This window comes from Gossypium raimondii, chromosome 3, assembly GCF_025698545.1.
Source record: "Gossypium raimondii isolate GPD5lz chromosome 3, ASM2569854v1, whole genome shotgun sequence".
NCBI lineage: Eukaryota > Viridiplantae > Streptophyta > Magnoliopsida > Malvales > Malvaceae > Gossypium > Gossypium raimondii.
Window position 1 is genome coordinate 22,952,026 of NC_068567.1, and position 72,089 is coordinate 23,024,114.

The 72,089-nt window shown below is 33.4% G+C and overlaps 4 protein-coding genes and 1 pseudogene across 9 annotated transcripts; 4 read left to right on the forward strand and 1 right to left on the reverse strand.

Moving 5' to 3' along the window:
* Positions 1 to 17,088: 17,088 nt before the first annotated feature.
* Positions 17,089 to 24,679, reverse strand: LOC105793884 (ABC transporter D family member 2, chloroplastic). 3 transcript variants are annotated; one of them, XR_008194340.1, is made up of 6 exons: positions 24,210 to 24,671; positions 23,384 to 23,661; positions 19,072 to 19,373; positions 18,755 to 18,799; positions 18,440 to 18,665; positions 17,089 to 17,344 (listed from the first exon to the last, which is right to left on the reverse strand). XR_008194340.1 is itself a non-coding variant. In XM_052628210.1 (2 exons), the coding sequence occupies exons 1-2, from the start codon at positions 24,235 to 24,237 to the stop codon at positions 23,318 to 23,320; spliced, it is 372 nt and encodes a 123-aa protein (XP_052484170.1). In that variant the 5' UTR covers positions 24,238 to 24,679; the 3' UTR covers positions 23,258 to 23,317. The 3 variants fall into 3 exon arrangements, 1 of the variants encoding a protein (XP_052484170.1); XR_008194339.1 differs by having other exon boundaries at positions 18,755 to 18,843; positions 24,210 to 24,666; XM_052628210.1 differs by lacking the exons at positions 17,089 to 17,344; positions 18,440 to 18,665; positions 18,755 to 18,799; positions 19,072 to 19,373 and having other exon boundaries at positions 23,258 to 23,661; positions 24,210 to 24,679.
* On the forward strand, positions 19,799 to 22,149 carry LOC105793885 (acyl-CoA-binding domain-containing protein 2). 4 transcript variants are annotated; one of them, XR_001133624.2, is made up of 3 exons: positions 19,799 to 20,150; positions 21,104 to 21,516; positions 21,790 to 22,149. XR_001133624.2 is itself a non-coding variant. In XM_012622777.2 (2 exons), the coding sequence occupies exons 1-2, from the start codon at positions 21,460 to 21,462 to the stop codon at positions 21,964 to 21,966; spliced, it is 234 nt and encodes a 77-aa protein (XP_012478231.1). In that variant the 5' UTR covers positions 21,379 to 21,459; the 3' UTR covers positions 21,967 to 22,149. The 4 variants fall into 4 exon arrangements, 1 of the variants encoding a protein (XP_012478231.1); XR_001133626.2 differs by having other exon boundaries at positions 19,803 to 20,150; positions 21,422 to 21,516; XR_001133625.2 differs by having other exon boundaries at positions 19,804 to 20,150; positions 21,379 to 21,516.
* A 2,134-nt stretch (positions 24,680 to 26,813) lies between the features above and the next one.
* On the forward strand, positions 26,814 to 27,398 carry LOC105793883 (uncharacterized). The gene is made up of 3 exons (XM_052627780.1): positions 26,814 to 26,988; positions 27,104 to 27,175; positions 27,294 to 27,398. Exons 1-3 carry the CDS (start codon positions 26,824 to 26,826, stop codon positions 27,303 to 27,305), a joined length of 249 nt encoding a protein of 82 aa, XP_052483740.1. The 5' UTR covers positions 26,814 to 26,823; the 3' UTR covers positions 27,306 to 27,398.
* Positions 27,399 to 37,263: 9,865 nt separating this feature from the next.
* On the forward strand, positions 37,264 to 37,989 carry LOC105795754 (uncharacterized). The gene is made up of 2 exons (XM_012625416.1): positions 37,264 to 37,403; positions 37,491 to 37,989. Exons 1-2 carry the CDS (start codon positions 37,264 to 37,266, stop codon positions 37,987 to 37,989), a joined length of 639 nt encoding a protein of 212 aa, XP_012480870.1.
* A 28,788-nt stretch (positions 37,990 to 66,777) lies between these two features.
* LOC105795755 (uncharacterized) overlaps positions 66,778 to 72,089 on the forward strand; it is a 6,138-nt pseudogene continuing 826 nt past the window's right edge.

A 72,089-nucleotide genomic window follows, 5' to 3' on the forward strand; every position in this document is an offset into this window, starting at 1 on the left:
CAATCTTAAGTTCGTCTTTTTTGCCTCCATTTGCTCTATCTTTCTCTCCAAATCTGCATTTCTCCTCTCAAAATCTTGCCTTATGATTTCCAACTCAGAAGGAATGACTCGCAAATGTTCTTCTATTGACTGGCTTTCTTCCTGATTTAACTTAGGTGTATTGTCATTAATCCTTCTAGCCCACCATTGATGATACTCAGGAGTTTTCATTGGACCCATAGCTAGCCTCTTCATTCGGCGAGTTTGTTTCCACGCATTAGCCATCTCTTGAATCTTCTTTCTATAACCATCATCCTTGTATGAAAATTGCCTTGACCTATATTGCCTTAGTACCAATAATGGGGCGTATCTAGTAGCTCCCCAAACCCCTAGCAAAGGAACCCAATCAAAACTACCACACCAATACAGGATCTCATCTGGAAGTAACCAAGGAGCTCTCCACTCAATGTCCTCCTCTCGAAGATTTTGAAGAATTGCTATCCACTTCTCCTTCGAAATGTCGTCTCTCTTGGGCGTAGCGACTATTTCCTTTAGTGGTGAATAATTTTCAGAGAAAACCCGATATGAAACTTTATCCACCTTCCAAAAGTGACTGTGAAACCACGCGAGTAGAAGCTGTGCACATCCAATAAATCTACCTTCACCAGTCTTTTGACATGCACTCATTGACCAGAAAGTCTCTGCCAAAATTGCTGGAATCGGTGTAACTTTCTTATCGAGCCGGTCGAATAAATCAGTGACTGTTTCATCCACATACCCCAAGGCTTTAGGAAAGACAACCAAGCCGTATATACTTAAAGCAAAAACATCTAAGCTTTTCCTTACATCTAGGTGTGTGAGAATTGCATCTTTCAAGCCTCTCCAAGGAACGCACTTACTGTCCCCCTTTTGCTTAATTCGTGCGACAACCCACTGCTCACTCATTCCTGTTACACTCATCAGCTTCTTGGAAAAGGTTGGCACATTTACCGCTCTTGAATAGACTCTGTCCGCTTGAAACTTTGAACAACGGAGTAAAGTCATATACTCCTCTATCGTAGGCACTAAATCGACCTTCCCAAACGTAAAGCAGCTGTAAGCAGGATTCCAGAAATGGGCGAAGGCTTAAAACAAATGCTTGTCTACCTTCACATCAAGCAAATAAGGTAGATCCCCATAATTATCATAAAAGAGCTGTCTAACCTCATCACTCCACTGACCCCAGATTTCTTTCAATTCTTGCAAATTATTTTGAGTTGCACTGATATGCGTAAAGTCCCATAACTCCGATACATGCCCATCAGCCAAACTATCACCCTTTTCTTACTGCGTTGTTTCAGACCAAGTTCGAACAGCCGCATTGTCCTCCACTTTATCAAGAAACTCGCTTTCCATGATAAGCATTCTATCTAGCAACTAAATTTGGATTGACGCCTTTTATGATGAAATGAAATGTCATGTCATGCAAATAAAACACCAAAAGTCAGTATAACATAGAAACACAAGATATAATCAAGAAATAGTAAAGATCCCTAATTGGATATCTATTAGGGTTTAGTATGATTCTACCTAAGGTGGATTCCTAAGGTTCATTATATGAAGTTTGACTTCTAGAGTAAAGGTACCCGAACCAGCAGATTCCTCAATCTTCACCCATTATAGGCTCATATGGACCGAGTTCAGTTCAGGGGAATACATTTCCCTATGGCTGCACAGAGATGAAAAATCTCACGAAGACATAGGTACGGATGTATCCTGAAAGTAGTCCACTACCCTACACGGAGGTAAAAACCTCACGAAGGCATAGTTTCTCACTCCCACTTAAAAAGGTAACATTGTTCAACTCATGAAATGTATAATGCAAACAATATTTAGACTATAAGATAATGAATGTGAAAGGATATCATGAGTTTTTTTTTAAAAATATTTTTTCGACCATAAGACAATAATTAATCAGCTTTGTGGCTCGACTCTCTTATTTAAAAAAAAATCCCCAGTGGAGTCGCCAAGCTGTCGAAACCATTTTTTTAAAAACAAAAAATTTTTAGGTTGTCGACTTTAAAAAATGAAAATTGGGAGTCGCCACCAATCTTTTATTAAGGTGTGATTGGGTCACCTAAAAATGACTTTGGTCTACAAATTTTAGAAAAACGGGTCCGAGAGTCGATTACGTATGAGGAAGGATTAGCACCCTCATTACGCCCAAAAATTGGTACCTAGTTAATTGATTAATGTCTTAATGTCGAAAATTTAAAAAAACGTAATCCTTAGCAAAACTTAAAAACGTTACGTATTAAGACCCTTATCATTTCAGAGAAAGAAAATACCACACCCAATACGTTAGGGCACGACATTCTAATTTTTCCCAAAAATGAATTAGGGCAAAATACTAGTGCAATAAAAAAATGTAAAATAATATCCATTTATTCAAGATTTAAGAAATCGCGGCCCAATACGTTAGGGCACAATTCCTTTAAAATCCCAAACTCGGAATATTTTCTTTATTATTTTTTAGAAAAAATCTTCATTTCGAGAAATCAATGCATCACATCCAATACGTTAGGACACAACGTGTTGAATTCCCAATAATGAGTTCTTATTTTTTGATTGAAGAGAAATGCTCGATTCTTAGATTTAACGAAGAAAATCAGAACCCAATACGTTAGGGCTCAATTTCCTTGAAAATCCTAAATACGAGCATCATCTCAATTTTGAAAAATTTTAAAATCGAGTAAAAGATAATGTAATGTTGTCAAATGTAAATGACAATAACAAATACAACAATGGCATATCAATAATATAAATAAATCAATAAGCGAAATTAATATATATAATAAAAATAATCACATGCAAAATATCAAACAAATAAAAACATTCTTTTAACATATAAACGAAAACATGAATTAATAATCAAATGAAGAAAATAAACAAAATATAAAGAATAAAAGGCACATAATATATACATTAAAATTTAAAGACATACACATAATTTACATATGAAATTTTGGGCTATGAAACTTATACGTATATAATACATGATGCATTTATAAAAATAAAGGGAAAAAATATGAATTATAAAGTATGTGGAAAAATACATACATTTGCATTTTAAAAATAAATATATTCATATATATATAAAATTGGTTAAAAATATTAATATGTATATATACATATATATACTAAAATAAATATATACATATAAATTATAAAAATTCATTACATATAAATAAAATAAAAATTATATTAAAAAATAAATATGCGTATGTATATAAATTTAAAACATTTAAAATATATACATATATTTATTATATAATATTATGCGTATATATATATATATATATGTAAGTATAATAATAATAGTAAGTAAATTAATAATAATAAGTAACAGTAGCAACGAAAAAGAATAAATTAATTAATTGTAAAATCACCAATCAGGATTAAATTGAAACATAAAAGGAAATTCAGGGGCAAATCTGAAATAATAAAAATGCAAATGGGCCATAGATCACGCCCTTAACAGTGGAGGACGAAAAGGGAAAATAACCCCGCCCTCCAAAACGCAGCGTTTCAATAAGGATTAAAATAAAACAATTTCAATATTTCATAGAAAAATTTAAAAAACAAAAAAACATGGTTTTGAAGTAAATGAAAAATGAAAAAGGATTAAAAATGTAAATAGCCCATTAAGCAAGGCCAACTTCTAACCCTACTCATTCTAATCCAATATCAGTCACAACAGCCGCAAAAAGAAGGGGAAAAGAGGGAAAAAAAACTGCTCTATTCTCTCTTTTATTCCTCACGCTGGCACTCTCTCCCTTTTTAACTCCAACTGAAACGCAGCAAGAGCACCAACAACGTACCACCAGTGGTAAGAACCTCTTCCTTTCTTGCTTTTTGCGCACAAAACAGAGAATCAAAGCAAAAAAAAAATGGAAAATAAAACACAAAGAAAATCACCTTTCAAAAGATTTTTTTTGCTCCAATTTCCTGTTTTTATGTATTTCCTCAATAATTCTGATACAAAAACGTAACCCCTTCTTTCTCTATTGCTATTTTTGTTAAAAAAATAAGCATACAAAAGAAAAAAAAAAGGAATCGTAATCACCTTTGATTTTATTATTTTTGTATTCTAAGAACTCTATATTTTCGTTCTCTTTACACTCAATCCCCCTATTACAGTATATTCAATCTGCTTTTATAGCCATTATGAAATTAATAATATAAAGAATCAAATCTTGCTCATATTTGATTCACAATCTTTGATTTTCTTTCCATTTCTGTGCAGGTGAAGATTTCGGCTCGTGGTGCTTGGTGGCTGTGGCGCGAAAGTTTCCTCAGAACCCTAGGAGTTTCTGACATTGTTTTAGGCCATTGTTTTGGGCCTCTATTTGGTTTGGGCCACATAGGCCCGTTTGTAATTTGGGCTCTTTTGACCTGGGCCAAAATAGGGTATTACAAGTGTTATGAGTTTTAGTGTTTAATGGGTGTATTTTCTAAAGTTGTAAAAGAGTCTATTTATAGGTTAAATTCGTAGGTCAAATAATAATAAAATAACCTAGATTAATCAGAGTTCGACTGAAACAAATAAACAGAGTTTAACTGGGAGATTACCGTTCAAATTTGACTGAAATACGTGGCATACTCAACAAATCTCCACTTTGAATCGTATTTCTATAACGCCATCTTTGCTAAAGCCCTCCATGGGCCTATCTTGAACTATGTAGGGAATTAACTAAGTCAAATCTGTGCTTAAAAACTGGAAGACTTCTAGACTTCGACTTGTGTACTACCAAATCAAAACTAAGCCAGATCTGATTTTCACGAACACAATGCTCTAACTTTTCAAAACCTTCATCCAAAAGAGAACCTTTCTTCAACGAAACAGTCATACCTTTTTCCCTTCTATGACCAAGTCGCCTTCGCTCCAAACGAGTTGACTTCAACTCTATAACAGACAAGGGATGTTCGGTTTCACCGGTCACTATAGAACCTTTTAAAATATAAAGACTACCGGTCCTTTTACCTTTTAACAAAATGAGAGCCCCACAAGACACCTTAATGCCACTCGAATCGATATTGATTTTGTAACCTTTCGAGTCTAAAATACTTAAGGAGATGAGATTCTTTCATAAATTAGGTACATACCTGACATCTGAGGGTGTCCTAACCGTCCTATTGTGCATCCTAAATTTAACAGTACCAATACCGATTACCTTACTGGATGAATCATTTCCCATGCGCACAACTCCACCTTTAACCAAATTATATGTGGACAATCATTCTCTGTTGGGACACATATGGAAAGAACATCCCAAATCTAGGATCCACTCGGACATAAGCTCGGAGCTATCACTCATTGACACTAACAAGAAATCATCACCATTTTCATCGGCCAAATCAGCACTAGCTACATCTTCCTTGTTACTCTCAATAGCCCTTTTATTTCGCAATTTATAACAATATGCTTTGACGTGACCTAACTTATTACAATACCGACACCTTTTGTCTTGTTTCTTTGATGCTACCAAAACGGAAGCTTGCCTGTCTTCCTTGCTATTCGAACTATACTCATGGTTGAGTTTATTTTTACTCAACAAATGATCCTTACCATCCTCGAACTAGAGTTTGTCTTTGGCATAAATCAGGGTCTCCCTAAAAGACTTCTATGAAGAGGGTAAAGAGCACAATAATAGCATAGTCTGATTTTAATCGTCAATCTTAACCTCAACATTCTTTAAATCATTCAAAAGAGTAATAAATTGACTAATATGATCTCTAAGAAACTCACATTCGTTCATGCGAAACGTAAATAAATGTTGTTTCAACACTCAATGGTTAGCTAGAGACTTAGTCGTATAAAGAGTTTCTAACCTTTTTCACAAGGCTGATGAGGTTTTCTCCATCAATACCTCTTACAATACCTTATTTGCGAGACACAACTGGATTGCAGACAAGGCCTTTCCATCAGGCTCTTCCTATTCTATCTGATTTAGATTCTCAGTTTTTTTCTCCGTAACGAGTTTTTTCAAGTCGATCTGAACTATAATTGCCATCATCTAAACTTGCCACAGATTAAAATTTGTGATACCATCGAACTTCTCAATGTCAAACTTTGTTGGTGCCATCTCTGAATGGGCCAATCTACAAAAATTGAACTAGCTTTGATACCACTTGTTGGGGATCGGCTCGATTAAGCAACGGACAAATAAAAATAGTAGAAGAAATTAAGAATTTGAACACACAAATTTAACGTGGAAAAACGCCTCTAAAGAGGATAAAAAACCACGGGTAAAAATAATTTTACTACAATGGCAACAGAATGAAGAGTATAAAAGATGGAGATAAAAACTAAGCCTTGAAACCCAAAAACAAAGAACCTTCAAAACGTAAACACAAAATTTTCCAAAAGTGTTATGAGTTCTAATATTTAATGAGTGTATTTTCTAAGGTTATAAAAGAGCCTATTTATAAGCTAAATTGTAGGTCAAATAGTAATAAAATAATCTAGACTAATCAATTGATTGAAACAAATAAATAAAGTTTAACTAAAAATTATTTTTCAAATTTGGTGAAATACGTGGCATACTCAAAGTGGACAATAGCAATGGTCCAATTTAATGCATTGTGACAAGAGAATAAACTAAAACTTCTAAATAAAAAAGAAGAAGATATTTTTACTTTCCTTTTATCAAAAGAAATTTAAATATAGAGAGAAGTGATTTTATTTTCAAAGCATTAAAAATAAAACGAGAAATGGAAGCTCCATATTAAAACATGGTAAAATTTCCGGATCTTTGTTGAGAATTTTCCCTAAATTTTGCTTCTTCTTCTTTTTTAACTTCCTTTCCTAATTTTTTAATTTTAATTTGCAAAAAATCGGAAAAAATAGAAAAAGATTCGATGTATTATAAATATTTTATTATTATAAAGTGATGTAATTTAAGATAAAAGTTAAATGTAATTTAGGACTCTAGTACCTATTAAGAATATAATTTTATATTACTTATACTTGTTATAGTTATAAATATAAACTTTAGAGTATTATTTTAAATATCATATTAATAAATAAAATATGTACTTTTCTCTCTTTTTTTTTATATATTATTCAGTTTACTTTCTTTATTCTTTATTTTATAACATATTACTAACAAGATTGTGAAAACATTAAATAACAAGAATTGTATGTATCGAATGGTGAAGCATCTCAATATTATGTAGAAATATTACTAATACATGTGTCATACCACTTTTAATTACTAGAAATATGTGTTATTTGAGTTAATTTAATTAAGTTGGTATCACTTTACTTTTGACACAAAATTTAATAAAATATTTAATATTAGTAAAGATATAATTGATGGGTGTAATATTACATGCATAATAAAATTAAAATGTAAATACTATGGTAAACTTAATATTTTAATAAAGTAAATATCACGGGTTCAAACCTCACGGATGTAAATTTTATTGGCTTTTTCTTTAAAAATAAAAAAGACTAAAGTATCATTGAATACTATAACTTATTTTGATTATGAAAGGTTATTTTCATAATTTCCTTAACCGAGTTAATACCGATTGACTCATGATACCAACTCGATCGAGACTTAAATAATAGTATAGATATACAATCAATCAAGGTAATATCATTTGTATAATATAATTAAAATGCAAATATTATATATTAAAATAAATATTTTAGTTTAGTGGTAAAATTAATATTTTATCAAGTAAATAGCATGGGTTTAAATCTCACCACATTTAAGTTTTTATTAATTTAAAAAATGACTAAAATATCCTCGAATAATATACCTTATGTTAATTATGGAAGGGTGTTTTGTAATTCTTTAAACAAGTAGGTGTCCAGATTGACTCGTTACATCAACTCAATTATAGATTTAAATAATAGTATAGATACAATTGATGGAGGTATTAATGTATGCATTATACATTTAAAATGTAAATAATATGTTAAATCAAGGATTTAAATAATATGTTTATTGGAAAATTAATATTTTGTTGAAGTATAGAACATGAATTCAAATATCACTAGATGCAAATTTTAAAATAAGAAGAGACATTTTGTAACATCCAATAATATAATTTATTTTAATTATAGAAAGATATTTTGTAATTTTTCTAATCGGCCCGATTAATTAATTGATGGAGGTATTAACATATGCACAATACAATTAAAATGTAAATAATATATTAAAATAAAGTTTTAGTTTAGTGCTAAAATTAATATTTTATTGAAGCAAATAGTATGGGTTCAAATCCTATGATATGTAATTTTTTTGGCTTTAAAAAGAGGCTAAAACACACTTGAATAATATAACTTATTGTTAGACAAAACACATTAGTGAACAAAATAAATTAATTATAAATAAACACATATGAAATAAAATATAAATAGAATGATTTATAATTAATTTATCAAATACGAAAATCAAATAAAACCATAATAAACAGTTGAAATAAAGAAGATTCGAGATTTTACGAAACGCTGAGGCCTATGAAACATAGTTTTCTTAAGACAGATTCGGCCGCTCCTGTGGTACTTGGAGTAACGTTGATAGAATGTCTCCCAGGATACAACAACAACAGTGATCAAAGTAGCAGCACCTCTACAACGATCAACAAACGAACAATGCCTTTTTCTATCACCGGAATGTTTGAAAATACAAAGGAGGAAAAGGAAGAGTTTTGAGAGTAACAGAGTCTCGGCAAGGGAAATTATCAGAGAATATGGGTGTGTAAAACCCTTCAGAAATCATGGCCTTTTATAAGCATGGAGAGTATTGGAATTTTGGACCTACACCCCCTGCGCGTGAGGTAAGATTACAAGCTTAGTCATTCAATTACCTTTTAAGAGAGTTCTCATATATAAACATATCTCACACTTGGTATCTAACCAAGTTGAGATATAAGCCTTTACTTTTCCTCAACAATATTTCCAAGTAACTTACTTTCAGCATCAATTTCTCATTCACCACTCAACCATTTTGAGCATATGATATATCATTGTAAATGTCTCATTGAATAGAATATGAAACCATAATTTTATGATTCAACTCTCCACCTTTACCTATTGAGAATATGTCTCAAAGTTCCCATAAAACAATTTTTCCAGCACTTATTTTAATTATGGAAAAATATTTTTGTAATTTTCTAAATCGAGTTGGTGCTTAGCTGACTCATGACACCAACTCGGTTAGGGGATTAAATAATTGTATATATAAAACATTTAAGATAAAACTTTGGTTGTGTGGTAAAATTAGAATTTTATCAACACAAATAGTATGAGTTTAAATCCCACAACATGCAAATATTTTATTGATTTTTTAAAAAAATATAAAAAGAATAAAGTGTCCTAGAATAATATAACTTATTTCTAATAAGAAATAACATTTTTGTAATTTTCCTAACTGAGTTGATGCTCAGTTAACTCGTGACACAAACTTAGTTAGAGGTTTAAATAATCTATTCTATTATTTAAGCCCCTAACTAGGTTTCACAAGTCAACCGAACACCTACTCAGTTAGAGAAATTATAAAAATATCATTTCATATTTAAAATAAGTTATATTATTTGAGGGTAATTTAGTCTTTTATTTAGAAAAGAAAATAAAAATATGTATATTTTAGGATTTAAACCCACACCAATTGCATTGGTAAAATTTTAAACTTACCACTCAACCAAAGCTCTATTTTAAACTTTTTATACATTTTAATTTTATTATGCACACTTAATTAACCTTACCAATTGTATATCTATACTATTATTTAAGTCCTTAATTGAGTTGGTGTTACAAATCAACAAGTCATCAATTATGTTAGAAAAATTACAAAAATATTCTTTCGCATTTTAAAAAGTTATATTATTTGAAGTTAATTTAGCTTTTTATTTATAGAAGAACAAAAATTTGTATTGTGAGATTTAAATTCACACCAATTACCTTGATACTATAACACCCCAAATTACATAGGGCTAGAATTAATAAAATTACTAAGAAATGAGCTTTGATTTTGATGGTTAAGAGCTTAGTATATTGCCTAAAGAACCAAGGGCCAAGCTCCAATCTTCCTATTTTCTTCTTTTTTTTTTTCAGCAACAAGGACCAAGGCCAACTAAGTTATATAATAAATGTGGTAGAAATAAGTTAAGATTGGGTAGTGACCCAAATGGTAAGGCCTTGCATTCCCTCTCACTTATTAGGTTTAAGCCATACTAAACTCATTCTCTTTTTTTTTTTCATTTTCAGTAAAAATGAGTATTTTACCATTCAACCCCTCAAATTTCTAAAACCCTATGTATTCAATAACTTTTCCTAATTATACATTGCTTTTAATTCCTTTTCAAACCCTAAATAGAAAATTTTCTCTTCTCTTTAAATTCCATTTTTTCTTTTATTTTCCCCTTTTCTTTCCATAAAATTTTACATTCTTTGCTGGAAATTAATCTCTTGGAAACCTAAATCTAAATCGATTCACAATTTCACCCGTTCTTCCTTCAAGCATTGAATTTAACATCGATCATCCTTGAAATCTCATCAAAAGATTGGTAAGTACTCTAGTTTCAATAGTATGACATCATTCAAATCATGACCATACAAATCTGAAAACTTTGTTGATACATAAGTGTGAATATATATATGTAGGTATGTGCATGGATATGATTATTGTGGGCAAATTTGAGAATTTGGTTAATTCTAAAAACTGCTATTATGAGTTTTGACATATTAATGATGGTTGCATTTGAAAATCTAATACTCTGAACTGAATTGCTATTTATGATTATTTTATGCAATGTTAATTAATGTGTCTTAATAATTGTTGCATTGATTTTATTGTAAATGAACTTACACTGAGCATCAAAGCTCACCCCCTTAAATTTTCATCATTACAGATAACCCATCAGGTTATGACGCGGGCACGACATTTGGAGGGTCTTAGCATAATCTATTTTTTTCCCAATTTGCTAAGGCTTTATCTTTTGATTTATTTTATTATTCACAGACTGTAATATTTTATCTCAAACCATGTCATGAGACTTAGGACTTAGGTTTTTTTTATTTATTCTACATGACATTTTATTTGAATTCTTAAGATATTATGTTTTGATTATTAATTAGCATGCAGGAACATCAGTTTTTATTAAATACACAAGTAAATGCCATCTTTTTCGCTACTAGATGATAATTAAAACGTTGAGGAATAATAAATCGACATTTGAATTGAGTTTTCTACTAAATTAATTAAATATTTTAAAATAATTGTTTTCAAAAACTCTGATAACCCTGTTAGGCCATTTTGGTGGCCGATGTAGTCTCTCAAATTCGAGTCTTGTAACACCCTAAAACCTGGCCTAGGAGTTTAGACCGAATTTCAGAGGTCACATTGATCACTGAAGTGATCTAAAACAATTTTACAAAACAAGTTGTTAAAATCTTATTCGAACATACTTATTAAAATCGAACTAAACCATTTAGCCCTTTTATGATTCAAAATAGAGAATTCAAGTCACGTTGAAGGCGCTCGGAAATAAAGTTCCAAAGTTTCTAGAAATAAAAAAAAACTACTTACGAAAATCCAAAATTCGATTGTACAACAGTTTTTATAGCTGTTTACAGTCTGAAACAGTTCACAAATTTAAAAAAAATCTGAAAAGTCCTTTTATTAGTCTGGCTTAAAACATGTCACTTCGAGACCTCCGACATGCGAAGTCCAGCTACAGAAAACAAGGGTACCTGCAAAGGGATAAACTAAGGGGGGTGAGCTATACGAGCTCAGTGTGAGTTAAAAAATGATAGATAAACGAACACCAAAATGTCACAGTTAAAAAAAATAAAACTTAATGGCAATCCGATGTACGAATAGTCTTCACAAACAAATCAAGCGTATCAGTACTGAAACACCTCGATCTACAAACAATTAGTCTCGCAATTAGACAGACAGAATGCGAAATGAATGCAACAAGTAATAAAACCCACCCAACTAGCCAAACACCTCTCCGTCCCCTAATCACACCTCAAAAGAGCTAATTAAGCTCATCCAACCATGCACACCACATAAGACCCCGAAAGGCCCATCCAACCTTACACACCAAGTATGTGGACTAAGCCACTTATATAATAATACGCAGCAAAGACAGACTTGCAGATACAGAGTATGGAATTAGAAATGCACACATTCAAATGCCCAGAATCAGAATCAGATATAACATAACATCAATTAACACTCAATCGAATCGCTTAATTAGAGCTATAATTGCGAATAATGCACAAGTCCAGGCCGAAACAAAGTCACAACCACCCTTACAAAGACCTAGCGAAGGGTTAGAATACACAGAATCATAATCAGATAAAAAACGGATACAATACAAAAATTGGCGACATAAGGCCACACGGTCATGTGCCTCGGCCGTGTGGAAGTGCCCAGGCTGTGTGGGGGTTTACACGCCCATGTGAAGGCCACATATGCCCGTGTGAAGGCTACACACACACGCCCGTGTGAGCAGTCCCATGTAACTCACTGTCTAAAAGTGCTAAAGAGCAGAGAAGACACGCCCGTGTGGGGACACATGCCTATGTGGCCAAGCCGTGTAGCACCAAAAACCATCGAAAACCCTAAATTCCTAATTACACACGGCTGTGTGGGGCACATGCCCGTGTGGCCACCCATATGGTCACGAAACCACATCGAAACAGCCTAAAAAACACGTAATTCACCACAATTCAAAACCAAAACAACACTTCGATCAGTCAAATTCAGAAATACACAAAAAATTTTGAATTTTCGCAGAACCCAAGCAGCAATTCGATAAAGGAACCGAAGAGTTTCTAAACACACACCTGGTTTCGTGAACCAAAGCCCTCGAATGGATCGGACATCACCACCTACCTGATTGAAATCTCAATTCCACAAAAAACTAATCTAAGAACTCGACTAATTTAATTTAAAAGTCATAGAAAGACATACCAAAAGACGACACTTACCCGATTCAAACTCCTATTAGACGAAAATGTGAGGCAATGACATGTGAAGTCGGAAAGAAAATAAGAAGAACAAACTACAATGATTCCCAAAAACAAAACCACCAAGAAGACGAAAGGGAGAAGGAGGAGAAAATAAAAAGAAAAAACAAACGTACTAGAAAGGGAGAGAAAAACGTGTTTAAAATATTTTTTTAATTCACTAACTAAAATAAGATAAACAAATAAATACATAAATACATAAAATAAAAACAAAAATACATAAATATCTAAAATAAAATTATCCCATAAACACACACGAAGATTCGAACCCAAAACCTAGAAGCAAACTAACACACAACAAACTACCAGACCAGCAAACCCATTTGACATAAAACACAGCAACAAACCCAATTGTCTGATCTAGCCACTGACCCTACCTACAAATCACAAAAATTCTAACCCCAAAATCCAGGGTGTTACAGGTCTAACGTCTAGGCCGGGTTGGGGAGGTTACATGTAAAACCTTGAATAACCAAAGCTCTATTTTGATCCTTTTATACATTTTAATTTTATTATGCACACTTTATTACCTCTATAATTACATATATTTACTTCTATTTAAGCCTCTAATTTAGTTGGTGTCACGAGATAGCAGGGCACCAACTCAGGTAGGGAAATTACTTTAATGTCCTTTCGTCTCTATACTTCTATTTAAGCCCCTAATTGAATTGGTGTTACAAGTCAATCGGGCATAAACTTGATTAGAAAAATTGTCCTTTTGAATTTAGAATAAGTTATATTGTTCGGGGGTATTTTAGTCTTTTTTAAAAGAACCCACAAAAATTACATGTGGCTGGATTTTAACCCATGCTATTTAGCATCAATAAAATATTAACTTCACAACAAAACTAAAAAAATATTTTAATATAATATTTACATTTTAATTGTATTATGCATACTTTATTCCCTACATCAATTATATGCATTGATAAAATGATAATGTTGTTGATTGAGTTGGTGTCATAAGTCAACTCGACACTAACTTAAGATCGATGGCAGCAACATTGCATGTAATATTTTTATATAATCTATTTACGTATTTAAATTTTATTTTCCTTACAATTTAATCTATTTTTATTCATTTTAACATCGTATATATTTCATGTTTTATTATTAGGTTAGTATTTGATACACTAATAATGTACTTTTTTTTATTCCAAAAGCAGCCTTGAAAAATTGACATGTGTATCTTTTTCCTTTTTCTTCTTAAAAATATTCTATTATACCCCTTTAGGACACTTGTCAACCCCCTAACACTGCTTGTGCAATCTAAAATCTCCATTGGTAGTATATCAAATAATTTATCTTATTATTAATTAATTTCAAAACATACATTTCATTATTTATTGCAATGTTATTTTTAAACTAACATTTGTTCTCTAAGTACGTAGTTTCCACATGCATATGTGTACGTGATAGATATCTAGTAGTATAAATTAATGTAAAAAAGGTTAAAATATGCCACAAGTCCCTGTACTTTTCAAGAAATAGGAATTTAGTCTCTGTACTTACATTTCATGGAATCTAGTCACTCTACTTTTCAAGTTTTAAAATTCAGGTTCAGTCATTAACATTGTTTTTTTTTTGTTAAATTCATTGCCGTGACATTTTTCAAACAAAAAAAAAATTCACTTGGTAGCAATGTAATTAAAAAGATGGCTTTATAATTAACTTAAATTAACAAAAAAAAAGTTAACAATGTTAACAGTTGGACTTGAATTTTAGAATCGAGAAGTAGAGGTACTAAATTCCAAAGTATAGAGATTAAATTCTAATTTTGAAATGTATAGGAACTTATGACACATTTTAACCTGTAAATTTGCATACTTAAACCTACTTATAACTCAAATTGTGACCTATTAATAGGATGTTTGAATCTTCTTTGTAAAAAAAAACAATACTTGCATTCTTCAATTTTCTCAAATTTAAAAATCACAACATATTTGAGTTTTGTAGAATTGTTTACAAGTATAACCACTTAAAATTAACAAAATTACATTAAACCGAAGCAGATTAAAGAAAGAAAATGATATACTTATGTTTGGATAATTAAAATTTATGAAGTAAAAGAAAGAAATTGTAATATCTCTTGTTTGTTTAAACTATGAAAAGGAAAGAAAATGTATTAGTTTTTACATAAAATTTCCAAATTTAAACTTTACATAAATAATATATAATAACATATTTAAAATAAATTAAAAATTGTAGAAAATACCAACATTCTACATAAAATCATAATTAAAGCGATAACTAGATCTGATCATGGGTCAGACTAATGAAACAAAATTTTAGTCCCGTTTTTTAGGCTCGGGCCCGACCTGAAAAATAAGCTTAAAATTCTGCCAAAGTTTGGTCCAAATTAAAAATGCTAAATCTGAACCCAACTCGGCTCACCCATATTAATTTTTTTAGATTATTTTTATATAAAAACAAATTTAAAAATATAATACATCAAATATGCTAAAATATTAAAATAAATATTTCCCAACAAATTGAAAAAACATTAAAAAAAGTCTATACTTAAATAATACTAAGATAGTTACAACTTAGCAAGTAAATGCGTCTAATATAGTAACAAAATTAATAATAAAATAAGAGTTATGCAATATTCAAACAATAACAACAAAATAGTAGTAATATAATAACGAAATGGTAACAAAATAACAACATAACAACAACAAAACAACAGGGGAAAAATTTTAGGCTTATTCGAGTCGGGCCAAAAATATCCTACCCGAGGATTGGCCTGTTTAGAAAACGGGTCTTATTTTTCGTCCTAACCCATCTTTCGAGCTTATATTTTTGCCAAAACCCTCCCACTTTTTGGTTGAGTCTTCAGGCCTGGGTGGGTGGCTCGACCTATGATAAATTCTAGCATTAACCTATAATATATTGAGATATTACTATTTAAACCAACTTTATTTGATCAAATTACAAAAAAAAAAACCAAATTACAAATTAATGACTCCTAGTAATCTAACAAAATAAAAAAATAAAATAAGGTTGTTAAATATTTTAAAAAATAAAGAGATAATAATATAAAATATAATTTAATGATACAGAAAAAAATCGAGATCTAATCATTTGAAATAAATATATATAAAATATATTTAAATATTTTATGAATATTTTATTATTAAGTATATTTTCATCAAAATCAAGATAAGTTTGATGTACTTTAAGACTCTAATAGTTATTAGAATTAGAGTTTTATTTCATTTATACTTCTTATATCTATCAATATAGACTTTGGAGAAATATTGTAAACATCCCTATTGATAAAGAAAAAGATTACTTGTCTTTGTTCTTCTATTTTCTTGCTTTGTATATAAAATCAATTTCTTTTAGAGAGTTAAAACCACAAGAGAAAGATTCAAGCCGCCAACCTCCAATAACCCTTATTGCTTTTCACCACTTACATTACACCAAAACAGGGTTTTAGCGGCGTTTTTTTAGGCCTTTAGCGGCGCTAAAAAAAGTATTGAAGCGTCGCAAAAAATGCCGCTATTGACAATGCCGCTAACATTTGTGGCGCTTCTCCCACAAACGCCGCTAAAGGTTGGCACTTCTCGGTCATAACCTTTAGCGGCGCTTCTCCATCAAACGCCGCTATAGATCATGACTTTTAGCGGCACTTTCCCCACAAACGCCGCTAAAGGCCATGTTCATTAGCAACGCTTTTATAACAAACGCCGCCAAAGAACATGACTTTTAGCGATGCTTTTCTAACAATCGCCACTAAAGAACATGGCTTTTAACAACGCTTTTTATCACAAACGCTCTTTAGCGGCATTTTACATAAAAACGCCACTAACTTTTAAAAACATTTAAAAATATTAAATATTAAAATTAAACATTATTAATATCAAAAATTAATTAGTATTAAATATATACTTTTAGTCAAAAAGATAGTATTTAATCATATAATAAATTAATATTTTTTAGTCAAAATATTGAAAAATCATGTTAATATTTAAATAGCAAAATTACAAGTTCAAATAGTGCAACTAATTGATTGCAAAAAAAATGCACAAGTTCAATATGTACAGTATAAACTTGAAAATTTATAGACTAAATTGGAAATTCAAAAACCCTTTGAAATTAGACTAAAATGGGTTTACTACATCTACTGTTTACTACATGGGTTTATTGCTTCTATAAACTCAAATTAGACATTGTTGAGAAAATATAACACATTCTGATAAAGTAACAGGCTAATTGATATTTTACTTCTGAGTAGTGACTTAATTGATTTAATTCACTCACTGTCACTGAAGGTGGTCTCTCCTCTTCAACAGGTCTTTCAAGCAAGAACCTACCTCTGAGTAGTGACTGCAAAATTAAGATAAGAGTGCTGCTAGTTTAGCATGGCAACATGTGATCACACAACAGTCCATATATAGCAAGACATGTGATCACACAACAGTCCAGAAGTGATTTATAAGAGCTAATTTCATCATCGGCATACTTCTAATATCTTACTTTCATAAAAAATTAAAATATTTTCTAAAAACATACGAATGATGTTACTTTTAGTCTTAACCATTATATAGCAAGTATTATCCTTCTACAAAGAAATAAAAGGTTAACCTTCTCTAGTTTCCAACCTAGCATGAATATATGAGAAAGAGGGATGAATGGTGAAAAACTTAGGTAACAAAAACATGGTTATTAAAAACGAAGTTCTCATCTGGGATTGAAAGTTGGTTATTAAAAATTTAACTAGCCTGACAGAAGTTAATTGCTAAACATAGCTGGTGCTTAATTATCTAAACAGAAAATAATGATATATCTATTATATACTAATCCTCAGGTTTCATAAACTTAAAGCCTGACATGTGACATATGGACAAGAAAAACGCACACTTTCACATATGCAATCACTTAAATGCAGCTTGGGCAATTTTGAATTCAAAAGAAATCTCAAAACTGTGTATCATTTCATCCAAATTTTAGCTACTGCATAGCATTTGTATCCAAAAACAAAGAAATTCCACCATTTAAAGTCTAGTAAAGCAAACACGTCGTGCATATCAGTAATTCATCAAATTCAAAAACATAGACATGGCAATATATCCACAATAAATATAAATTACAATAGTTTAGACTGAAGAGTGCTAAACAATACCCATTAGCAGAAAACACTTTTAAACTAATTCAATCTTACATCAGTGAGAACAAGAGCAGAAATAAGCACGTGAAAACAATGCAAAATCAGCGTATCTTAGAAAAAAAGGGTAAAACTAGAATCTATGTGTCTATATCGATCCTGTTCATGGATTAACGGTAGTAAGAAACAAGGGACAGTTAAGAGCCATGAATTTCAGCCAAAAGATTCAGTGAGTGAAGTACATGGTACCAGTAATCAGAAAACCGAACAATCATTTCGAGTTATCTCTTAGCCATGTCAAATGATAGTAAAAATACCTGAAGGAAGACCCGGCTATTCGTTACTATCAGCTGTAGGAGCTAGTGGATGAAGAGCTTTAAGAGGATTCATAATGACACCGTTAATAAGTCCGTATTCCTTTGCTTCTTTCACGCTCATAAAAAAATTACGGTCAGTATCCTGGTTAATCTGATCCAAGCTTTGACCGGTGTGGTAAGCAAGATACCCGTTTAAATTTGCCTTATGATGCAGCATTTCATTTGCCTGAGAATCATGTTTAATATTCATACAGAGGGTAAGGAAGGAAGTACAAAATTTAAACACAAGGCTTGTTGAGAAAAAAAGCATAATACCTGAATATCGATATCAGTTTGACCTCCTTGAGCTCCACCAAGAGGCTGATGTATCATTATCCGTGAATTAGGTAAACTATATCGTTTTCCTAAACATTTACATTCAAGAATTTACATTATCCGTGAATTAGGTAAACTATACCGTTTTCCTAAAATTAAAATAAAGCACATGATGCACTAGTAAGTTTACAACTAGCACTAAGATAATATGTCAAAGCCGACAAAAATTTACATTCAAGAATTTGCTTGCAATAGCTATAAGTAATCACATATAATATATATAATATATATTGAAGTGATTAGTGGTTACATTTTACCTGCTGGAAGTATGATCCATAGGAAACCTTTTTGCCGTGTACTTTTTCTTTTTCTTTTTTCCAATTTGATGAAGAAATCGGCTTAAAGCATTTTGACCAAACTTTAGGGCAGCTACAACTATAACTTCAAGAAATTGTGTGAAGTGTCCTGCTCAATGAATTTGATGTTCCAATTGCGTTGTCTGCTATCTGCATCTGCCAATGATATATAGGACCCTATTATGATAAGCATATAAGGTACGACGATGACCGATACTGATATATGTGATGCCCGCTGCCTTCATTTTCTCGTACAAATGGGCCTGTATATGGAATTTAAGCACAACACAATTAATGTAATTCTTAATCTTGGAAGGGAGAATGGTTTTTAACACTCTAGAAAGGGAGTGCAACCAAAAATTAAGATCCAATTGTTAATAATGTTTTTTTTTTTGGTTTGTTGTTAAATTTGTTGGTGACACATTCTGAAATACAAAAAAAAAAAAAAAACTCACTTGATAGCAATGTAACTAAAAAATAACATTGTAATGAACATGGATTTAACAAAATAGTCTTAAACTGTATTAACACTTAGACCTGAATTTTGAAATCTGAAAAGTGGAGGGATTAAATTCTTAAAAATAAAAGATTAGGGACTAAATTTTAAATTTATGAAAAGTACATAGACTTTATGACATATTTTAACATTGTAGAACTATCGACAAACTATATGTTAAGGATACCTTCCCAAGGTATTATTTTTTGTGCTTTTCTAGAACTACCAGCAAACTATATGTTAAGGATACCTTAATTATAGTTTCTTATTCTACAAGTTAATTTTAGATTCTTACAGCGTGTTTGGTTCGCTGTAATGGGTATGCGATTATCCATCTATTCCACGCGCCTCATCTAATTCGGCGTTTGGTTCGCTGCAATACCTATTACGGGCGTATTACATTACAGGCTTATTCCCCAAAATCTCTGCTTTTGTATTCCCTTCCCAAAACGACGATTAGCTATTACGGTCGTCTTCCCAATTTCTATGCCCTGTTTTACCCTCCCAGTCTTCTTCAACGATTAGCTATTATGCCGTTTTCAAGGTAGTCATTTTCATTTTCTTTCATTCCTAGAAAACCCCTTTTCTCTCCTTTGTTCTTCTTACCAAGAATCGAAGGGGAAACAGTTGGGAAGAAAGGAATTGGAAGGGAAGTTATTAACTTTTTTATTTTTAATTATTGTTCTCTCAGGAATTTAACTATAACATCATTATAGCTATTAATAGATGGGAATTGGAAGGGAAGTTATTAATAGATGGGTAATCGCATACCCATTACAGCTAATTTTCTCCTTTCTGGAATTAGGGTTTTGCTTTGGGGATTTTAGATGCTATCTTCTGGTTACCTTCCATGTTGGATTTCTGCTCTTTTTGCCTCCATGGGGTCATTTTTTTTTCTTCATCTCTTCTTATATTGTTTATTTGAGCTGGATATTTATCACATCAGTCCTCTTACTCTTAGCCTTCTTGGATTATAAGACGGGAGTTTTAATGTTTTGTTTGTGTAGCTTTTTAAGTTTGCTTTTGTTAGTATGGGATTTTGGGTTTTTTATTATTATTATTTTTTGTGCTTACTTGTGTGATCAAAGCTATAAGATGAGATGTATGTGGGAGTTTTCGATTTTGGATCATTCCTTGCTTGAAGTTCTGGGTTGCTGATTGCATGACACAAGCGTTTTTGTTTCGAGATATAGATAATAGGTCTTATTAATTGCCTCTGACTGAGAGATGCTTTGGGAAGAAACCTTGTTGTTCATTTGTTGTATTTTCAGAGCTTATTTACATACTCTTTACCTTCCCCTTGGTGGGAACATTCAAGGCTAAGTACAAAGCACTTTTCGGTGCTGCCTAGTTACAATTTTGAGGCAGTTTCTTTTATCTACTGTGATTGGATATGGATGTGCAAAATATAGTGGTTAGATATGTACAACATGTCATGTAGATTCGGCAATATATATCGGTTTGAGGGCTTATAAGGTTTCTGCAATTAAGCTGTAGGTTAAGGGGTTGGACTGGTACTTGTGGCTTGCGGTTGCGGTTGCTTTTAGTGCCCAAACAAATTCAATCCTTGTCATGCTGGTTATTGTGAAGTGGTTTACTTTTAGTGCCAAAACAAATTTAATTCTTGACATGCTGGTAGTTGTGGCTTGCGGTTGCTTTTAGTGCCAAAACATAGCAACTTTTCTGTAATTGATTATGTGTTCAATGTCACACATTTTGAAGCTTCATTTTCTTTGATTATTTTGAACCTCAGTTTCATATGCTTATTTCAGATGTATGGTTGCCAAGTTAATGGCTTTGTTTTCCTTGTACAAGATCCAGCATTGAGTTGTTATAGTTGATTCCAATCATACATGCGATTAATCCTGGTTTTTAACAGAGCAGTGGTTGTCTTGGATGTGAATGCTAAGGTAATTATTGTATCGTTGTTACGGTTTTACTGGTATTCACCTCCTAACCTATTTGTGTGTGCTGAAACTATCCCTGTTTGATGTACCTGTAATGCACAAAAACAAATGTGAAATAACTGTCTTTAGAGTGTTTTTGAACCGTTTTCAAAAGCATACCGAAGTAAATAAGAAATTTTTTTATGTTAAATGGTGCACAATGCTCTATATTTCTCTTCTCTTTCTGGTGTTGTAAGCATTGTTGTTAAAATCATTGTTTTTTCTTTCTATTGGAAGGACAATGAAGGTCAAACCCCATTGCACTATGCTGTTATGTGTGAGAGGGAAGACATTGCCAAATTTCTTGTAAAACAAAATGTAGACAAAGATACGAAGGATAGCGATGGCAACTCTCCAGTCGACCTATGTGACTCAGATTGGCCTTGGTTGCAACATGCGGGCAAAGCGGAATGACATGTGCTTTATTCCCAAGTTTGGTTTCAGTTAAAAAGTACTTGAAAAAAAATTTCTCGTGGATGTAAATTTGGCATTTTGGGCCAACAATCTAAGGACGTCAACTTTATCTTTTTTATTGTAGTTTTTATCAAAATTAAGCATGGTGGCGTTAATGTTTAATATTTTTTAAAATTTTTCTAATTCTTTTTCATTGCTTTTTCTCCTTAAATTGTTTTATTTATAAATTTATTATTCTAATAAATAAATGTCATGTTAAAAAAATGAGAAAATAGATATTCATTTATTTATAAATATTTTTATAATTTTGCATGTATTTTATCGAAAAATAAATGTTTAAATTTTTAGTTTTTAATTTTTATTTTGAATTTTAAGAATAAAAGTTAAATTGATATAATATGTAAAATTGAAGGTTAAGTTTATAGAATTTTTAAAGTTAGGACCAGATTAATAGAATTTGTAAGTATTGTAGTATTATATATTATGATTTTAGTAAATTCATATAAGAATATTTAATATTAAGAATTTTATTAAATTATATTTAATAGTAATTATGTTAAAATTATATTTTATAGCGTTATATATTATGATTTTAATAAATTCATATAAGAATATTTAATATTAATAATTTTATTAAATTATATTTAATAATAATTATGTTAAAATATGATTAAATTATTTATTATTTATATTAATAATCTTATTAAAATTTAATAAGATTAACAATAATCATCTACTTAAAAAAAATTCTGCTAAGGGTATTTTAGTCATTTTAGTTTTTTTCCTTATGCTATTACACCTCTATTCCATTCAACCAAACACAAGAATACTATTACGCCTCTATTCCATTAGAGCGAACCAAACAAAAAGATTACCTATTACGTCTCTATTCCATTACGCCTCTATTCCATTATAGCGAACCAAACCCACCCTTATTCTACAAGACTAAAACCCTATGTAACCTTACCGGGCAATTCTTAGTAATAAAATAAGACAGACTTTCATTCAAATTATTGAGGTTTAAGACTTTCTCCCTAACGAGTCCAAGGTTAAGAGCTCCCTGATGAGTTACATATATATTACAAATCATACAACAAGGGTAAAACTTTATGAATCGAAGCAGGTTATTTCCCATGAACCGCCATGTGACACAATTCATAACCCGTGAACATAACATTGTGTAGCAGGAATAATTTTCATTTGGCTATTACTATGTTCTCCCATTCTTTGTGGTCCAAAGGTGTCAGTTACATTACAAGCAAAGAATATGAATATTATTTACTTGGACAAGGACATTGAATATGAGACATTCATCTAAAAAAACCTCAATAACACGAAGTTAAGGAGAAGTCTAGAGTTCATAAGACCACATGGCTTCACAAGAATAAAGAGTATAAATTTTAGAATTCAGACATACCTCATTGACCTCATCCAAAGCACTGGTGGATTCATCCAATAGGGCCAACTTTGGTTTAGAAAGCAACAAACGTGCAAAAGCAAGGCGTTGCTGCTCGCCAAGGGAAAGAACACTGGACCACTCATATACCGTGTCAAGACCTTTGAAGTGAGACAATATATAGCCGATGCAGACATCTTCTAAAACCTGTGTTAAATCATCTGTTGTAGGAACAGGGACGCGATGCTTTTCACTCACATTTTTAGAGTTTGGAACTTGCGTCAAGAAAGGCAATGAACCTGCAATTTCAGGTCAATAAAGCTTCAACATTTTCCTCCTGTTCTCTTTAGCAGGATAAAAGTACCATATGGATGAAAATGGATGCAAATAGACAGCAAGTTGTCCTAAACCACACAGTTTATCACCTGTCTTTCCAGGTTATTAATAACTTGTAAGAAATCATTCTTTAAGACCTTAGTCAGGTGTTCGTTCTACCTATTTGACTGCAAATTCCCACTTAGAGAATTTATATTTCCAATATCAATTTCAACAATCTTTAATCCTTGCAAAGGTAATGAGGTGAATAATACATGCATATACATATATCAGGTCTCAATGTATTATGCCTTAACACATAATCAAACATATATGCCTAGAGAATGGAATAAGAAATAAAAGAAGTAGCAGATCCAGAAAAGCAATCTAAGTTTCAAATTTCAACAACATTAAAAGCAACCCATTGAAAAGAAAAACAAAACAAAGAACACATTCCATAGGCATAAACAATGGCAGAGCTATACAAAAGAACCCCAAATAGAAATAAAACCCAGAAAAGAAGCTAACTAACCTCCAAAACAAAAGAAGCTAGAAAACATCCATTGGAAAAAAGCAAGCAGAGAAAATGCAGTGAAGTTATCTTTGGAACAAGCTATAGTCTTGGTTTAGCCAAAATAGAAAGCTCGGATCTGTTTAGGCTTAGGCTGGTGGTGTCGTTTCTTTTGTTCTGAAAGACAAGATAAACATGTTTGGTGGAATAGGTGGGGACTCGTATTTGTCGGTTAGCCATTAGAGAGCAGAAGAAGAAGGGGAAGTAGAGAAAACGATGAAGAAGGAGTTCAAAACATCGTCGTCTGGTAGCGAGATGGAAAGCTGGTTTCCTTTGATAGAGTTAGGTGAAGAGGAAAGAGAGGACGGGAGAGGGGAAAGGGTAATAGGAAAAAGGACTTGGTGAATGGAAAGGGAACGGGTATCAAAAGAAAGTTCAAAACATTGTCGGCCATGGAAGATTAGGGAAGATTAGGGATTTCACGGGGGAGATTTTGGGTAAAATGGTGTGATTTTGTAAAGTAAAATGATTATTGCTTATTTTTTACGGCTTTTTTTATAAAAATGTCACAAAAATCATTTCATTTTGAATAAAATGACGTTGTTTTGTTCTATTAAAATTTTTATTTTGTCTCATTAAAATTATTAGTTAAGTAATTTTATAAAATATTTATTATTATTTATAAATTATTTTTTATAAAAAAACTAAGTACTCTCAAAATAAATATCATATATTTTAATAAGAAAAAATTAAATGGTTGTAATTAATTATTAAGTTAGAATTATCTAATATAAGCAATTAATCTCTCATATATCAAATTTCTATTAAATATTGAGATGTTAATCATGATTTTATATTATTCATTTTCGATGTAATCTCCATTTTATTAGAGATATATCTTCCTAACTAAAATATAACTATTTTGCTAGATGTTCAATGTGAAATAGTTTTAGTTTTTGTATTTCATTTTTATTTGTTATAATTTAGTCCTATCCAAAATAGATACTTATCTATCCATATCAATCTGTTACATTAATTTATTTATTTATCAATTTTTAAATCTAATATTTAAATATATCAAATGATTTAAGCCATTTAATCTAAATTTAGATTAAATATTTTTAAATATAAAAACACTAATTAATTGTATAAAATTTCATCATTTAACAAATCTAAAGTAAACCTTAAATCCTAAACCATTTAATATATATAAAATTGATCTATTATCTCTTAAATAATTTAAACTATAATCATAATTTTAATATATTAAAATAATATTATCTCTTTTACAATTATATAAGAAATTATTTAATATATAAATTAAAAATACCAATTAATCTAAACCTTAAACCCTTAACCCCTATCTCTTAAACCCTAAACCATAAATCATAAACCCTAAACCCCTAACCCCTCTTTTACAATTATATAAGAACTTAATTAATATATAAATTAAAAAAATACTAATTAATCTAAACCTTAACCCGACCCCGAATCTCTAAACCTTAAATCACTAACTCTTAACCTCTAACCTCTAACCTCTAATCACAAACCCCTAAACCTTATTTAATATATAAATTAAAAAACACTAATTAATTTAAACCATAAACCCTAACCCCTAACCCCTAAACCTTATTAATATAAATTAAAACACACTAATTAATCTAAACCCTAAACCCTAACCTAACACCAAATCTATAAACCCTAAATCTTTAACTCTTAACCCCTAAACCACAACCCTTAAACCAGAATCCCTAATCCATAATCCCTAATTTCATAATCTATAAACCTTAAAATTGTAACTCCTAAACCGACCTTAAATCCTAAATTAACCATATACCCTAAATCATATATATTAAACCCTAAACTATAATGATAATTAATTAAATATTTTAAAATTAATACTATCGTATCTTTTACAATTATATGAAATTATTTAATATATAAATTAAAAATCAATCAGTCATGTACCCCAAAAATTTTAAAATTATTTTAAATAATAGTATTTTAATTTTTCCATTTTTAACAAATATTTTTCTATTTTTTATTTCAAATTATTTCTACGTGTCATTATTTCAAATTTATCCATTTTTAACAAATATTAAATTAAAAATAAATTGAATTTTAATTAATATAAATAAACAAATCAAATAGTAAATAGACAGATAAAATGTTTTTGCGGCGCTTTTTCAAAAACGACGCTAAAGCCCCTAGCATTAGCGGCGCTTTTCCAAAAACGCCGCTAAAGCCCCTAGCATTAGCGGCGCTTTTTCAAAAATGCAGCTAAATCCCCGAAAGGTCAGAAAACGATGTCGTTGGGCTTAGGTTTTTTGCGGTGTTTTTCCAAAAACGCCGCTCATGCTCATTTTTAACGGCGCTTTACTTAAATCGCCACTAACGCTCAATCTTTAGCGGCGTTTTTGAAAAAGCGCCGCCAATGCTCGATTTTTAGCGACGTTTTTTATCCAAACGCCACTAAAAATGCTGCTAAAAGCCTATTTTGGTGCAGTGTTAGGGCCCATTCTCCTTTGTGTTTTAGAAGGAATTTTTCAATAAAAAGTCCTTTTCTCTTAAAAGGAACGAAGAACGGCCTCCATCTTAGAAAAAAATTCACCATCAGAGAAGTCTTTTTCTCCAGATGAATAAGTTAAAAATTTCTTCATTTCTTCAGCCAAAAGTGCTTTTGGCTGATAATTTCCATTTTTCTCCCCCAAAAATCGTTCTTCCCTCTGGTTCTTTGCCTGGCATATCAAGTTCTTTGCCTTTGTTTCTTTTCCTCTGGTTCTTTGTTCCTCTTCCGCCGGTGAGTTTCTTTTCTTCTTTTTCTTTTTAATTATTCATTATGCTTTGTTTTTAGTTGTTTTCTGATTGTTTAGGGTTTAGCTAAAATTTTATAGAAATTTTACATTCTTCTATAGGGAATACTGTCAATTGAAATGGGTCAAAAAGCTATATTATCATTTGATTCTTATGAAAGATCTTTGATTGAGGTAAATATTCTGTTCTCTGTTTTGTTTGCTTATTATATTGTTTAAAAATTATAGGTTCCTTAAACTTATGATTGAGGATAAGAAGAATGTATTTTCATTTGATTTTATTTCATTTTAGCAAGGAACCTGATGCTTCCCATTTGGTAAACGGCTCATGGGTGTTGATCGCAGGTGTTTCGCAAGCTCGATTGTTCACTCTCTCTCTATTGGATTTGCTTTTGGGTTCCAAACCCCAATGCATGGATTCTGTTAAAACTGCTTTGTTTAAGAGGCACAGTAATTACAACATTTCAGTTGATGAAATCGGTATGAAATTGGATTTCGTTTGGGCACTTTATGTATTGAATTTAACCCATTTGTTGACGGATTTCAAGACTAAAAAGAAATACCTTAATGTTATGGTAATGGGGGTTGGTCTATGGCATATGCTTCATGTAAGCAACCTATCAGATTGCAAATTTGTTTTGCAGACGCTAAAAAGTTCATTGGTTTCTTTGTTTCCATTTTCAACAGATATTGCCAATGCCTATGGTTAGCAACTTTTCTCACCACAGTTTTCCTTTCGTTTATTCAAAGTATTCTAGTGCTGCTTTTGCTAGCATATGCTTCACTCTAATGCTCGTTTAATTATTTTTTCAGGTATAGCTGAAGTTGTTGTTATGTTGGTCACAACTGCCTTGGTGACACTTGTAATGCTTTTGATATGGCAGACCAATTTGCTTATGGCTTTGTGTTTTCCACTCTTATTCGAGTCGATAGAGCTGATCTACTTCTCTACTGTTCTATCGAAGGTCATGGAGGGAGGTTGGCTTCCACTTGTTTTTGCTACTTTCTTTCTCACTGTCATGTACATTTGGCACTATGGCAGTGTGTTGAAGTACCAGAGTGAGGTCAGAGAGAAAATATCCATGGATTTCATGATTAAACTTGGATCCAAGCTTGGGACAGTGAGAGTTCCGGGGACATTTCAGAAAATATCCATGGATTTCATGATTGAACTTAGCTCCAAGCTTGGGACAGTTGTAAAGGTGGGGTTGGATATGGTTGACGGTGAAAAGAAGGCGGCTTTGGAGGCAAAATGGATGAAATTGCAAGTCGCTAAATTGGAAGCGTATGCGAGGTAATGAATTTGTTCTTCGAGCAAGCAAAGTTGTTCTTGAAATATTACAAGTCCGAAGACAAATAGTGGTTATTATGCATAGAGTAACTTATGGAGTTCTATCTCTGTTAAGCATATTTTGTTATGTTAATTGCTTAATCCTTTTTATTTCTGTCTCATTTGTTTGTTGGTCTGCCGCAAGCCTCAGTTGGCCTTGATTCGGCGCTTACTTTGCTCTATAAACTGCTGCTGCTGCTGCCATATCTCTTAAATTAGTGCCCCGATATTGAAGGGATATTAGCAAGTTTTTCTATTTCTCTTAATTTGTCTTCCTTTAATCAGCTTGCTGGTACTTGCTTCACCTCCCAAGTATTGCTATTTTGCTGCCATTTACCAAAAATTCCTACTAAATTAGGTATTTCCTTACTTGTAAATCAAGTCGCTATTGGTCACCTTTTGATGTTCAAATGGTTGCGCCACAGTATATCAAAGAATCGAACATGTTCAAAAATCTGCTACTATTTGGCTTAAACCTCCCATCATCAGTCTTAATTCCCATCATTTTTGTTCCATTACCATTCAATTTGTTTTAAAATTTAGACGATAAATTTTAATGTTAAATTGATAAATTGTTAAATTCACTAGTTATTTTAAATTTTAAATAAAAATGCAATATAAATTTAAATCAAAATTGATAATTTGTTACATTACATGGTATTGAAATTTAAGGTACTAAGGAGCTTATCTATTCAAATTTAAATAAAATAATACAAATGTGTTAAAAGCATTAATTAAAAATAAAAATAATTTTTATAATAATACAATTGTGTCAATATCTAATTACAAATATTTAATTATTATATTTACATATTTAAATATAGTTTATATATTCTAATTAAATTTAATAAATAATTAATATTAATTACTTAGAAATGTTTAAAATTAATATTATATAATCAAATATTAACAATAAGTTATAATAAATTATTTTATATTTTTACTAAAATATCATAATATTAACTAATTTGAACATTATTTAAATACATATTTGTTACTTTATAATATCATGTGTAAAATGGACATTTTATTCTTCAAAAGCACTTTTTGATAGCAATACCAAACACTCAAAATTTTCAAAAGCACTTCTCAAAAGTACTTTTCAAAAGCAATAAAAAACTAGCCCTTAGTTACTACGAGGTCTTCAACACAATATTTTATGTCTAGATTAATTTTAATTTTAATTTTAATTCATTGTTAACTATAATTGATTTGATTAACTTCTTTTATTTTTATCTTTTAGAAGATGGTGAAAGATTCTCGCTTTTGATTTTAGTTCTTAATATTAGATTTATCGGGTAAATTTTAGATTAGTAACGAGCTTTGACCTTTTGCTTTTAAATTAATGCATGATTATTATTTATTTGTTTTAAATTTGATCTAATTATTAATTTGGATTATTAAATACTAATAGGTTCATAAGGTTTGTTAATGAACCTTTGTAATATATTATTTTCAAATGATTTTGTAATGTCTTAATATTTGAAAAGAATATATTTTAAAAGCATGAGTTTTGGTAGAAATATATTAATATAATGTTGTTTTATAGTTGAGCACATGAATTATCTAAAATATTCTTTGATTGTTTAAATATAAATTGATTTCCTAATACAACTTTTTCGATGTTGATTCTCTTTAAATAAAGAATATATTGGGATGTTTAGAAGTCCACCCTACTAGATCGTGATTGTAAGCATTAAAAAAGGATATAATCATGAATGTGATATGAAAATCATCGGTCACATGTTGTATGCTAAAATATTTCGTTTCTATTAGTATTTTTTAAGAAAAGAAAATATATGTGTCACGACAATGTAACAATGAATACTAGTATTACAGATAGAAAGTTTATCAATATCTAAAATAATAAAATTTGTGATGAATCAATATTAACGCATTAGTTTTAAAAGATATTCACTGTAATGGATATCATATTGAGATTGTAAATGAGGAAAAAAATTATATTTAGTATGAATCACTCTTGTTATAAATATCTACCTCTTTTGACAAAGAAAGATTGAGTTATTGAATTATATTTATCACTGTTGTAACGCCCCAAAGTTTGTATATTTGTTTCCGTGTATTTATGACACAAATGTGTATCTACTTCAGTGGTTAAGTGCTTTGGGTGTGTGTGAAAGGTCTTGAGTTCAAGCCTTGTCTTGGGAAAATTTTTGTATTTTTCTAAACAAAGCATTATCGCTAGTCAGTAGGCTTATAAATAAATGTTGGTAAAGTGTGTTAGAATGGGCTTGCTGGTCTGGTGGTTAGGTGGAGTGTTAAGTGACTGGAGGTTGGAGGTTTGAGGTTTAAATCTTTGCGCAATTAAAGGGATTTATTTTTACTGCTTGAGCCGTATGAGTGTTGTAGTTTGACCAAAATTTTGAGTATTTAAGGACTGTGGGGGATGTTGTGGCTGATTTTTAGGAGGATAATGGGGGGTTTCGATAGTTGTGGGATTGGTGGAGGAAAATAAGGAATTTGAGGTGTAGTGGGAAGTGGGCTGTAACGCCCCAAAATCTCTTAGATATTTTTCTGTATGTTTGTGTCACAAATATCTGTCAGCTTTAGTGGTTATGTGTTCTGAGAGTGTTCTGGGGGTCCCAAGTTCGAGCCTTCGCTTGGGCAAATTTTTGTTTTTAATTGAATAAACCCCTATCTTTAGCCAATAGGCTTAAAAATAGATATTGGAAAAATATGTTACAATGGGCCTGCTGGTCTGGTGGTTAAATGGTGTGTTGGAGTGTTAGGGGTCTTAAGTTTGAATCTCTGTATGTGTAAAAGGGATTTTTTTTGTACATGTGTCGTGAAAGAGTTTGAAATATGGTAAAATCCCGAGTATTCGAGGAATGTGGAGATGTTGTGGCCGATTTTTAGGAGGATGTTGAGGGAATTTCGGTTGTTAAGGATTTGAGGATTGAGGGGAGTGTTTTGTGGAGATTTGGATGGAGGAGTTTGGATAGAACCGAACCTAGTAGTGGCAATTTCAGCTACCCTCTCTCATTCCCTAATTTTTTGATAGTTTTGTTATTTCTGCTTTTGGTTTTTCTCTTTATTTTCATCTTTTATTAATTTTCTTTTTTATTCCCAAGCTGAATGACGACTGTTTCTTTTCCCAAATCTCGGTTGCTCCTAATCTCTTGACGTTTTGAATTTATTCTCTTTGCTACTGAATTGCTGCAAAAATTTCTATCGAAAGTTCTTTCCCCTCTCACCTATTTTCATTTCCCATTTGCTTCTTTGTGTTCATTCGTTCTGTGAGTAAGCGTACATTTTCGTGGTATGCTAAGTTATGTTTCTACTTCTTGATTAACTTTTTTTTGGTTAAGTGGTTTAAGGGGATTTTCTGTTGGTTGATTAGAAGTTGACCAAAGGGCTGAAGGTCTCTGATTGACGTCTTAAGTGGGAGAAACCTCTCTCTTTACTCGATTGAAGGTAATGTTGTTGTGAGTTTAACGCTTGGTCAACTTGTGTGCATTCGATTGAGTAAATGTTTAAGTGAATAATTGGTGATTGTTCGGTCAAGTGTCGGTTTTAAGACTTGGGGCAATTTTCTCAGCAAATAGAAACAAGGTGTGTAAACACAACTCCAGAATTGGAATTTGACAAGAACCATAATAGGTGAAGGTTGACGCCATACGGACGTGCGGTCGCCTATGTGGTGAGTCGTGTGACCGAACACGGGCATGTGATCAACGAGGCTGGCCAAGTGCGATTCATGGGCCGAGTTAAATTGGGCCGTGTGGGCCATATAGGCATGTGGGCCCCACACTGGTAAACCCCACGGGGATGTGAGAATATTGGGCTAGGCTGTGTAATCTACACGGCCAATGCCATTTTGGGCCGTGTGGGCCACACGAATGTGTGGGCCCACATGGGCATACAACATGGGCCTGTGGGCCCATTTTTACTGTTTATTGCTAAGGTTACACGGGTCGTCTGAATCGACTGTGGACCTACTGTAGGGTTAGTAAGCTTACCTAGACCCCTAATTGACTGAAATGAACATATGACTGAAATGAATAAGCATGATGATGATCCACTGATTTGATACTATATGCCTTGATTACATGCATGATATTATGTTATAGTATATCATATTTGTATACTATATTGCATTGGGTTGGGGGTTTATTTTGATTAGAGGAAATGTATTGAAAGGCCTCGAGCCTAATTTTATGGTAGCTCAACTGCAAACTATTGTCTAGTGCCGCATTCGGTACTTTTTGGAGTGTAGGGATGAGTGGGTTCATTATATCCCCACATAGAGTGTAGGGTTGGACGGAGATCTATTGTAGAGGCTGGCTAGGTAGGACCTGTATATTGTATAATCTATTATTGTACTGATTATTGTTACTGTAATGGGCCAAGGCCCAAACACATGATTGCTTCTGTGCTGAGATGGGATAAAAGCCCAAACTGATATTGTCACTGAACTGAAAAAGGCATAGGCCTAGGCTGTGATTGCTTTCTGTCTATTTGCTTTATATGGGATTACACACTGAGTTTTCGTAAACTCACCCTTCTGATTTGACTGTACAGGTAATCCCTAGACATAGGCGGATCGGTGCGATGGAGGACTTAACGGTGGCTACACGACCTATTTAATTCGACTTAGTACTTAATTATAATTTTGAATTTATTTTGGGTGTATTTTACTATAATAATGGCATCTTTGGATTTTTATTTTTAATTTTGGTTTTTTTTGTTTTGATTTATAACTGCTAGTAGTAGGGATAATCGAGTTTTCAAAAAGGACCAAACGTTTTTAGAAAATTCACTCAAATACGCAACTGTTTTAAAAAGCTTTCGTAATAAGTGACGTTTTGAGAATTCATAATGTTTTGAAAGAGAATAACTTTATGAATTATGTTTTGAAAACGACACGTCCTGGAATTAACATAAGATACTGTCAAGAGGTTATTTAGGTAGGAGGTTTTTGACGACAGCTCACTTTTTTCAGAAAACACTACCATGTGAGATTGCCAGATTCAGCCATAACGTCTAGGCCGAGTTTAGGGTGTTTCATTTAGTGGTATCAAAGCCAGGTTACAAAACTCGAATATGGATGTGGGTTTTTAAAACGTGATTTTTGAGAACTGATTCCTAATTTTTTTACTGAAAGTGTGGTACACCGAGTCTTCGACGCCTATCCAGTAAGTTTTTTGAAAATGTGAATTATTTAAACTGAAATAGTTTTTTATAGTACATCCTGAAACTGCTATATGTGGTATATACTGAGACTACTATAGATATACTGTATTGAAAACACTTAAAATAGTGTAGATTGAGAATGTAGTAAATTTGATAGATATTGATTGACACTGAGATGTACGAAATAAACTTTACACTTCTGATATTGTTTTCATAAAACATCTGTTAATAAACACTGGAACTATAAATTGATGCATAAAATTGTTAATTCAGTAAAACTTAATTAGACAATGAGCACTAGAGGTACTAGTGGACGGGGTACAAGAGGCAGTGGTAGAGGCCGTAGAGGTACTCGAACTAGGTCCTCATCTTCTAGAAATTTGCCTAATTTGGATACAAGTGAGACACCGGCTTCACTCGTGATCGAGACTGGGTCTCATGATCGTGCGGCTAGGGATGACGCACTGTCCCAAGCCATGTTAAGGATTCTAGAGAGGGTCGCTGGACCCAATACTAGAGCTGGAGGTCGTGGGTCGATTCTGAACGACTCCGATCTGAATTTGAGCTTTTGAGGTATTATCGAATTGCCCCTAATGTGGCAGAATATTGGATTGAGGCCATAGAGAGGATGATGGATAATTTGGACTGCACTCCCGAACAGAAATTAAAAGGTGTTGTATCGCTGCTACGTTATGAGGCGTATCAGTGGTGGCTCAATGTTAAGGAGGGCACTCAGCCCGATTGACTGACTTGGGAGTTCTTTAAGACCGCTTTCCAGGGGAAGTATATGGGGGCCATTTTTGTGGATACCCATAGGAGGAAGTTTCTAAATCTGACTCAGAGAGATAGATTGGTGGCCGAGTATGAGGCTGAATTTCTGAGATTGAGCCGCTATGCGCCTGGTATGGTGGCGACTGAGTACGAACGATGTGTTCATTCGAGGATGGTCTGAGAGATAATCTGAGGGTTCTGATTGCTCCACAGAGGGAGCGAGATTTTGCTGCACTAGTTGATAAGGAAAATATCGCTAAGTAAGTGAAGCGCACTGAGTGCCAGAATCGTGACAGAGAGAGAGGTAGGGATAAGAGGGATTCAGAGCCCTCGAGCTCCGTTCAGAGGCTTAAGAAAAAGGCCAGAGTTGATGGGCCGACCAGAGTTGGGGCTCTCATTGCTACTATTGGGCAGCCGCTGTGTACTGACTGTGGTAGACGCCATGAGGGCGAGTGTTAGAAAAGACTGGGGCTTGTTTGAGGTGTGGTTCGTTAGAGCACCATATTAGTGAGTGTCTGTGCAGGTCCAGTCAGATGCAAGCTCTGGATATTGGTACTGTACCACCACCGAGAGCAGCTCAGCAGCCACCAAGTTATCGTGGTCAGGCTAGAGGTGGTAATGGGTTGGGCCGTGGTCAGAGAGCACCGAACAAAGGTGTTAATCATACTGAGGTGAGACAGCCGATTCTAGTTTATGCTGCACGCCACTGAGAGGATTAAGATGCTCCAAAAGTTATCACGAGTACGTTCTTTATTGATAATGTACCTTATACTGCACTGATATATATAGGATCCACTCACTCCTATATAGCTGTTACTGTGTTTGAGAACTTGTATCTTGGTTGAGAGCACTGTGAGTGAGGTGACTGTACTGAGTCTACTGGGACAATCAATAAGGGTAAATAAGTTATTTAGAGATGATCATTTAGAGGTTCAATGGGCTATTTTTCTGGCTGATTTGATAGAACTGCCTTTTGGAGAGTTTGATCTGATATTGGGAATGGACTGGTTGATTAACACCGAGTGAGTTTAGATTGTGCCACAAAAAGGGTTGTAATGAGAACTGAGGAGGATAACGAGGTATTCGTAATTGGGGAACGTCGGAACTACTTATCAATGTGATTTCTACTTTGAGGGCAAAAAAGTTGGTTCATAAGGGATGTGAGGCGTATCTGGCCTATATCAATGTTTCAGATTTTGGGGATTTTTCGGTTAAGGATATCAGGACAGTTAAGGATTTTCCAGACATTTTTCCTGAAGAACTACCTGGGTTACCTCTGAATTGTAAAGTAGAGTTTGGGATTGAGCTCCTTCCTAGTACAACTCCGGTGTCCATCGCTTTCTATAGAATGGCACCGAAAGAGCTTGTAGAGCTTAAGGCTCATACCTAAGAGTTATTTGATGAACCAAGTGTTCTAGCCCTATCTAGATCTGTTTGTGGTGGTATTTATTGACGACATACTGGTGTACTCGAAGACTGAGGATGAGCATGATAAACACCTCAGAGTGGTTTTACAGATTCTGCGAGAAAAACAACTATATGCCAAGTTCAGTTAATGTGAGTTCTAGTTACGGGAAGTAACAGTTTTGGGCCATGTGGTTTCTACTGCGGGGATTAGAGTCGATCCTCGAAAGATTGAGGCAGTGTTGGATTATAAATAGCCTTAGATTGTATCTGAGATTTACAATTTCTGGGTCTGGCAGGGTATTATCGGTGATTTGTAGATGGTTTTTCACTGATTACAGCATCCTTGACTAAGCTCCTACGTAAGGGTGTGCCATTTAACTGGACTGATGCGCAGCAAGAGAGCTTTGAGAAGCTCAAAACTATACTGATTGAGGCCCCTGTTTTGATCTAGCTAGAGTCAGAAAAAGAGTTTACTGTCTACAGTGATGCATCACATGTGGGTTTGGGATATGTGTTGATGCAAGAGGGTAAGGTGGTAGCCTACGTGTCTCGTCAGCTTAAGACTCATGAGGTGAATTATACGACACATGATCTAGAGCTGGCTGCAATGGTGTTCACATTGAAAATCTGGAGGCATTACCTTTATGGTGAAAAGTGTATCTACATGGATCACAAGAGCCTCAAGTATCTCCTCACTCAAGAGGAGCTAAATCTTAGGTAGCATAGATGGATTGAGCTGCTTAAGGATTACGACTGTATGATTGAATACCACCCTGGTAAGACTAATGTGGTGACTGACGCACTGAGCCGTACGACTGTGACTGATCTGAGGGCAACGTTTGCTCGTCTCAGTTTATTTGATGATGGTAGTCTGTTGGCCGAACTCCAAGTTAAACTGACGTGGATAGAGCAGATTAAGGGTAAACAGTTGGAGAACGAGTCTTTGGGTCTTTGTTTTCGACAAATTGAGAGTGGGAATACTGTGGATTTTGGACTGAATAGCGAAGGGGTACTCTATTTTTGTGAGAGAATCTGTTTACCGAAAGATACTGAATTGAGGCAGTCTATCCTGAGAGAGACGTATAGTAGCCTTTATGCTATGCATACTGGCAGAAATAAGATGTACCGTGACCTTCGTGAGTTATACTGGTGGCCAGGTCTTAAGCGAGAGGTTATTGAATTTGTGGCTAAGTGTTTGACATGCCACCAGGTTAAGGCTAAACCTCAATTATCTTCGGGATTGTTGCAGCTAGTCAAAATTCCACTTTAGAAGTGAGAGCGTGTAACTATGGATTTCGTTAGTAGGTTACACCTCACAGCCACTAAGAAGGATTGGGTGTGGGTCGTCGTGTATCGATTGACCAAATTCGCCCACTTCATACTGGTTCGTACTGACTACTCTCTGCAGAAGCTGGCTAAATTGTATGTGTCTGAGATAGTGAGACTGTATGGGGTACCGATTTCAATAATATCTGATAGGGATCCTCACTTCACGTCTCGGTTCTAGAAGAAGCTACATGAAGCTTTGGGTACAAGATTGGACTTCAGTACTACGTTCCATCCTTAGACTGACAGTCAGTCAGAGAGGGTGATTCAGATAATGGAGGATATGTTGAGAAGTTGTGTGATTGACTTCCGAGGCAGTTGGGAGGATTACCTGCCGCTAGCAGAATTTGCTTATAACAACAGCTATCAGTCTAGCATTCCGATGGGACCCTACAAGGCACTATATGGTTGTAGGTGTTGTAAACCTTCATGTTGAACTGAATTGGGCGAGCGGCGTGTTCTAGGCCCTGAACTAGTTTTTGATACCGCGGATAAAATTAGGTTGATTCGAGACCGACTGAAGGCAACATTAGACAGACAAAAGTCTTATGTGGATTTGAAGTGTCGAGAGACTGAGTATTCGATGGGGGACTTTGTATTTTTCAAGGTCTCACCGTGGAAGAAGGTACTGAGATTTGGTCACAATGGAAAGTTTAGCCCTAGATTTATTAGACCTTGCCGTGTGTTTAAGCGAGTGGGAACAGTTGTTTACCAGTTGGAGTTACCTCCAAAATTGGATCGGATTGACGACGTGTTCCACGTCTCTATGTTGAGGCGCTACCACTCTGATCTCACGCATATTGTTCTAGTGGAGGAGATTGAGGTTAGACCAGATCTGACTTTCGTGGAGGAACCGATTCAGATACTGGATCGTGATGTAAAAGTTCTGAGGAGGAAGTTTATTCCACTGGTTAAAGTTCTCTGGCATAATCATAGCACCGAGGAGGCCACGTGGGAGCCTGAGGATGCGAGGCGTCAGCAGTATCCCCATCTGTTCTAATCAGGTAAAATTTCGAGGCGAAATTTTTCTTTTAAGGGGTAGAGTTGTAACGCCTCAAAATCTCTTATATATTTGCCTGTATGTTTGTGTCAAAAATATCTATCAGCTTTAGTGGGTATGTGTTCTGGGAGTTTTTGGGAGGTCCCAAGTTCGAGCCTTTGCTTGAGAAAATTTTTGTTTTTAATTGAATAAACCCCTATCTCTAGCCAACAGGGTTAAAAATAAATATTGGAAAAATATGTTAGAATGGGCCTGCTGGTCTGGTGGTTAAGTTGTGTGTTGGAGTGCTAGGGGTCTTGAGTTTGAATCTCTGTACGTGCAAGGGGGATGTTTTTTTGTACATTTCCGTGAAGGAGTTTGAAATATGGTAAAATTCTAATTATTTGAGGAGTGTGGGGATGTGGAAAATTTTTAGGAGGATGTTGAGGGAATTTTGCTTGTTAAGGGATTTGGGGATTGAGGGGAGTGTTTTATGGAGATTTGGATGGAAGAGTTTGGATAGAACCAAAACTAGTAGTGGCAATTTCAGCTACCCTCTCTCATTCCGCAATTTTTTGATAGTTTTATCGTTTCTACTTTTGGTTTTTCTCTCAGTTTTCATCTTTTATTCTTTTTCTTTTTCTTCCCAAGCCAAATGATAACTGTTTCTTTTCCCAAATCTCGGTTGCTACTAATCTTTTGACATTTTGAATTTATTCTCTTTGCTGCCAAAATTTCTATCGAAAGTTCTTTCCCCTCTCACCTATTTTCTTTTCCTATTTGCTTCTTTGTGTTCATTCATTCCGTGAGTAACCGTATGTTTTCGTGGTACGGTAAGTTATGTTTCTGCTTCTTGATTAACTTTTATTTGGTTAAGTGGTTTAAGGGGATTTTTTGTTGGTTGACTAGGAGTTGACCAAAGGGCTAGAGGTCTCTGATTGACGTCTTAAGTGGGTGAAACCTCCCTCTTTACTTGATCGAAGGTAATGTTGTTGTGAGTTTAACGCTTGGTCAACTTGTGTGTATGCGATTTAGTAAATGTTTAAGTGAATATTTTGTGATTGTTCGGTCAAGAGTAGGTTTCAAGACTTAGGGCAATTTTCTCAGCAAATAGAAACCAGGTGTTTAAACAAAACTCCAGAATTAGAATTTGACAAGAGCCAGAATAGGTGAAGGTCGACGCCACACGGGCGTACGGTCGCCCATGTGGTGAGCCGTGTGACTGAACACAGGCATGTGATCAATGAGGCTGGCCATGTGTAATTCATGGGCCAAGCTGAATTGGGATGTGTGGGCCACACGGGCGTGTGGGCCTTACGCGGGTGAATCACAAGGACGTGTGGGCCTTACACGGGTGAATCACATGGGCGTGTTGGAATATTGGGTCAAGCTATGTGATCCATACAGCCAAGGCCGTTTTGAGCTGTGTGGGCCACACGAGCTTGTGGACCCACATTGGCATGCAACATGGGCCTGTGGGCCCATTTTCACTATTTGACTGCTAAGGTTGCACGGGTTGCCTGAGTCGACTGTAGATCTACTGTAGGGTTGGTAAGCTTACCTAGACCCCTAATTGACTGAAATGAATGTACGATTGAATGAATAAGCATGATGATGATCCACTGATTTGATACTGTATGCCTTGATTACATGCATGATATTATGTTATAGTATATCATATTTGTATACTACATTGCATTGGGTTGGGGATTTATTTTGATCGGAGGAAGTGTACTGAAAGGCCTTGAGCCTAATTTTCTTGTAGCTCAGCTGCAAACTACTGTCTAGTGCCGCATTCAGTACTTTTTGGAGTGTAGGGATGGGTAGGTTCATTATATCCCCACATGGAGTGTAGGGTTGGATGAAGATGGAGTGTAGAGGCTGGCTGGGTAGGACATGTATATTGTATAATCTGTTACTGTACTGATTATTATTACTGGAATGAGCCAAGGCCCAAACACACGATTGTTTCTGTGCTGAGATGGGCTAAAGGCCAAACTGATATTGTCACTAATACTGAAAAGGGTTTAGGCTCAGGCTGTGATTGCTTTCTGGGGATTACACACTGAGTTTTCGTAAACTCACCCTTCTGATTTGACTGTACAGGTAATCCCCAGACATAGGTGGATTGGTGCGACGGAGGATTCAACGGTGGCTAGACGACCTATTTAATTCGACTTAGTACTTAATTATAATTTTGAATTTATTTTGGGGGTATTTTACTGTAATAATGGCTTCTTTGGATTTATATTTTTAATTTGGGATTTTTATTGTTTTGATTTATAACTGCTAGTAGTACGGATAATTGAGTTTTCAAAAAGAAGAAATCGTTTTTACAAAATTCACTCAAATACGCAACTGTTTTAAAAAGCTTCCGCAATAGGTGACGTTTTGAGAATTCATAATGTTTTGAAAGAGAATAACTTTATAAATTATATTTTGAAAATGAACGAAATGTCCTAGAATTAACATAAGATACTGTCAAGAGGTTATATGGGTAGGAGGTTTTTGATGACAACTCACTTTTTCGGAAAACACTACCATGTGACATCGCCAGATTCGGCCATAACGTTTAGGTCGGGTTTGGGGTGTTTCATGGATAGTTTGTGGAAGGTTAGTAGGATATTTTTTAGGAGTGAGTTTGGGGAGGTTGGGGATTATCCAAATCTGATTTAATTTCTTTTTGCTATTTCGAAAATCCCCAAAGTGTTTCTCTTTATTCTGATGGCTATTCTACTTTCTCCTTGCCGAAATATTGTGACTTTCTTTCCTTTTTTTTTATCTGTATTTGTTTTCTTTCCCACCTTGTTGCCGAATTTTGGTTCTTCTTGTACCACTCTCCCTTTCGTTCTCTCTATTCATATAATTCTTTGGCGCGACATTGAGTCTTGCGCACGAGGTAAGTCCAATTTCGATTTTGGTTTTTGTTTCTCTCAACTTTCAGTCGACTATTCTTAGTTCTTTGGTGCCGATTTTTGCTATTCGACTTTCTACTGATTATTTTTCCCTCTCCGTCTTTTCTTCTTCTTTTGTAATAATAAATTATCTTCCAAACTACATTTAGTAATACATAACATTAAATTAATAATATTATCCAAGTGCATAATTAGTAGTACACCACATGATAACTACAATATTGTCCAAGTGCATATTTAGTATTACACCACATAATTAATAGTTCACCACATAATAATATTGTCAAGTGCATATTTAGTACTACACCATATAATTGATAGTTCACCACATAATAATATTGTCCAAGTGAATTACTAGTACTACACCATATTAAAACATCGATATCTTTAACCTTGGGAAAACTTTTGAAGCTAATTTTTTCTATGCTTTGTACTTTTAGCCAAGAAAACTTTGGCCTCAGATTCACGACCCACAAGATAATCAAACATACTACAAAGGAAGTCGTCATCAAATCCTTCCACCTCCATCGACATCACTTCTCCGTAAAGATGTGGTGTCTTATCCTCAATAAATTGTTCCAATGCATGAGCAATCTCACCAAGTTGCTCACCCACAAATTGAATTTGTTCATCAACGACACTTTTTTGAGTATTTTTCCTTTTACGTTTCGATGTGCCAAATGAAGATGTTTTTGTTCTTACCTCCTTATCATATTCATTGTTGCAGTTTACAAGCACTGAATCTTGGTTGCCATATTCCAAGCCTATGTTAGAAAATGTTCTAGCAAAACTCATTGTTTCCATATCTTTTCCAACAACCAAAGTCATTTCATCATAATGGTCAATGCTTTTGTTCAAAATGATTTATACTTCTAGTGTGCCTATTGTATACTAAACACAATTACAATAAAAAGTAAAAAACAACTAAAATATATTTAACTTATATATTACCATCACTGTTGCATCATATGTCACTTTGTCACTTGTAATTATTTTCATGTTATCATCCCATCCAAAACCACTTTCAGCCCGAATTGTGCATATAACTTGCCATGTGTTTTTTACAGTCCTCAGATGATTTTTCGTATGCTTAGCATCACATTAAACTTGGAATCTTTTAGAAATAGCTGTAACAACTCGATTAATAGAAACTGCTTTGAAAGTCTTATAAGACTTATTTCCTTTCTAGGCCTCCTCTTCAAGAATTTCGAGAAATAAATGTTCCATTGGTTTTGTCCACCTGAATTGCTTTATTGTCTATTCTTTTTTCCGTACCCATTCTACATTAATAATTTACATTATCAATAATTTCAATATTCAACAAGTTTAAAACATAATAATTTCAATATCAGTATCCAACCAACATTAAAAAAAACATACATAACATAGAAAAGTTAACCCTAAACCTTAAACCCATAACTGTTTCTAGCCATATAATCATTCCACATAGTTTGTGCAATTTCCTCTCTCTTAGTATACCATTCTCTTGCTTATTCTCTCTCTTCTTGATCCATAAGAGTTGGTATTATCAAATCAAACTCAGGCTCCTAATATAATTCTTGATTGAGTAAATAATTAGGATCAACTCCCATTATATGATTATGAATGATACAACAAACCAGCACTATATCTATTTTGGTTTGGAAATTCTAAAATGGTTCAGCATCTAACACACAAAATTGTTTCTTCAAAGTCCCAAAACACGCTCAACAGTAATTTGCAATGATGAATGACGAATATTAAAGAGTTTCTTTGTATTTTCGCCCATTGTAATGACCCGAAAATCAATATTGTCAGAAATGGTGGTTTCAAAACCCCGTTCTCTGATGATCGAGTCTGTAAATATTAATTAATATTTACGAATAAATTATAATATTATATTGAATTTTTGTCTGATGAATTTATTAATTGGATAGTTAGTTAAGGTACAAGTATTTTGATCCTAAAGTTAGTGTTGTTGGAATGTGAGGTATCATGACCTCATTTTCGTAAACCGAGCCCGTAAATATATTTATTAAATATTTACAAAGTTATATTATAAGTGAATTGAATTTTCAATAAGTAATTGTTTCAATTAGTAATTAATTAAGGTACAAAGACTAAATTATAAAAATGATAGAAGTCTAGTTCTTGTAGCTTATTATTAATTAGAAATGGATTAAGGACTAAAGTGGTAATTATACCACCGAGCACAATAGTGGACGGTAAAATAATGATTAGGAAAAAAATTATAAAATTAAAATTTAAGTAATTATAATATAATATAATATAAGATAATATTTAGATTAATATATGTATATATGTTAGAAATCAGTGGGAAGAGAGAGAATACACCATCTTCCCCGTCGAAACATTAGTTAAAATAAAAAGAAGAAACTTGGACGCAATTGTAAGAGGGTTCCATGCTTTTTATAAAAAAAATAGTTAGTGTAATTTAGTCAAAATTTTTTTATAATTTTAATGTTTTGAAATCGTGGAATTTAATCTAGATAATACATGTTTTAATTTGTTAAATTTTTAAAGTTTATAAATATTTCCATTATTGAATCTTGAAGCTTTTGGTGTTAAATGGTTAGATTTAAAGCCTAGATATGAAAAATGACTAGTTTGTAAAGTGAAAGTTGTTAGTTTTGAACATAGAGACTAAAGTGTAAATATTTTGAAATTGGTATCAAATTTCTGTAATTATGGATAGTAGTGGGATGTAGAAGGATGAAATTGAGATCGGTTTCAAAATCAATGCTCAAATTTGAAAGTTATAACAATTTCAATTTTAGGGACTAAATTGAATAAAATGCAACGTTTTAAGGAGCATTCGAAAAATAAAATTGAGCTGATGCATGTTTTTAATAGGATGAAATAAGAGGGTTGAAATTGATAAATTGAATTGAATAATTGTATAGATTGGGAATTGGACCAAATCAAAATTAATCGAAGAAAAAGAAAATTTTGCTGGTTAGTCCTTAGGGAATTGACCGTTTCCTTTTTTTTTTCAGGTAACTTCATATAGTATGATTATACTTCATTTTCTATATATTTGAATTATGAATTTGCATATGTTTGATAGTAAATTAAGTTGTTTGCAATTTGGTGCAAAAAAGTGAGGTATGAGCTAAAATCATAAGGTAATGTTCAATTAATTGATAAATTGAATATGATGAACGCAATTTGAGATAATTAATGAATTGATAACTATTTATGATTGATCGGATCGTATTGGTGTGAATTTAATATATTATCGAGTTAGAGGATTAAATTGAATAGAACTAAAAATAGTATAATTCGATAAATTAAGGAATTGCCCTTAAATTGGACTAAAATAGGATATGCTATGTGATAAATAGATGATTTGATAAAATGAGTTGAATTGACTCAACTTGGATTGGTTGATAGTGACAAGGACCGAATTGAATATATGTGAAAATATTATATATTGTTATAAGTGTGAAATTGAATCAATATTTTTATGAAATTTGCTATCATATTTGAGAATTTATGATTGGTTGATGAAACTATGAAATGAAATTGCGAAACTATTACCCTATTAACTGTTCGGGCAGAGTTGAATTTAGTTGGCATGCCATAGGATAGGAAGTGTTCAGGGTTATTGCGACTACGAGTCGAGGAGTGCTATGCACAACTATATGTCGGTTATATTGACCGGTGTTATAACGCCCCAAACCCAGCCTAGACGTTATGGTCGGATTATGAATGTTACATCCTTATGTAAAAATATTCATGTTTAACATTTGTAAAAAAAAAAACTTGATTTTAATATCAGAAAAATAAAGTTATCAAATTTATTAAAAACATGAACAATTATATGATCGCATGAAAACACCTTGTTACGCCAATTTTATCAAAACAATCACATATACTTGACCAATTGAGTTGCAAAACATTATGTCAGATTTCAAAGATTTTGTAACGGAATAAAACATTTTAGAATTTTGTCTTTTAACACCATAGTATATTATTGGTTACGCCATCTTGATTAAGATTCCGTTTATGAATAAAGCATTTGCAAAATAAAGACCAAAAACCAATAGTAATGTCCCAAACATAAATTAAAGTCTGAAAAGTCCATGAAAGTCCATAACATACTAAACCAATAAAGTGCAAACCGAGCTCCAAAGTCACTGTCCAATCCTAAGCCTGAGGATCACTTGAAATGAGAGAAAATAGACGAGTGAGCTAAAAGCCCAGTGTGTGACTTGGCTGACGATAGAGTTTACTTAATGAGTTTGCAAACACAAATAATCAGTTCAAAATTTTTCATATCATATAGCATGTCGAAATCATATTGTTTAACATATCAAAATCGTATCATATAACATATCGTAGTATATCATACAACATATCAGACATATCCTACCCCCACCTGCTACACACCATATCCGCTCAACCAGTCACACCAATTAGGATTTCAAGAGTGCATCCAACCAATCACACTGATAGGTAGCGGTATGCCACTCATAAGTATGCAGCTGAGCTGCCTGACAGAAATCATTGTTTAATCACCATAAGTGTAGTAAAATTGCCATATTACAGTTCCTCCATCATAATATAACCCACCCCAAATGCATAGGCATAATCATAATCATAACATCATAAGCTCATAAATACATATATCATAATTCATATGGCATGCATACCTAATCATATATATACATATGTTTGTTTTCGAAACATAGCATAACATATAGTTTATACAAAACAAAACTTACCTGACATACTTCTAAGCTTACCCATGTGTATATATACTAAAACTTACGCTTTTTCGGGCCTACATAATGCCCACGAACCCAATTTAGAGTCCCTTAATCAGACATTAAAATTGGCAAAAAATGCCTACACGGCCTAATAAGCTCGCCCGTGTGGTCCACACGACCTACCTGTATAGGCCGTGTAATCACACACTAAAAGCGCGATAAAGCAAACCGAAAATGCCAAGAGGGGGTGAATTGGCCTTTAAAATTTTGGTGAAAGCAAAGGCAAGAAAGAAATAAAGAACACAAAGAATTTAGAGTGGTTCAGCCCAAATTGCCTTCTCAACTACCTTAGCTTTCCACCACTACGGATTTTTCCCAAATTCACTAATTTGTTCAAACTTTGTAAACAAGGTTTAACCTTACAACTCCTTAAAATTTCTACCCCAAATCTTAAGTTTCAAAACCTCTCAAGAGATACAAATGAGGAAACAAAGAAACATTCCTTACAAGATAAATTTGTTTGCAAATTGAAGCACAAATACAGTGAAATACACTTGAGCAAAAATAAAGGAGATAAGGCTCACAAGTGTGTGTAAGAAGAATATGAAAATTTAGGCTCTAAAATTGTTTAATTGATGATATTTGCTTGAAGTGCTTTTGTTGGATGTTGTAGGACTTTAAAAGATTATATTTATACCCTCTAATACATTTTCAGCCGTTGAGGATGTTGGAGAAGTAAATATGGCCGTTGGGGATGTAAAGCCAAAGCATTTATTTCACCTGCAGCTTCGAGTATTGATACCTTTAAAAAGGGTATCGATAGTTTTTGTCATAAATGCTAATTCAGTGACCGTTGGAATTAAAAAATGATACTTCAAAAATATTTTATCGATACTTCTTGAAAGAGGAATCGACACAGGATCGATACCTTGTAGGGTTTTTGAGAAACATAATACAAGTTTAGTATCATTTTTAAGTAAGGTATCAATTATTTTCGAAAAATTTTAATACCGAGATCATGGTATCGATAATTTTTAATTTTTTGACAGAATGCCTCTTTGGTCTCGTTTTTACTAAGACTATCGATTATTTTCAAAAATTATCGATACTGGGCAAAATGGTATCTATACTTTTTGGCCTGGACCAATTCTGACTTGTTTGAAAATCATTTTGATGTGTTAAAATGATTTTAACTTAATTGGGATCATTTTGACTTCGTTAAAAATAATTTCACTTGATTTTAAAATTATTTCAAAATTTTCTAAAAGTTTATTGTAAGTATTAACAATTTTATTTCTTAGAATTGAAATTTAAAATTATTTTGTTAAATTCAAACTTATATTCAAAAACATTTTAATTTGTTATATCAAAATATTTTATAAAATAAAGCTTAATTTAACAATCTCCTCCTTTTGATATAACAAAACATTTGGTAAATTTAATTTTGAATAATTGTTCCCCCTTAATAAAATACATTTTAAATTTGAGGCCAAAATAAGATTTGTCAAACAAGTTGGCATTCATTCGTACTTAAAAAATTTTGGTCACAAAAATTTGCATTTAGTTATCAACAAAGAGTAATCTCAATCATCAATTTACCTTTTTCTTCTCGCCCTTTTGTTATATCAAAAGACAAATAAAGCTTAAAGAGAGAAGTTAGCTTATCAAAATATGGCAATAATGTGTAGCATAAAAAATAGCTTAGGATAAAAAATAAAGCGATAATGTGCAAGAACAAGTTATAGGCATAAAAAAATAAATGTACAAATGATATGAAAATGAAATGTATGGTATAGAGCTAATCTAATCATCATGATGAGGAGAGAAAGGAGGCGTCGAAGGGAAACGGGCTAATAAAGAGGCCATTTGCATCTCCAAGGTCAAGAGATAAGAGTTAACATATTCCTGAAGACCTCGAATGTCGTTGCTCAAACAATGTATGGCATCGAGGATAACACTATTAACCTCGGAGGAGGGTTGAATAGCATGCGACGAAGAAGGCGGTGGAGGAACGGGGTCCGGAGCTAGAATATCATTAAAAGCAGCTTCGACATCGTCATCTTCATTTTCCCCTGGTTGATCATGTTTCATCCAAGTGTTGGATGCAACATCGAAATGGTATCCCACATCATGTAGAGCCCCATAACTATTAGGTTGATTAGAAGAAACAGGGGTGTCTCCATGAGTGCTAATACCTAATCGCCTAAGAAGGTATGATAAATACGTACCATAAGGAAGAGTGATATTTGTGTTCATCCCTCTTCTAATGGCTTTTGTATTGTCATTAAACAAGATAAGTGCAAGATAAGGGTGCCTATCAGATTTAAAACAATCGAGCCACCAATAATTGGTGTTTCAAAGCTTGGCATGCTTTTTGATAGGTCTTAGATTCCAAGTAAGAATTAAATGGAGGACACGATCATGGAGATTTAGTTCGAATGCCGATCCGGACTGGATAAAAAGGGAGGGATCAAAATGGATTTTTTCATCGGAGGAACCTCCGGAGGGTAAGTGAAGATAATCGCCAAAGTCTTCGAGAGCAAGGCGAATAGGAGTTCCCATTAAAAATGAGATGATGGCAATAATGGAGTCGCTAAACTCATAGTGTTTGAGTTTGGCATTGGATAAGAAAGCTCGAACAAGATTTAAATAAGTTGGCGAAGAAATATTTAAAAAATCCATCCACCCCCAATTTTGCAAAATAGGGAGTTAAGCAAATCTAATGGCTTCTAACATGGCTATATCAATTTTCCTAGCCTTCCATACACGTTTTGATGCAAAATACGAGTTAAAAATAGATCAAGAGTGTGTGTCTTGAAAACAAGTGCTAAATGATGACTCGAACTCAGTAGATGGATTAGAAGATGATGCACTAGTCTTAGAACACTTCTTTGGGGCCATAATAGCTAGAAACAACTTAGAGAAACACTAAAACCAAAAAAAAATTCCTTTGAGAAATTTTGTCAAACATTTGGTCGGTTAGGGTTTGAAAAAGAGTTTAACAAATATCTTTAAAAATAAGTGACCTCTTGCAAAGAAACATGATATATATGTTCAAAAACATCCCAATAACCATCAACAAACAAAATTTCAACCTACATCTGTCAAAATCAAGAAGTTGAAATTTTTAGAAATTTACCTCAAAATTGTTGAAAAAGGAGAAATCTTCAAGCAAGTAGGATCAGATCTTATGATAAAGTAGTTTGAAGATAGAAAAGAACCAAGATTTGTGGAAAAATGAATAAATTTGAAAAAATTTTGAGAGGAGAAGAGAAGATTTTTCAGTGGAGGCAAAAACAACTTAGGGTTCTTTATGTTTCAAAATAGCTGCAGCATCTTTAAAAGTCTTGTGGGATCAATATTTTTACTCGAGTATCGATAATTTTCATTTGGTATCAATACCAAATAAGCATTTTATTTTCTAAGTGCAGTAAAACAGCAAAAACAAGATTTTTAGGTTGTATTGTTTCTCAAGTGTCCTAAATGACTCCAAAATAGTTCCTAAACATTTTATATGCATAAATATGTGTACTGTGAGTGAAATGCATGAAGCAAGAATATGTAAAAAAAAAGACTAAGTTAATACCAATTCTTTAAAATGTGAATAAAAATAGAACAATTTTTCATAGAAAACTTCTCTTACCTTTTTACATATAAAAGCCATGAAATCTATGCTCAACAAGCTTGTAGGAGTAAAATAATCAAATATGGTACAAGAAGACTGTAACACAAAGTTAAGGAAAGGTTGTTAAACCTAGTTCTCCCCTAAGTGTCCAAAATCTTTCTTTGTCTAATGGTTTTGTGAAAATGTTAGTTAATTAGTTTAAGGTGTCAATATAGTCTAGAACTATTTCACCCTTTTAGACATGATCTCTAATGAAATGATGTCTAATTTCAATGTGTTTAGTTTTAGAATGTTGGATGGGATTTTTAGTGAGACAAATAAAACTAGTATTGTCACACTTGATAGGAACAATATCTATATCAATTCCATAGTCCTTAAGTTGTTGTTTCATCCGTAAAATTTAAGCATAACAACTACCGACAAAAATATATTCCACTCCGTTGGTGGACAATGCAACAGTATTTTGTTTCTTTGAAAACCATGAAATTAACATTTTGCCTAGAAATTGACAAGTACTGGAGGTGCTTTTCCTATCTAATTTGCAACCTCCAAAATCCACATCCGAGTAAGCATGCAAGTTAAAGGATGTCTCTAGAGTACTAAAGACCTAAATTTTCAGTATCTCTATGGTATCTAAAGATTCTCTTAATGACTTGTAAATGTGATTCCTTAGGACAAGATTGATATCTAGCACAGTCTACTTGCGGTAAGATAAAGCAAAGAACCAATCATTGACCTATATAATTTTAAATCAACACATTTACCTTTTTCATCTTTGTCAAGCTTTGTAGAAGAGCTCATTGGAGTAGCTTGTGGTTTGAGAGTGTTCACCCCAAAATTTTTGAGCATGTCCCTTGTGTACTTAGCTTGATTAATGAAGATACCATCCTTTCTTTGCTTGATTTGGAGACCCAAGAAGAAATTTAGTTCTCCCATCATGCTCATCTCAAACTCACCTTGCATTAGCATAGAAAATTCTTGACAAAGAATATCATTAGTAGAACCAAAAATAATATCATCAACATAGATTTGAACTACTAATAAATCTCTCTTTTCTTTTAATAAAAAGTGTTGTATCAACCTTCCTTTTACAAATATCTTTTTCAATTAGAAAATTGGATAATCTTTCATACCAAGCTCTAGGAGCTTGTTTCAAACCATACAAAACTTTTGAAAGTTTGAAAACATGGTTTGGAAAATTTGGATCTTCAAAACCGGGTGGTTTTTCAACATACACTTCTTCATTTATAAAACCATTTAGAAAAGCACTTTTTACATCCATTTGATAAAATTTAAAATTGTTAAAGCATGCAAAAGCTAAGAGCATTCTAATGGCTTCCATCCTAGCTACGGGAGCATATGTTTCATCATAATCTATTCATTCCTCTTGAGTGTAACCTTGAGCAACAAGTCTAGCCTTGTTCCTCACTATGTTACCATTCTCATGTAATTTGTTCCTAAAAACCCATTTAGTACCTATAGTATATTTATCACTAGGTCTATCAACTAGGGTCCAAACTTCATTTTTCTTAAATTGATTTAACTCTTCTTGCATAGCCAAGATCCAATATTCATCATTTAATGTTTCTTTGATATTTTTAGGCTCAATGCATGAGATAAATGTAACATACTTACAAGTATTTCTTAGAGAAGATCTAGTGATTACCCCTTGGGAAGGATTTCCCAAAATCATACCATCCTTCACATAGTTGAACTCTCTTGGATGAGTGATTTCTCTTTCCTCAATTGAAAGTTATTTTAGAGTATCTTGCATTTGTTCTCGAATTTCATCATATGATTATTGATTCTTTTTATTAAAAAATTCTAAATCATCATCATCAACACAAAAATCCTTTCCAGAAAGAGGATTAGAGTCATTAAAGATAACATGTATAGACTCTTCTACTACTAAAGTTCTTTTGTTAAAGACACGATAAGCTTTAGAATTTAAAGAATAACCAAGAAAAATTCCTTCATCAGTTTTTGTATCAAATTTACCAAGATTATATTTTCCATTGATTAAGACAAAACACTTGCATCCAAAAGGATAAAAATAGCTAATGTTAGGCTTTTTGTTTTTGAAAAGTTCATATGGAGTTTTCTTTAAAATAGGTCGAATCATTATTCTATTAATCACATAGCAAGCAGTGTTTGTTGCTTCTGCCCAAAAATATTTTGGTAAATTATTTTCACAAAGCATGGTTATAGCCATATCTTCTAAAGTTCTATTTTTCCTCTTAACAAATCCATTTTGGTGAGGGGTTCTAGGTGTAGAAAAATTATGGCTAATTCCATTTGAGTTGAAAAATTTTTCAAAACCAAGATTTTGAAATTCGGTTCCATGTGAACGACTAATACTAGTGATGGAGTAACCTTTTTTATTTTGGTTCATTTTTGAAAATGTAATGAATTTTTGTAAAGCTTCATTTTTAGTACTTAAGAAAAGAACTCAAATAAATCTAGAATAGTCATCAACAAGCACAAAAGCATATTGTTTACAACCCAAGATAGATGTCTTCATTGGACGAAACAAGTCTATGTGAATTAGTTGAAGAACTCTACTACTTGATACATCATTAATAGGTTTAAACGAAACTCTTTTATGTTTACCCATAATACAAGCATCATAAATATTATTCATATCAAAGTCAATTTTGGGTATGTCATTTGTAACTAATTTATGCAATATGTTCATGCTAGCATGTCCTAGTTTTCTATGCCATAACAAAGAGCTATTTTTATTTTTAGCAATAAGACATAAGCTAGAGTTATGCATATCATTTAAATGCACCATATGTATATTTTCTATCTTATGTCCTACAAGCATAATCTTATTAAATGCAATGTCAATAGCTTTACAACCTTTAGACTCAAATATGACATTGAAAACTCTATCACATAATTGACTAATACTTAAAAGATTATGCTTAAGACCGTTGACATGTAAGACATTTTCAATAATGATAGAAGTGTTTTTACCAATGGAGTCTATTCCTTCAATTTGTTTGGTAGAGTTGTCACCAAATGTAACTTCTCTTCCATTTTTTGGCTTCAAATTGATAAAATGACTCTTGCCACCAGTCATGTGTCTTGAGCATCCACTATCAATGTACCATAAGTTTTTCTTTGAGTAACCCACCTCAAAGAATGCTCCTTTCCCTACAAACATAGAATTAAGATTTGATTTTTGGTACCTAAATTCTTTTGGGTCCATAAGCATTAGTTCCTATAATTTTATTCCCTTTGGGTATCCATTTTGAAATAAAGCTCCTATCTTGAGAAATTATGAGTCATTTAGGGACCCATACACTTTTACTGAATTCTCTCTTGTAAAAATTTTCGGGATCTCTATGTTTATAGAAATTAAAGCTATTTTGAACATAGTTTTGTTTTGAATTTTCTCCTTTTTCTAAAAATTTTTTAGAGTGAGCTTTTTCAATCTTAAGCAACTCAAGTTGCTTTTGATGATCCTCTTGAGCTTTTAAAAGTAAATTATGCAAGTCTAAAATTTTCTTTTCAAAGTCATTAATAATTTCTTGCATTTTATTTACTTTCTCCTCAAGTTCATGATTGGTTTTAGAAAGTAAGTCATTTTCAATTTTCAATTTTCAAACATTTTTCTTATGTTTTAACATCATGACTTCAAATTCTAAACCTAATTCATCATAGGCATCTTGCAACTTATCAAAAGAATAATCATTTAAAGTAGATAAGTTAGAAGTTACGTTAATATCATCGATGGCCATAAGGCAAAGATTGACTACTTCTTGATCTTCATTGTCCGATGAATCTTTATCACCCCAAGTAGCAATATGAGCCTTAAGCTTTTGTTTGTTTGACCCTCTTTTCTTCTATTTAGGACACTCAAATTTGATGTGTCCCGGATATGTAACTGCTCAAGACGTCATCTTACCACCTTTTGTGGAAATCGTTGATAATACACAGCATGTAGCCAGCCTAACCAAACCAATTGATTTGTGTATTGGATTACAAATCGAGAGAAATAGAGGATACGGTATAAAAACGCCAAAGAACTTTCACGACGGAAGTTATCCTATAGATGTATTCATGCTTGTCCGAAATGCGAAGCTTACACTCATAGCATATGATAGGGTCCTTCTCTTTAGTAGATTCATTCTTGAGTCCTTCCTTCTTTTGGAATTGTCTTTCTTTGTTGGACCTCATGAACCTCTTGAATCTTTTTGCAAACATTGTCATTTCTTCATCATCATCATTATTAGAGTCTTCATTCTTCTCACAAGTTGTTGATTTTAAAGCAACTCCCACCTTCTTTGGAACTTCTTTGATTTCCTTTGCATTGTAGTTGATCTTCATTGAATATGTCAATAAAGAACTAATGAGCTCATCAAGTGAGAGTTAGTTGAGATCCTTTGACTCTTCTATTGTCGTCACTTTAGGTTCCCAAGATGTTGGGAGACTATTCAACATTTTCTTTACCATCTCCTTGTTGGGATATGTCTTCCCAAGAGCTTTGAAACCATTGATGATATGAGTGAAGCGATCAAACATCTTATTAATTCCTTCTTCCGATTTTACTCTAAACAATTCATAATCGAGGGTAAGAAGACTTATCTTGGACTCCTTGACTCTACCTATCCCTTCATGGGTGACTTCAAGCTTTTCCCGTATTTCTTTTGCATTTTCACACAATGAGACTCTATTGTACTCATTGGAATCAAAAGCACAAAATAGGGTGTGCATAGCCTTTACATTTAATTGCACCCTCTTGATGTCATTTTCGTCTCATTCATTCTCTTTCTTTGGGATAACAACACCTTCGACCCTCTTTATTGGGATGGATAGCCCATTAGTAACTATCTTCTAAACTTCATAGTCGTTGGCTTGGATGAATAGCTTCATTCTTGTTCTCCAATATGAGTAGTTGTTGCCATTAAATAGAGGAGGCCTCATGGTGGAATGCCCTTCTACCAATATAGTGGAATTTTGCTCCGATGCCATGTAAAAGATTTCTTAACTTAAGCTTCTAACTAGAAAACCTTGAGGATCTTCTCTCTTGGTGGTAAAATCGTCTCTAGAGCTCTAGCGCTGATACCAATTGAAAGCTCGATGAAGCAAACCAAAAATGCCAAGAGGGGGTTGAATTGGCCTTTAAAATTTTGGTGAAAGCAAAGGCAAGAAAGAAATAAAGAACACAAAGAATTTAGAGTGATTCGACCCCAATTGCCTACTCCACTACCTAAGCTTTCCACCACTAAGGATTTTCCCAAATCCAATAATTTGTTCAACCTTTGAGAACAAGGTTTAACCTTACAACTCCTTAAGATTTCTACCCCAAATCTTAAGTTTAAAAGCCTGTCAAAGAGATACAAATAAGGAAATAAAGAAACAATCCTTACAAGATAACTTTGTTTGTAAATTGAAGCACAAATACAATGAAATACACTTGAGCAAAAATAAAGGAGATAAGGCTCACAAGTGTATGTAAGAAGAATATGAAAATTTAAGCTCTAAAATTTTTTAATTGATGATATTTTCTTGAACTACTTTTGTTGGATGTTGTAGGACTTTAAAAGATGTTATTTATACCCCTTAATACATTTTTAGCCATTGAGGATGTTGGAGAAGTAAATATGGTCGTTGAGGATGAAAACCAGAACATTTATTTCACTTGCAACTTCGAGTATCGATACCTTTAAAAAGGGTATTGATATTTTTTGTCATAAATTCTAATTCAGTGATCGTTGGAATGAAAAAAATCGATACTTCAAAAATATTTTATCGATACTTTCTGAAAGAGGTATTGATACTGGATCGATACCTTGTAGGGTTTTTGAGAAACATAATACAAGTTTGGTATCATTTTTAAGTAAGGTATCGATTATTTTAGAAAAATATCAATATCGAGATCATGGTATAGATAATTTTTAGGTTTTTGATAGAATGCCTTTTTGGTCTCATTTTTACTAAGGGTGTCAATTATTTTAAAATATTATCGATACTAGGCAAAATCGTATTGATACTTTTTGGCCTGGAGAAATTCTGACTTATTTGAAAAACATTTTGATGTGTTAAAATGATTTTAACTTAATTGAGATCATTTTGACTTGGTTAAAAATAATTTCACTTGATTTTAAAATTGTTTCAAAATTTTCTAAAAGTTTATTGTAAGTATTAACAATTTTATTTCTTGGAATTCAAATTTAAAATTATTTTGTCAAATTCAGCTTATATTCAAAAACACTTTTAATTTGCTATATCAAAATCTTTTATCAAATAAAGCTTAATTTCACACACGCGGCCTACCACACGGTCGTGTGGTGCACACAGTCTGTCACATAGCTTGCGACACAGTCGTGTGAAGCTGGGAAATTTAAAAAATAGCCCCTGTTTTTCAATTTTTCTGAATTTCGATCGAAGTTTCGGGTTAGATTCACACACCTGACAATATTTTTGATTAGCCATGCAACAGGGAACTCAAGAATCTTAGAATCATTCATTAAATTAAATCAACTAACCATTAAATTACCATCCAACATCACAGTCCTTAATCAAAATTTCAGTTCCTAAACTGAAATTCGAGTACTTACTACTCGGAAACATCAAAAACAAGAATTACTTTACTTGTGGGACACAATTCTCACACCCTTCGCCTAACAAAATCACAAAAACACTGAACACTACGTAAAAAGAAGACTAAACACCAACAACTCCAATATTATCCAAAAATAAATCCAATCTAAAATAATAGAGAAAAAATTTAATGAACTTACACCAAACTTTGAACCACGATCAAAGGACAAAACTCGCACACGAACACATGAAACAAATGGAACAACAACAAAGAAAATAATAGCTAAGAAAGAATTTCTAAAGTGAGAAAGGAAAGGAGAAAAAGAGAATAAAGAGAAACCAAAAGAAAGAAAAGAAAAGAAATGTGGGGGAACGAGGTGGACGGTTGGGAGTGGGAGCAAACTTAGGGGTAGTTTTTTTTTTTTAAATTCACTATAAGATAAAAATTAAATGTGATATTCAATCAAAATCAAATAAGCTTTATTAGAATTTGAAGACAACCCAATTTCTAACACATGGCAAGAAACAAAAATAATTCCCATATTGCATATACAGATATTTGAACACAAAACCCAAGGGTAAGCTAACACCTCACCATTGTGTTAGAGTATGCCCAAAGATCAATCATGAGATGGTTGTAATAACATACTTGATTTATCATGTTTATTAATATAAGGCGTTACCATTATTATTTCAGTTTCTTTTCTGTGTATATAAATAAATTGTTTTATAATAATGTCCTGAGAATAATATGATTATTCTTAAAAGTTCCTTAGTCAAGTATTATTGTTGGATAGGACAACGATAATGCATTAAGACTAACATGTAGTTGATTAATGATAAAGAGTTGTCATTGATATGGAATGTCAGAATCATTACATGAATATGTGTGTTAGAGAACAACATATTGGACTGACCCGTTATGAGTATGTTTCTTGGATTATTATGTAATTGTCACGACATTACTCATAATGATTAATATTTATATGATCCTCAGACTTGAGATCATCATAATCCCAACATCGTGAGTTGTATATTTTGATACAGTCAAACGTACACCGTAACTGGTTGTTCTATAAAGACTGATGTTGGATATACCACAATCTATGTAGAGGGATATGGTTGGTCGATATAGGATAAGTCCCTCCTACATAATAGGAGTAATATCTTAGGCCACTTGATTAAGTGATACTAGAAATGCATGGCCATGCTCAAATAAGTTGATATTAGTTGTCATACTTATTTGTATATCGTAGTCTGCTTAAGATATCAAGGAACATGGAATGGACAATGCAAGTGTGACTATTCCATGACTTGTGTCCAATCCAGAGATAAAGGACTTAAGGATTATTGCATAAAAGGTTAATCATAAAAAAAGGTTATGTCGAATCATGATCTCTTGTGACTTAGGTATCAATGATGCATTGCTAGATGCCACTCATTGTTTGTAGCATTAGAATCATTCTAGTGTTACTGCTAACGTTACAGGAACCTACAGAGTCACACCCTATAGTTGAAATGAACGGAATAAACCATAGTTGGTATTGTTTTTGGGGTCGCTTGAATTAAATTAATTATAGAATTAATTTAATTCGGTAATCAAATTTCCAACACATTATGTACAAGGTTGTTGTATGTATAGTGAGGACATGAATTTGGTTAGCATAAGAATTCAAATAAATATATGGTTTACCGGACTTATATTATAATTAATGTAATTATAATTTTCGGTTTAAAAATATTATTATATTTATTTAATTCCTAAAAACCCTAAAACAAAAGGATATATATAATCCTGTTTTTCTTTGTTTGAGTCTAACAGTCGTCAAAGAAAAATAACTCTCAAAACTGTTTTGGGGATTCCTTCCGTTCGTAGTCAACTGGGTGGATTACGTAGAGGCCGGGATCACGATAGATTGCGGCTTGGTTCAACAGCAAATCAGACTACTCGTTGTTGAGGTGTTGCTGTCTACTCTGAATAAACATTAGGTAATTTCGTAACCTTGATCACCCCAATTCGTTCCTCACACATGGATCCATGGTTAGGGTCGCCGATTTATTTTTTTTCCGCTGCGCCGTAGGGGTGCCGGCGATCCAACACATTGAACCTACAAGCTCATTTTTGTCATAACTTTCCCAGAAATAAGATTCAAGCCAAATAATCAGGGATAAGAATAAGACCAAAAGTTAAAAAATATTCAAAGGAAAGACTCGAACCCAAAACTTCATGCACATAATCACAACACTCAACCATTAAACCAAGTTAACATTCCATACTTAATAAAATTCGGGGCTTTACATCTTTCCCTTTAAAGAAATTTCGTCCTCGAAATTTACCTGACTCAGAAAGATAGGGATACTGTTGACAGATCAAGTCCTCAAGCTCCCATGTGGCCTCCTTTGAACCATGATTCCTCCACTATACCTTCACTAACAGAATGGTCTTCTTCCTCAAGACTTTAACTCACGATCTAGTATCTGTATCGACTCCTCATCAAAACACAAGTCCGGCCTTAACTCAATTTCCTCCACTAGAACCACATGAGAATGATTAGAATGGTAATGCCTCAACATGGAGATGTGAAAGAAGTCATGAATTTGATCCAGCTTTGGAGATAACTCCAACTGATAAGTAATCGGCTCAACATGCCTCAAAACCCGATACGACCCAAAGAAACGAGGGCTTAATTTGCCCTTATGACCAAATTTAAGAACCTTCTTTCAAGGAGATACCTTAGGGAAAACACGGTCCCCCCACCTCGAACTCAATATCTCGTCTCCTAAGGTCCATAGAAGACTTTTGTCTTTCAGAAATAGCCTTAAGTCGATATCAAATTATACGAGTCTTATCCTTAGTCTCAGCCACTGACTCAAGACCCAGAACCTTCCTCTTACCAAACTCAATCCAACAAAGTGGAGTGCGACACTACTAACCATAAAAAACCACATAATCCGCCATCTGAATGCTAGATTGAAAAATATTATTGTAAGCAAATTTAGCTAGCGACAAAAACTCCTTCTAACTACCTCAGAAATCAATAACACAACTCTGAAGCATATCCTCCAAAATCTAAATTACTCTATCAGACTGAACATTAGTCTGCGGATGAAATGCCATAATAAAATCTAGTTGAGTACCTAGAGCCTCATGTAACTTCTTCTAGAAGCGAGAAGTAAACGAGGATCACAGTTTGAGATAATCGATACTGGAATCCCATGAAGCCTAACAATCTTAGAGACATAAAGCTTCGCTAACTTCTGTAAGGAGTGATCGGTCCTAATCGGAATGAAGTGAGTAGACTTAGTTAACCGATCCACAATAACCCAAACTGATTCATTCTTAGTAGGTGTTAAAGGTAACCCACTAACAAAGTCCATAGTTACCCGTTCCCATTGTAACAACTCATTTCTTTGAAGTGTCAAAACAGTGATTTTAGGGTCACAAATCCGACGTGTGAGCCCATAAATATTATTATTTAATATTTACGAGTAATATATGGTGTAATAATAAAATTTGATTTAATGATTTTTGGATAAATGAAAGAATAATTAGGTTCAAGTGGTAAGACCCTAAAGTCAAGTGGTTTTAGAAAATGAGGTATTGGGACCTTGTTTCTATAAACTGAGTTGTAAATATTTTTATAAATATTTATAAAGTGTTATTAAGGTTGTATTAAATTTTCATTAAGAAATTTTAATATTTAGATAGTTAATTAATTTAAAAAGGACTAAATATTAAATGATGTAAAATTTGATCACTATTAGATTTGAGTGATTAAATGGCTTAATGGTTATAAGTGGAAGGATTAAAATGGTAAATGTACCATTTTTAATTAGTAGGGCAGCAAAAGATCTTTAAATTTTTGTTTTATTCATGTGGAAATGTTAAAGTAATTAAAAATCATTAATAAAATTAAAATAAAAGATGAAAATTACCATTTGTCTTCTTCATTTGTTCTTTAAACAAACTGAATGCTCCATAGAAATTCTTCAAGGTTCGGCTATGGTGATATCCTTGCATGGTAAGCCATTTTTCACCCGTTTCTAATAATTTTATGTATTTTAGATCGTTGCAATTAGGTCCAGCTAGCCAGTACCTTTATTTTTGAAACTGTTAAAGATTTTGAATGTTGTCATTGATGAATCTTTGTGATTTTGGATGTTAAATGATGAATTTGAATTATTAATTTTTATTTATAAGTATTTTGTTAAATAATTTTAATGATTTAAATGCTTAAGGATTAAATTGCTAAAGTAATAATAATTCAAGGACTTGGTGTGAAATTTTTACAAATGCGAGCTGCAATGGATGCTATTAACATTCAGCTAGTATGGATTTTTAATAAAATTGGTTTATTAGCATGATTAGTACTAAATTGAATAAAATGGAAAGTTGAGGGTAAATTTGTAAAAATGTCAAAAAGGACTATATTGCATAAAATAAATTGGTTTTACTGTCTAAATTAATTAATTGAATGAAATTATTAATTTATATCGAGAACGAGTGCAAAATTGAGAAGAAGAGAAAATTTCCAAATAGCCCCTATACTTATTCATTGCTGCAAATTAGCAAGGTAAGTTCGTATGATTAATTAACGTGTTAATGTTATATTGAATTATATATTCATGTATTATTTTACATGAAATCAAATGTGGAAATCCAACGATGTTTCAACGATTATCAAGTCCCGTTTGAACCTTAGGAATACGTAGGATATAAATGACATGTCATTAGGGTTACCATGTTTCGAGTGTTGGTCTTGAATGTCCTACTAATGGCTGAGGTCCTGCATTTTTTGTGGATACCCAACAGCTTTTGTAAGCAGCATCGCGTAGCTTACATTTTGACCTTTAGCTTGTGTGAGCAGACCCATTTCATAACTCGAGTGAGCAACATGTAAAGGAATCGGAAAGGTTATGACTATATGTTTAGCACACTTTGTGTGAGCTTTCCCACGTATTCGATGTTATTCTAAATGGTTCAACAGGCATGAGAATGAAAGGAACAGTAAGTATTCAAAGGACTTATGTCATGAATCTATGAAAAGGATTGAAAAGGAAATGTTCAATGAAAGTATGTTTATGTTCATGAAATTGATGGTTTCAAATGATGTTGCTCATGTATAATGACTTACCTTATGTTAATTCAAGTGAATTATGACTTGATGCACTAACATGTGTTGTTGATGATGCTTAGGCTTGTGCCAAGCTTATGGTTGGATTCTATCATACTTAATCTTAATGATATACATCAAAATGGTAAATGTCCAAATGAAAATATGCTTATGTGCATGAAAAGGTTGTATGAATCAAAAGATATATTTTCTTATGAAATGTCATATCATGTGGTTGATCCCAAAAGAGTTATGTATAAATGCACTAAATTGTGTATTAATGATGATATTTAGGCTTTTGTCAAGCTTGTGTAATTGGTTGATGTTTATGTTTATGTCTTGTATTATGCAAATGATACAGTAAGAAAAGGTAATGAAACGGTAAGTTTATAATTTAGATGTAATATGATGATATAAAAGGATTGATGAGTTAAAGGACTTACTTATATATGAAAAATTTACTTATGCTATGGATGAATTTACCTATGTCATGAATAAACACACTAATTCGTGAATTGATAATGTTATTTAAGCTTATGCTAAGTAAATGGAATGGTTCATCGTCTTAAGAAAAGGTTGATGATTATGTAATACAACTTATAAAATCTTATTATGTCATGAATGAAAAGTATACGTGTTGTTGAGGGATTTACTCATTTGTGAGTTGATGGTTATGCAGTTTTATAAATCTTATGGCATTGGTATAGGTTTATAATTATCCTATAAAGTGCAAAAACAACCGCGGCAAGCTCGAGGTCATGTGTCAGATAATTACCCTCATGTTGCTTAAGTTGTCTAGACTCATATGCTACTACCTTACCCTCTTGCATTAATACAAACCCCAAACCGGTATAAGACGCATCACTATACACAACAAACTCTTTCCTAGATTCAGGCTGAATCAGAATGGGTGCCTGAATCAAAACCGATTTGAGCTTTTCAAAGCTCGATTGCTGCTCAACAGCCCAAACAATCGAAGTGTTATTACGTAGTAACTTAGTCAAATGAGTTGCCATTAGTGAGAATCCCTCAACAAACCTCTGGTAGTAACCCGCTAGATGTAGGAAACTCCAAAGATCAATTACATTTCTAGGTTACTTCCAATCCAGAATAGCCTCTATCTTCTTAGGGTCTACTCGAATACCCTCAGCGAAAACCACATGCCCCAGAAACATAACTTTACTCAACCAGAATTCACATTTACTTAACTTGGCTTCTTATGCAGAATCTGAAGAACTACTCTAAGATGCTCATCATGTTCATCCTTGGTCTTAGAGTATACGAAAATATCATCGATAAAAATGATGATGAACTTGTCCAAATATGGCTGAAAAACTCGATTCATGAGATACATGAATGCAATCGAAGCATTAGTCAAAACAAATGGTATGAAAATGAACTCATAATGCCCATAGTGAGTCCTAAAGGTAGTCTTGTGCACATCGACCTCTTTAACCTTAAACTGATGATACCCCGATCGAAGATCAATTTTCGAAAACACAAACGTCCCACGAACCTGATCAAACATGTCATCGATCATTGGAAGTGGGTACTTATTCTTTACTGTCAATTTGTTCAACTGATGATAATCCACACACATTCTGATAAAGCCATCCTTCTTTTTGAAAAAGAGGACTGGTGCTCCCCACGGGGACACATTAGGCTAATGAACACCCTATCCGGAGGTTCCTGAAACTGGAACTTTAATTCCTTTAGTTTTTTTGGTGCTATTTGATATAGGGCGATTGATACTAGAACTATCCTTGGTAGAGCCTCAATTTCTAGCTCAACCTCCCTATCTTGTGGTAATCCCGACAACTCCTCAGGGGACATTAGGAAAATCCTTAGCAGTACGAGTACCTTCCACAGTCAAACCTACAATACTCATATCGTGCACATACGCCAAATATGCATCACAACCCCTATGAAACCAATTTTTTGGCTATTAGAGCGGAGATCACATTAGAGAGGTAATCTCGACACTTGTTGACCATCACAACCTCTTCACCATCCTCAATCTTAAACATCACCCTCTTATACTCCGAATCTAATCTGACCCAACCCTTCACCAACCGATCCATTCCCAAAATCATATCAAACTCTTGGAAGGGCAACCCCATTAAATCAGCGGAAAAAGAAACCCCTGTACCTCAAACGAACACCTCTTAAATACTGTAACAACTCGAGCAGATTACCCGGTATACTACTAAATATGTAGGAATATGTAGAACCATAATCAATTAATGCAAAATAAGGAACTGAATGCATATCAAATGTACTGACAATCACATCAGCCGCATCCTGGTCCTCTCGGTGCCTTGTCGTATAAACTAAGGTTGGCTATCTAGCCTCAGTCTGAACTGCACCTTTGCCCAGTTCTTTTTTACCACAACCACCACCATTACCTACCCTTATTTGTCCAGGAACCCTCAATAGTGGATAACCCACCCTCTAAGGTTGAATTTGACCCTGAACCGGTGCCTGAACCTAATTAACCATCCAAAAGACACTCACCAATCTTATGCTTAGTAAACCCACACCTATAGCAAGCCCCACTCCTCCTACAACACTCACCCAGATGGTGTCTATTCTAGAACCCACAAATCGGTATCTGCTCAACTCTAGAAATAGGCTCAACTCTGGCAACTAGCTTTGCCCGTTGAGGTTTTACAAACCTGACCCATTTCATAGGCTGCTGATAAGAACTAGAAAGACCTAAATCCTTCTTGTTCTTATTTTAAATTTTCTCCTTCTTCATTTTCTCGCGCTCAGCATGCTTAATATCCTCATTAATCTTAGCCTTCTCCACCAAAGTTTCAAAGACTCGCTCCTATTGGGGAGCTACTAGAACCTAAATGTCGTGCCTCAAACCCTCCTCAAATCAAATACTTTTATCATAATCAGTTACTACCAACCGTGAGCATACCTGCTCAATCTCAAGAATTTGGCCTCATACTCGGCCACCAATCTATCCCCCTCAGTCAGCCCTATAAACTCGCGTCTATGGGCCTCAACATAGCTCGCCCTCGCATATTTATTCTAGAAGGCACTTCGAAAGTAATCCCAAGTTAACCGCTTAGGCTGAGTACCCTCCTCTACAGTCAACCACCACCGATATGACTCATCATGAAACAAAGATATTGCACCCTTTAGTTTCTACTTGGAAGTACAGTTTAGATCATTCATTATTCTTTCTGTGGCCACCAACCAATACTCGGTCATAGTTGGGGCAACTCCAGCGACACCCCTAAATAGTTTAACTCCATTGGACCTGAGTTGTTTAGTTACCGAACCTTGACTCCCAGATCTAGTATGAGTTCAAGCGACCCTCTCCAAAACCCTCAACATAACCTGGGATAATGCGTCGTCCCCAACAGTGTCAGCACCAGACCCAGTCTCAGTGATCAGAGTTCTGACAGTCTAACTTGTATCTAATTAGGGCATACTACCCATTAAAGATGACTCAACTCGAGCCCCCGACGACGACCACTACGTTCATAGGTACCACGTCTTCGAGATCCACGACTACTCATTATCTTGTATACAAGTTTCAAAAACTTTTATGGATCAGTTTAAGTTTTAAAACCATAATTTTAAAGTTTTATCGGAGTACTTATCAGTATTTAGAGAGTTTTATAGCACTACAGTCTTAAAGGCGAATACTTATACTAAAGTGTCACATACAAAATTATATCTAAAGCATAACTAAAGTTTAAATTTCTTACTTGGATCAGTCCTAGAGTCTCAGTTTCACTTTTTGAAAATCAAAAATTAACTTTTAGTGGGACTTCCGTTTAAAACAAAAATTTATCTTTCTAAAACATTTTGAACCCAAAATACAAAGCCAAAGTTTTTGCCACCTAGCTCTAATACCAACAAATATAACACCCCTAACCCGGCCTAGATGTTACGGTTGGATTATGAGGGTTACATCCTTACATAAAAATATTCATGTTTAACATTTATAAAAAAAAACTTAATTTTAATATCAGAAAAATAAAGTTATCAAATTTATTAAAAACATGAACAATCATATGATTGCGTGAAACACCTTGTTACACCAATTTTATCAAAACAATCACGTATACTTTACCAATTAAGTTGTAAACCATTATGTTAGATTTCAAAGATTTTGCAGTGGAATAAAACATTTTAGAATTTGTCTTTTAACACCGTAGTATATTTTTGGTTTCACCATCTTGATTAAGATTCTATTTATGAATAAAATATTCATAAAATAAATAAATCAATAGTAATGTCCCAAACATAATTTACAGTCCAAAAAGTATGAAAAGTCCATGAAAGTCCATAACATAGTAAATCAATAAAGTGCAAACCGAGCTCTATCGCGTGTGAAATGATATGTGATTTGTGTAAGTATTCACGTGGAATCAAGTAGTAAAGTGATGTGTGAGTATCGTTCCCACGAAGATCGAATTGTGGCACTAAAGTGGTCAAGTTATTATTGTAAAATGTGACTAATGCTATGTGATGACAAAAACAATGATAAGTATGTAATGGAAATGAAAGGAATAGTGATGTATGCATTATGTGAAACTAATGAGTACTTGGAAACGCTATGCAAAACAAGAGTAGGAATGTAATGGCAATTATGAGAATAACTACATGATTGATATGCAACGAATAAATAAATGACTAAGAATGATATGGTAAAGATACTACGACAGAGATAAGGGTTATGCGATCTTGAGTGGGAAGGTCGAGATTACTAAGAATCTACTTTTCCTATCAGCAATGCCTTAGTTAAATCATACTTAACCTACTACCCAAAAGAGTTCTAAAGTGGCTTACTTCTTTCGAAAGCAGAAACCCCAAGTTACCTTACCGGTGTCTTAGGCCTTTAATATGGTACCCTGCATTTTTTTCCTTCTATATGAATGCTGCTTTATGTCTATAGTCTACTACAAGTATCTATCAAGTACTTGCCCATATCATTCAACCACGATCCAACTAATCTAACCTTTTTAGAATTTAGATGAATTTAAGGATATGTTGCACAGTTGACTATGTCTAGGGATTGCTCACATGGATTGTAAAGAATAAAATAATTGAATGAAATAGTAAAATAACTAAGACTTAAATTGTAGCCCTTAAAGACAGTTAAAGTTTCATCAAAGTAATCCTAACCCTATGAGATATAACTCATAGGTTGGCAAATAAAATTCAACTTAAACATCATTTTCATCACTGCAATTCATGAATAAATAGATTAGAAATATTGGAAGAATGTCGGGAAGACACCGTTCGCTTGTTCAATCCATACTCTAGCTGTGCAGTGTCCTAAGGTGGCTAAGAGAAGTTGCCTACGTCTTTCCTCTTCCTCTCTCTATTCAGCCGCTACCTTCTAATTTTCCCCAAGGATCTCTACCCGCAGGTCTGCGCCCTGGGGTTTCCTCCTTTGATTCTTTTTAAATTGATTTTTTTCCTTTTTTTTAGGATAATTCCAATAGCCCCAAGATTTATTTTCTCCTCTTTTCTAGGAAAATTTATCTGGTACAAGTAGAGTTAGGTTGAAACTGATATGCGTTGCATGCTGACTGGACATCTTCCCGACATTGCCACGGCATATTGGCTGTCTATGTGACCACCCTTTTGCCCTGACAAAACTTCACTCATTTATTTCTTGTTCCTCATCCTTCACCTACCAATACCATAAAACAATCCATTCCATGAGCAATTAAAAACACCTTATATTTAAACGCAACCCAAGTTCTAATGTAATGTTAAAAAAATATTAATGAAACGTCCTAAAATGCATTTAGATATACTTACGTATAGGCAATTAACTAGGTCCCAGGGCAGAAAATATAACTCTTTTCAAGAGTTATCACACCCTCAAACCTGATTTATTGCTTGTCCTCAAGCGAAATATGCATGTATGCATAAATGCTAGCATTTTGCCAACACACCAGACCAACTCATACTGTCAGGTTTTTTTGAAGAACAAGTACATCAGTTCTCAGCAATCTCCCTTATTTCCTAAAACTCATTCGACTGTTAAAGGCTTGCTCAACAAAGGTAGTGCAAGATTTTTTCCCTAAACACAAAATCTCCTAAGTACTCATGTATTCCCTCTTTTGGCCTATAGCAACCATCTTCTAATTTACTTATTTCATTTATTACCTAGTCATAAGTTACTTGCTTTAAGCCTGCTCAGAATATATTAATCACATTTATGTTTTTTTCTTTCTTTTTCTCCTTTTTTTGAATGAAAGAGATAGTATTATTATTGTTATTATTATGGGATTTAGCATGTTACAATATTCTTTGACTTGACAATCACAATGGAGCATACACTGAATTGCTGAATACTTAATCATGTCATAATTTAAACCGAAAGGCACCCATAAAGCTTGAACTTTTGACTAAAAAGATGGATGGAGCATACAACTACCTCCTTAGCTACTCAGTCCTTTTTGCTACAATGGAGTGCCCCTAATTTTATTTTCATGAAACACGCTTTTTCTTAAACTCACCTTTCTAATAAACAACATGATGGAGCAAACAAAGTGATGTTGACATATTTGGCAATTCTAAATATTGGAGTGCCTATTGTCCTTTATTAAATAATGCTGTGGCAATATAACTAATGCTTGGCTTTAAAAATCCCTAAGTTCATTAAAAGATATGTACTATATCCCAAAAAAAAACACACTGAGTATAAGACATCCTATCTTTAGGAATTATTTTTCAAGCATCTTAACCTAAGCTAAATTCACCCAATTCACTGTCACATGTTCTAGGTATATCGAAAAATATAAATTCACAATCGAACATCATAAGTATAAATTGTACTTCTTATAGAAAAAAATACTTCGGTGGTTATAATGCAGTGGCAAAACATACTATATAAAGTGCAACCTAAATGCACAATACACCCTTAAACCTAAGGGATGCATTGTCCTCAATGCATGTACATGCAACAAAAATATAGATAGGGATAGACAAATGTCATGGAAAAATGCAATGAAATGCATGATCATTAAAAGAAAAGAGAAAAAAAACTTATCTGGCTTGGGTTGTATTATAGGTATTTTATTCAATTCTTCATGTGGACTTGCAGGCACTGACCTTGTACCTGATCTTCCTTTTCAAGGGGCTTACATCTTCACCTTCCTTATTAATTTCCATGAGATCATCGATCAACTGATCAATCGCACGATTTTGTGCAGTCACAGAGGCTGGTAGAGATAGTGGTACAAGAGTTTTACCTTTTGTAGTGGCAAGAGTTGTAGTAGTAGTAGGGTCATTTTGTCCTTCCTTTCCTTCTTTTTTATCCTTCCCAGGCTTAACGAATGTTGATTTCTCGGTTTCCTCAGCAGCTTATCCAACATCAACATTGGTCGCTTCATTTTCTGAGTCAGCTCTGGTAGTAGTTGGAGCTGGTTCTACTACAGACTAAACTGATGGGAGCAAAATCGAGGGGAAGATAGGGAATTCTGGCATTGGTTTTGAAAAATTCTTTTGTAAAGATCGCTTAATTGTCAAATCTCTATCCCTCACATATGACCAATATGAGCTTGCTGCTCTTTAGCCTGGACCAACTCTTCAGCTAGTTGGTACTGTTGACTTTCAAACAAGGATATCTTTTGCTCTAGCTGCTTCAAGGAGTTTAATATTTGCTGGTCAAATGAGCCTCTAGGGACCGAAGGTGTTGCTGTGGGAATACGCGTGGTAGTAGAAGCCTAACTTTGTTGAGTTTCCGAGGCAGTATCAATGCCTCGAAGCCTTACAAAAATTACCCTTGTGGTTCACCCTTATTAGGAGTAATATCCTCAGCACCAGTAAGAGGAACATTAGTAGTCTTGCATAATGCAGTAATAGAGAAGGAAAATTTAAACTTTCAGTATTCTTCTCAGCACAACGGTGGACTTTCTGAAAAATTATCCTTCCCACATTAATTGTTCTTCCTTTTATAATAGAATGCAACAACAACATCCTTTCCTTGGAAACGGTGGTATTGTGCGTGGATGGTATAAGCTGACTTTTCAAGAAATGATAGCACACTTTTCCAATCGGTTTCAATGAAGCCCTTTCAACAGTGTAGCATTCTTGACTAAAGACAATCCATTGTGTGCCTCGACACATAAATCCTTCAAAACTTTTAAAATACAATTTTACTCAATATTTCGATATCTACCATTTTTTAATCCAAACATATTTTAAAAATATCGAATTTAAATATACTCATTTAAAACTCGATTTGAATTAACAACACTCTTTATTTAACCATAGAAAGTCAAAATATTACCTTGATTTGATGAAAACGATTATCTACAACTCTAATTTTGGATTTCAACTCAAGAAGAAAAATGGCGGATTTGGGAAAGAAAACACGCTTTTCGTTTGAAATTGAGGGTTGTTTTGGTGTTTGGGAGGTTAATAAATATGAAAGGATAAATCAATTTTGAAAGAAGCTCTCTAATTTTAGGTTTTGAAAAAAATCTTGAATGATTTGGAGTGTTACGAGAGGGAAGAATACGGTGGTATACTCTATGTAGAAGACTAATTTAAAAAATTGGGCAATTTGCCCTTTAGGTCACTCCTTATTCTTCCCCTTTTCAAAAGGTCATAAATTAATTAAAACTCATTTTTTTTCAAATTAGACCTCAAAATTAAATTTTATTTTGAGCTAAATAATAAAATAAAAATCTGATTATGACACTTACATACTTAAATTACTCATTTACGGCCTATTTCTCGATATCTAACTCAACCTCCGGTTAAAAAAAACCTGATTCTACTAACCCAAAACTACTAGGTCAAATTTTGATGCGTGACAATCGCCATGTCCTGACAATGTGAAAAATGAAGTCCCAACAAGGTAATATGTCACGTCACGACGTGGCGACGTGTTCCCTACTAAACTAGGTTTTTTTCTCCTAGTTAAACTTGCTATCTTTTTCAGTCGAACTTTGGGTATATTTTAATCAGATTAGCCACCGAATTTTAGTCTATAAATAGGGTTCTTAGCAACCCTAGCGAGTTTGACTCAACAACATAATTAAGAGAAAGTTTTGTGGGAATTTCAAGAGAACTTTTTATTTTTGGGTTCGGGTTTGTATGTTTCGCCATCTTGTACTCTTCATCGGTTATTTGTCATTTTAGTGAAATTTTTTTTACATGTGGTTTTTTATCCTCTTCTGAAGGGGTTTTCCACGTAAATATTTGTATCTAATTTTCTTGTTTTTCATTTTTTCATTGCAAAATTCAAGTTTAACCCAACACATTTGTTTTTTTTTTTTTTAATTTCAAAGGCACTAAAACTCTTTCTTTTCAATAGTTGGGTAAAAGTTTTCTTACGTCTTTATTAATTTAAGCATTTTCTTTCATTTTAGAGTTAGGATTATTTGCAACCTAGCTTTATTGTTTCTCGTACACTCTCTAACACTTTTTCTTTTCTTATGTTATCAGAATTTACGGCACACATATTTTTTTCACCTTTATAGCCTTCCATTACAAATTGCATCTTCAAAATTTTTGGCCTATTAAAGCCACTAAGATTCCTTGTTTTTTTTCCTGTGAAGATTAGTTTTCAACTTACTCTCTTATTACTTGTTTTTAAAATCTTACTCTACTTACAAGTTTTGAATTAAACCTATTAGCGGGGTGATTTTATTTTGAGATGTTAATTTGTTTTCTTGTGTCTCATTGTTTCTCTTAGTATTTACATGATGACTAGATTCGATGTTGGTAAAGAAAAATCTACAACTAAATCTAATCAAAGGGATTCTAACCTCTTACTGCTCGAGGCTCACGCAGACCAAATGCAATAGTTAACAAAACGTGAAATGGAGTTCAAAGAACAAATTTCAAAAAAAAAAAAAAAGATACTAGAGCAAAGAGAATTTTCACTAAAACTCTTAGTCATCAAGAGAAGATATATGCGGATAATTACCAGAAGTTGACAAAAGCCTTTTCCAACGAATCCAAAAAATTAGTTCTTTAGAAGCAGTTTCTAGAATACCAATATTGTGGTGAAAAAGACCGTCTAAGGTGTGATTGTTTGAACAAGGCTTATTACCAAGAGAAATTTTGGAATGCTTATAGGCTTGAGATAACATCTTGTTACACATTTAATGTTGATGTTACTAAAGAGACATGTTGTACTAAAGAAGAGTTTATAGAATGTAGGCATAATTGCATAAAATACTCTCAACATTTAAGGTTTTTTGGTTTTGTGCCATTAATTTTTTTATTGACATCCTCAATGTTATAATTTTTTCATAAATCAATTCAATTTTAACAGTAAAAATAAGTTAATCGTTAGTTAAACACCAGGCAACGAAGTAAGCATATGTGTCGTTATAAATGACGTCATCTAAAATTTTTTTCATTTTGTTTCCATCTTATTTCTTTTTCTCCCTTCCTTTCATCAGAGCCCACGCCGGCATTTCACTCTTCTTTCGGACGCAGTGTCGGTAGATGAATTAGCAGCCAAGGCCGTACACAAGAGATACAAAAGGTTAGTCATGGTTTGAACCAAAGCAATAAAAGGTAAAGGAGCTTGGTATTGGGCTCATCTTGAGCCTACGCTTGTTCACAACACCGATACCGGACTTCCCAAAGCTGTGAAACTCTGGTGTTCTTTATGCGACGCCTTTTTCTCAACTTCCAATCCTTTAAAGAACAGCTTCAGAACATTTGAAGTGAGGAACTTGTCCTAACTTTAACTCCCTTGCTAAACCCATTTCATTTGTTTCACCATCTCCGACAACGATGACAACTCCAACAGCAACGCAAAGTAATAGAAAACAAAGTTCATCTTCGGTTACTATGACAGCCACTGGTAGTGTCCTTGTTGCTTCGGGTTCTGGTTCTATTTCAGTTACCTTATTCACCCTCACCAGGGGCGGTTGTGACAGCAAGTAGTGGAACTAGAAACTTGTTACTAGAACAACATTTGGTTTTGTCTGATGGAAGAGAAGATTTAAGTGTTTTGGCTATGTCCGAAGATAGAGTGAAGAAGCTAAAAAGTCCTAAAGTATCACCTGGACCAACTTTAAGCAAATCCCAAATTGAGCGTGTTGTTGGTTTTTTAGCTGATTGGATGTATAAATGTTGTCGGTCGGTTTCATTTTCAAGTCTTGAACATCCAAAGTTCAAAGTTTTTCTTAACCAAGTTGGGTTACCACAGTTCCAACAAGGGAGCTTGTTAGGTCTAGATTGGATGTTAAGTACG

Excerpts from the sequence above, each read along its gene's own strand:
- LOC105793885 (XM_012622777.2), top strand. The coding sequence starts at position 21,460 with ATGCGATTAATCCTGGTTTTTAACAGAGCAGTGGTTGTCTTGGATGTG. Across the intron at positions 21,517-21,789 it reads TCTTGGATGTGAATGCTAAG|GACAATGAAGGTCAAACCCC; the intron begins GTAATTATTGTA and ends TTCTATTGGAAG.
- LOC105793884 (XM_052628210.1), bottom strand. The coding sequence starts at position 24,237 with ATGTTTTCTAGCTTCTTTTGTTTTGGAG. Across the intron at positions 23,662-24,209 it reads TAGCTTCTTTTGTTTTGGAG|GTTCATTGCCTTTCTTGACG; the intron begins GTTAGTTAGCTT and ends CTGAAATTGCAG.
- LOC105793883 (XM_052627780.1), top strand. The coding sequence starts at position 26,824 with ATGAATAAGTTAAAAATTTCTTCATTTCTTCAGCCAAAAGTGCTTTTG. Across the intron at positions 26,989-27,103 it reads TCTTTGTTCCTCTTCCGCCG|GGAATACTGTCAATTGAAAT; the intron begins GTGAGTTTCTTT and ends ATTCTTCTATAG.
- LOC105795754 (XM_012625416.1), top strand. The coding sequence starts at position 37,264 with ATGGAGGATATGTTGAGAAGTTGTGTGATTGACTTCCGAGGCAGTTGG. Across the intron at positions 37,404-37,490 it reads AAGGCACTATATGGTTGTAG|GTTGATTCGAGACCGACTGA; the intron begins GTGTTGTAAACC and ends GGATAAAATTAG.